Below are 55,164 nucleotides of genomic sequence, written 5' to 3' on the forward strand. Positions count from 1 at the left end.
GCTTGTTTTTTCGACATAGTATAGTAAGGCGTTTTTTTTGCGCCAAAATTCATGATGATTTTTTTTTCAAAGAAAACCTTTCTGTAGTGTTTTTCACGGCCTCCATTACATTATTTCATCATATGGCACGTTTTTAGAACATGTTAAAAAAAATCGCTTGTTTTTTCGACATAGTATAGTAAGGCGTTTTTTTTGCGCCAAAATTCATGATGATTTTTTTTTCAAAGAAAACCTTTCTGGAGTGTTTTTCATGGCCTCCTTTACATTATTTCATCATATGGCACGTTTTCACAACATGTTTGAAAAATGGCATTTTCTTTCGACATAGTATAGTAAGGCGTTTTTTTTGCGCCAAAATTCATGATGATTTTTTTTCAAAGAAAACCTTTCTGGAGTGTTTTTCACGGCCTCCATTACATTATTTCATCACATGGCATGTTTTTACAACATGTTGAAAAATCGCATTTTTTTTCGACATAGTATAGTATGGCGTTTTTTTTGCACCAAAATTCATGATGATTTTTTTTTCAAAGCAAACCTTTCTGGAGTGTTTTTCACAGCCTCCTTTACATTATTTCATCATATGGCAAGTTTTCACAACATGTTTGAAAAATGGCATTTTCTTTCGACATAGTATAGTAAGGCGTTTTTTTTGCGCCAAAATTCATGATGATTTTTTTTCAAAGAAAACCTTTCTGGAGTGTTTTTCACGGCCTCCTTTACATTATTTCATCATATGGCACGTTTTTACAACATGTTGAAAAATCGCATTTTTTTTCGACATAGTATAGTAAGGCGTTTTTTTTGCGCCAAAATTCATGATGATTTTTTTTTCAAAGAAAACCTTTCTGGAGTGTTTTTCACGGCCTCCTTTACATTATTTCATCATATGGCACGTTTTTACAACATGTTGAAAAATCGCATTTTTTTTCGACATAGTATAGTAAGGCGTTTTTTTTTGCGCCAAAATTCATGATGATTTTTTTTTCAAAGAAAACCTTTCTGGAGTGTTTTTCACGGCCTCCTTTACATTATTTCATCATATGGCACGTTTTCACAACATGTTGAAAAATCGCATTTTTTTTCGACATAGTATACTATGGCATTTTTTTTGCGCCAAAATTCATGATGATTTTTTTTCAAAGAAAACCTTTCTGTAGTGTTTTTCACGGCCTCCATTACATTATTTCATCATATGGCACGTTTTTAGAACATGTTAAAAAAAAATCGCTTGTTTTTTCGACATAGTATAGTATGGCGTTTTTTTTGCGCCAAAATTCATGATGATTTTTTTTTTCAAAGAAAACCTTTCTGGAGTGTTTTTCACGGCCTCCTTTACATTATTTCATCATATGGCACGTTTTCACAACATGTTTGAAAAATGGCATTTTCTTTCGACATAGTATAGTAAGGCGTTTTTTTTGCGCCAAAATTCATGATGATTTTTTTTTCAAAGAAAACCTTTCTGGAGTGTTTTTCACGGCCTCCATTACATTATTTCATCACATGGCATGTTTTTACAACATGTTGAAAAATCGCATTTTTTTTCGACATAGTATAGTATGGCGTTTTTTTTGCACCAAAATTCATGATGATTTTTTTTTCAAAGCAAACCTTTCTGGAGTGTTTTTCACGGCCTCCTTTACATTATTTCCTCATATGGCACGTTTTTACAACATGTTAAAAAATCGCTTCTTTTTTCGACATAGTATAGTATGGCGTTTTTTTTGGTGCCAAAATTCATGATGAGTTTTTTTTGAAGCAAACCTTTCTGGAGTGTTTTTCACAGCCTGCTTTACATTATTTCATCATATGGCACGTTTTCACAACATGTTGAAAAATGACATTTTTCGACATAGTATGCTATGGCTTTTTATTGCGCCAAAATTCATGATTTTTTTTCAAAGAAAACCTTTCTGGAGTGTTTTTCACGGCCTCCTTTACATTATTTCATGATATGGCACGTTTTTACAACATGTTGAAAAATCCCATTTTTTTTCGACATAGTATACTATGGCATACTATGGCAAGAAATCATCATGAATTTTGGCGCAAAAAAACGCCTTAGTATACCATGTCGAAAAAAAATGAGATTTTTCAACATGTTGTTAAAACGTGCCATATGATGAAATAATGTAAAGGAGGCTGTGAAAAACACTCCAGAAAGGTTTTCTCTGAAAAAAAAATCATCATGAATTTTGGCACAAAAAAAAGGCCTTACTATACTATGTCGAAAAATGTCATTTTTCAACATATTGTAAAAACGTGCCATATGATAAAATATTTTAAAGGAGGCTGTGAAAAACACTCCAGAAAGGTTTTCTTTGAAAAAAAAAAATCATCATGAATTTTGGCACAAAAAAACGCCAATGTGATTTTTCAATATGTTATAAAAACTTACCATATGATGAAATAATGTAAAGGAGGCCGTGAAAAACACTCCAGAAAGGTTTTCTTTGAAAAAAAAATCATCATGAATTTTGGCGCAAAAAACGCCATAGTATAGCATGTGGCTCTAAAAACGTCATAGTATAACATCTGGCTCTAAAAACGTCATAGTATAACATGTCGCTCTAAAAACGTCATAGTATAGCATGTCGCTCTTAAAACGTAATAGTATAGCATGTCGCTCTAAAACGTCATTGTATAGCATGCGGCTCTACAAACGTCATAGTACAGCATGTCGCTCTAAAAACGTCACAGTATAGCCTTTGGTCCACAGAACGTTGTTATGTCCCGGCTTTCTGAAGTAGGTCAGGAGCAACACAAAAACAGTCCGAACGCTTGTTTCCAGAGGGTTAGACGAGTATTTATTTGAAAGAGTAAGTTTACAACAACACAACATGTGAGGGGGTTAAAAGCAAATCGGTGTTAGTAAAATAAAAATAAATAAACAGAACTAAAAGTGAACTTCATCTTGACATTGATGGGCATTCCAACCAGGAACAAAGTAAAAGATAATCAATACGAAAAAAAAACTCTTCCTGTTCACCTCTTCAAACCCAAAAACACACCGCAGTAGCACCCTAAACTAAAACTACCAATGGGTTCCCTGTTTTCCTTTGTGAACAATTCAAAGGTCTCTCTCTATCTCCCCACACATCCACCAACCACTGGAACACATCTCCAAAGTTCTGCAGGGCCAGCTCAGCTTCCCCTCAGAAGAAGTGCTGCCACCTGCCAGATGAAGGAGCCTTTTGAGAGGCAGCTGGCATCGTGATTGGACTGTTCTTTGTTCTGTTCCAATCCAGCTTCAGCTCCAGAGACGGCAGGCGGGACGAGTCAACGGAGGCCGGGTGGACGAAGGCATGCAGCTGAGTACAATCTAGAAAACAAGAGAGGAGGAGTGCAGCATTCCCAGGGCAGAACAAACAGAGTAGCATGGTATGTCTCTTAGAAAACATCATAGTATAGCCTTTGGTATGAAAAAACACCATCATATACATTGTATATTGTACAAATAAGTCAAAGGAAAGAGACATACATTGTAGAATTGTAGTAATTGTGGGCTGACTGATTTACTGATTATCAGTATTTTATTTTTTACTGATTTACGGTAATAAATACATTTAAAAATGGCGCTACTTTGGCTCTGAACCTTTATCTACCTGTGGTCGCTCTGTCTTCTGAAGTGATTTGATTGGTTATACGTAACGAATAAAACTCCTTTAACTTAACATCTGTAAACAAAACAAAAACGTATCAACAAAGTTTTCTGTTAGAGTTTGTGTTCTTCTAAGTTTAACTCAAGATTTTAAAAACTTTCATTTACTGCAAATGAATATCTACTCCAAATGTCTCAGTAATAATCATTATCAGCCTTAAAAACCCACAAAACACCCCTCTATACTCGACCACACTTAGTACAGTCCGGTTCCCCCTTCTATAAATCTGCTTGGAATCGTCCACTTCCTGTTTGTCAAAGTGGCCTTCTACCTGGACAGGTTTTGTTGGAGCTCATGCAACAAACATTTTGGGTAACTGCACTTTAATATGGATGGATGACACTGAATTAGAGTCTGTTTTAATGAGACTGAGTTAAGATGTGTAGCTGTCATTAAATACGAAATTATTTCTCAGAATTCACAGAGAAAAGTCTGAAATGTTTGCTAGGTTAGCATCCCACATGTTCTTTGGCTCAGCTAAAGCTAACTCTCTCCAGCTCCTGGATCTCTTGAGTTGCTTGTTGTTGAAATATCTTGCTGGAGGTGCTGAAGCTCAGAAAGTCTGAGATGTTTGTTCAAAATAAGCTCATTCTCAAGTCTTATCTGAACTGTCCTCTTTTCTTTGAACTTTCCCTAAACTTAAGAGTTAATGACAGAGCAGGACATCCAGACTCAGTCTCATTTATGTAGAGATTAAACTTCAGTGTCATTCATTGATGTTAAAGTGCAGTTTTTCAAATGTATGTTGCACATGCTCCCGACCAAACCAGTCCAGGTGGAAGACGATGTGAAGAGAAAGCTCCAGAGGATGAATATCACACATTTACGTTGGAAATAAATGTTCTTTAATTTGACATTGTCATGCAAAAGTTGGATTTCCCTTTAATGATGTTCAAATCTTTGTTGAGTGTTTTGTTGATGTTGGTTTCTAAATGTTTTCTGACACTCGGCCCCAAAGATTAAAACCTTTTACGGCTCACAAGCTGCAACAATTCACACTTTATCAACTATCTTTCTGACTAAACTAAGAAAAAAGTGAAAAACTGCCTGATTCCTGCATCATGAATGTAAATCTTTTTGGTTTTTATGACTGTAAACAATATATTTGGGTTGAAATTTTATAAACCAAAACAAGAAATGAATTACTGAAGAAAACAATCAACAGATTAATGGTTAAAGAAAATGTGTTTTCCAACATATATGGCTGAATTACTCCAACATTACAAGATACATACAATTTGAATTCAATTTTATTTGTATAACGCCAATTACAGGTCAAATTGTCTCAAGACACTTTATTTTTATATTTTTTTGTCATATTTAAAATATGACAAAGTAAGAAATTTAAACTTCTTGACTAATCCAATTTATTATTTGGTTTTTAAGAGACTAATCAACAATTAAAATAACTTTCTCCACTAAAACTAATAAACATGAGGTCAGATAGAAGGAAGAGTTTTAAATACTGCAGTCCCACGATGACAAGAATAAAGTTTGTCAACAAAAACTAAATCTGCTGGTGGATTCCATTAATGTCCTAATAAATGAAAATAAAGTGTGATACTAAAGGTTTGTGGTGCTAAAAATGTCAAAGTAAAGATATCGAGTTGAACATCTGGATGGAGGTTGATAAAAGTTGACCTTCTTTCATTTCTCTGGAGCCGACTCCATGGATTTTATGGATGGTGGTTAAAGACCTGCTCTTCTAGTGGTCTTCCTTCTAGTCGCTGTAAAAAGTCAGTCCATCCTGGCCGACTTCAACACCTCTTCATGACAACTTGTTGTCCCTCCGACCTCGTGGAAACTCCAGAAACTCGGGAAAACCTGTGGAGACTCGAAGAACTCGTGGAGACTCGAAGGACTCGTCGGGCGGGGGAAGGTGTGGTGGGTGGTGGGGGAGTAGAGGGGGGAGGCTGCCACCCACCTCCCCGCCTACTCTCCGCCCTGACTCCACCCAGACTCCGCCTTGGCTCCACCCATATGGTCACTTGAGAAACTACGATGTCAAAGGGACGACGAATTTAATTCTTTTTATCTGATCTGTAGCTCAGTGAGTTAAGGATTTGCCTATGGAGCTGCAGGTCGCTGGTTCAAGACCAGACCCTTCTTAAGTTTTGTCAAAATTCTGACAAAGACAAAGAAAGAAAGAGAGCAGTCAGCGGCGGGTCTTGAACCTGCGACCCTCTGCTTGGGAGTCTGTCTTCTTATCCCCTGAGCTATTTGCTCAGATACTAAATCTTCTTTTTTTTGCGCATTTATCATCTATTTTTTGTCATTTTCGAGTTTTTTTTTTTAACTCAAGTCTCGACTCGACCGTTTTTCTCAGGAGGTTGGACTTCAGCCTTTGTGCTGGAGGGTTGAACCCTCAGTTCCAAGACTTTCCAAAGCCTCCACACCTCCCGAGTCCTCAGGACCTGAGCTTTCACACAGTCTGAGGGCTGAAATTTTCCAAGTCCCACAGTAGTTCTCTGTTAGATTGAACTTTCAAACAGTCCAAGGACTGAAGTCTTCAAAGTTCCTGAGTAGTTCTCTGTTAGTTTGAACCTTCAGACAGTCTGAGGGCTGAAATTTTCTAAGTCCCACAGTAGTTCTCTGTTAGTTTGAACCTTCAGACAGTCTGAGGACTGAAATTTTAAAAGTTTCTCAGTACTTCTCTGTTAGTTTGAACTTTCTGGTTAACAGAAGCCTTAAAACTTGTGACCATGAGTCTTGATTTCACATTTAGACCATCCCATCTGAGTTCTTCTCAGCCCTTCACCTGTGGGTTCTTTAGAAATCCTGAACAAACTTTGATTCTCTTCACTGAACAGTAAAGTTTGTGGAGATCAGAAGGTAACATTAGTTTGATCGATGCCTTCAACTACTAGACTTTATCTGGAAAGCAGTTTTCTGAAATGAGTTCTTAGTAAATCTGTCCATAATCAAACCAAGAACATAGAAAGAGGAAACATTTGAACAAACAACTTTTGTTGTTGCTGTTTTCATTTCAGACTAGAAAATGCTTTAAGACCTCTTTTTGGTCGTTTTATTGTCTCTTCTGTTTAATTTGATCTTCTAAAGTCTAACTGGTGTCTTTTCAAATGTTTTGTCTGTAGTTTGATTCTTCTTAAATGTTTAGTTTTGCTCTTTTCTCACCTTTTATTTTTTTCTAATGTCGGATTTGATTTCCAAATGTTTTGTCTTTTTAATGTTTGTTGTTTGTTCAAAAATTTTATCGGCTTGTTTGAAAAATTTCCTTTTCTTTCCCAGTGTTTTTTGATTAAATCTTTAAGGTTTTTCTTTTTAAATGTTTTACCACCTTTTAAAGTTTACTTTTCTTTTTAAATGCTTCATTGTATTTTCTGTTTAATTTCGATTTAAAGTTTTATTGTCTTTAAGATTTAATTTTCTAATTAAACATTTAATTTTTTAATTCAATGTTTTGTCTTGTTAAAGGTTTAATAATTTAATTAAATGTTCTGTATTTTTAAAAATGTTTAATATTCTTCTTGTTTAATTGTATTTTTTTAATGTTTAATTATCTAAAATATTTCATCTTTAATGTTTTATATTTATATTTATTTCATATTTCATAAAAAATTTGGTTTAATTTCATAATTACATGTTTTGTATCTTCTGTTTAATTATTTTGTCTGTTTAATATAATTTAATTGTATTTAATGTTTAATTTTCTTTTTAAAAGTTTTGTTGTATTAAATGTTTTTTTTCCTTTGATTTAATTGCTTTTTTAAATGTAGTTTATTTCTTTAATCTTTTTTTCTGTCAAGATTTTAACCTCAACCTTAGAAATAAAACAAACTCTTAGATCACGGTAAAAATACTTCTCTTGTCACAATCATGAGTTAGTCAGTTATTCAGTTTATCAATTCAACTTTATTTGTTTAATTACTATGATTAAAACTCAAAAACATTTAAAACAACAAAAAAAAGATTTAACATCGTAATAAAACATGTGTCCAGGGGATGGAGGGAGTTTATTGAAGTCTTCTTGGGCTCACATGGCAAATCATTTAAAATATAAACTTGATATTCAGTCTAAGGAAACTGGAAACTGCAGAGCGACAGAAGAACCAACAATATCTCCTGTTTTCTCCTTTAATGAGTCGACTCTTCTTGTGCTTTCAGACCAAAGAACTACAGACTCTTCACAACCTGCTCAAACTCTTGGTACAGGACCTCACCACACGGGTCAAGAAGGTTTCCATCTCATTTCTACTCTGAAGCTCACCTTCTCCTGCTCAAACTGCTGACAAATGTTTCTGCAGCTCAAAAGTCTGATCTCCAGAACTTCCTAAAAACTCTCAAAGTCTCTTCTGCTGCAGGTTGCTTTGTAGAACTGTTCCAGAAAACCTCACTAAACCACATGGAGGGGCCTCAAGATAGTCGTCCAAATGAAACCGTACAAAAACCAAACTAGCACAACCCAAACGCTAAAGTCTCCTGCAGCCTACCAGAGAAGCTCTGAGAACAGAGAATCAGGACAGGAACTCTTACCTTCTGGACAACCAACGTTGGTTCTCAAACAAGAATACACAATGTGTCTGACCAAAAACCTCTGAAGACTCACTACAGCCAAGATAAAGACACAACTCAGCTGCACCAAATCCACTAATCACTGCACACATTAGCACCATGTGCTAACTGTGGCTAAAGAACCACATTTACCAAGACAACTGCCCAGTACAAAGCCCTAAAACACACCAAGAAGCACATTAAAGACGATTTTATTGCTGGAAGCTGCAAGCCAACGGCTAAAGAACAAACTGAAGCAACAGAGCCAAACCTGGTTCACTGGTGAAGAGAAACAGAGGAAATGTTTGTCTGCAGCTAAATAAAGCAGGAAGACACTGAGCTGCTCAGGTGTTCCTGATAACACCAAGCAGCCACCTGGACAGCCAATAGGAACACAGCTTACTGGAAGTCCAGAGGGCTAGGTTAGTGAAGGAAATTTAAAGTTGAAGCAGAACATTAACAAAGAAAGTTGAAAACCACCTTCTGATACCTGAAATCTTTGAGTTTTCACACAAAGAACGCCTGAACATGTTAAACTGGTTTCATAGTAGAACCCTCATTGTAAAAACATCATAGTATGGTGTGTTGCTCAAAAAACATTACGACCCGGCTGTTTAGGGTCATCGAGGAGCAACGCAAAAACAGGACAAACGCTGGTTTCCAGGGGGTTAGGAGGGTATTTATTTGAAAGAGTAAGTTTACAACAACACAACATGTGAGCAGAAAAATCACAGTCTGTCTTTAGTTCAGCTGAAAGTATGGGTTTTTGTCTTTTTTTTATTGACCAAACTTTTCAGGAAGTAGATGGAAGAATAATTAAAGCTCTCATGTAGAAGTCCAACTTATTTTGGATCCTTGTGGAGAGTTTAATCTTAGAGTTTGTAAAGCTGTTGAGTTTTTAGAGTCACATGGATTGTTTTGACATTTAATAACCGAGTCCTGAAATAAAATTACAGTTTTGGATTTCTGTCATTTAGTCTGGACTAAACAAATAACAGCAGCATAAATCTCAAAAGTTATTATGAGGAGTCTGGATTGAGGTTTCTCACTTGATAATGATCAAAACATGAAATTTAGGCTGATTTAAAGGAATATTTCACCTTAAATCTTTGAATGTTGACCTAAAAGGTTGGTTTCAGGAAGTATTCCACCTACAAGGTCCTCAAACATCCACCTTAAAGGAACATTCCACCAAAAATCCTTGGACATGCACCTAAAATGTTGCTTTAACTGAGTATTTCATCCAAAATCCTCAAAGAGACCTGAGGGGCTGGTTAAAAGGAATATTCCACCTAAAACCTCAAATATAGACCCCAAAGGGTGGTTTAGAAAAAAATCCTTCAGTGTAGACCAAAAAAGTCAGTATGGAGGAATATTCCATCTGAAATGTAGACCTGAGAAGTTGGTTTGGAAGAATATACCATCCTAAACATAATTAAATGTAGACTAAAAGGCTGTTTGGAAGAAAATTCCACCTAAAATCCTCCAATGTAGACCTAAAAGGTGAGTTTAATGGTATATTCCACCTAAAATTCACTACTGTAGACCTTGGAGGTTGGTCTGATGGTATATTCCACCCAACATCCTTGAACATAAACTTAAAAAGTTCGTTCAAAGGAATATTCCACCTAAAATCCTTCAATGTAGACCAAAAAATCTTGGTGTAAAGGAGTATTCCACCTTAAATGTAGACCTAAAGGATGGTTTGGAGTAATATTCTACTCTAAAATCTTCCAATGTAGACCTAAAAGGTTGATCTGATGGTATATTCTACCCAACATCCTGGAACATTTACCAAAAAGGTTGGTTTAATGGTATATTCCCAGAAGAACCCTTGAACATCGGGCTTAATGGTATATTCCACCCAAAATACTTGTACATATACCAAGAAGACAGTGTAAAGGAAATATAGACCTAAAAGGATTGTTTAAAGGAATATTTAAATGATTATTTTCATTATTTAATAATCTGTTATCAGTCAGAACCCTGGCAAACTTATTTTCATCAGTTTTTTTTAGTGGAAGTCACAAATAAAGGAGTTCTTGGTTTTTAGCAGCGTTAGTGAGTCAAAAGCTGCTGTTTCCACACAGAACGTTCACATTCATCCACAAACCTCTCAGCACTCAAACACCCACAGACAGGAGGCCAGCTGGACCGAGGCTCGGTGGCGTCCTCAGACCCACGAGTCGGGGAGTCGGTGAACTTGTTGGTCTGGTTTGAAGGCCTCCGTGTGGTCCAGTAGAAGTCCACGTAGTCGGTGTTGGCTTTGAACCACAGCGACTGGCCACCATCAGGTGGACCGGCTCGTCCTCATAGGGCTCCTCCTGTAGCCTTGAAGGGACCACAGGAACATTCAGTAGCTGTTGGAGTTCTTTCTGTCAGGCTCGTGGTAGAACGGCTCTGAAGAATCTTGTACTTGTCTTATCTGGAACAATCTAACAGCCTAAACTGTTAACAGCAGTGTAAAGAAGCAAACACACAGGCATAGATTAGGACTCAAACTAGATTTATTTTAGAAAACAAATCAACTTAGAGGCATTTGTTCACACGTGGCTGAATAGGAGGCCGTCCAATCAGATTTGAGGTCTTCACTCTGTAGGTTGTTTGTTTGGTGAGACTCTTGGACCTCCATCAGCTGACGTGGATGTTTGATGGTCTTCTTCTCTAGTGCCAGATGATTCATCCATGAATTCAGCAGCTACAGACTGAAATGAAGCTCATGCTGCCATTACTGAATTCCTGTTCCAGATCAAATGTTCAGAGCTCACCTTGAATGCAGCCATCTGCTGTCTGATAGTTTTTCTCATTGTAGTCTTCAATAAAGTCTTCTTCCTCATGTAAGGATGTGGTGAGACTCTTTCTCAGTCGCTGCAGACGTCCCTCATTGTGCATCTCCAGAGAAGAAACAGAAAAACTGATCACTGCTTCAGCATCACAAACGCTCTCCAGCATTGAGAGTGTTTTAGGAATTTATTCATTGTGTTGTGAACTTTGAAGGAGCAGAAACTTTACAGCTGCCAAAGATATGAGCTCCAATTCTGGATGTTTTAGGAAATGAAGTTCATCAAATGAACACTTGATTTTTGCTGATAACTCATTAAATCACTGAAGAAATCTAAGATAAAAACCTGTAAACTCTCAGGCAGCTTTTGTTAAAGTTTGTCTATAATTCTATCATCATGTTCTGGAACCAGGACTCTGCAGAAGTTCCTTCAATCAGATACTTGTGTGTTTCTATGTCAGGCCTCAGTTTTGAACGTACAGCAGAGGATTAGAAAGGAGTGATTTTAATATTTAAACCAGTAAATGTTTGGCATGAAAATTAAAATTTTGATTTAGATAGATTTGTGTCAAATAATATTGTAGAGTCTCACTTAAATATATCCAAATGAGTTCAGTGTATTTACATTTTATAGAATATTTGATTTCTTAACCTCAATACTGTAGGGTCTGACCCTAAATATTATAATGGTGTAAATTTAAATAATAAATAATATTGTAGTGCAGAGTCATAAACTTTAATCAGCTAAACTTACATAATAAATATCACTGCACAATCTTAACCTGAACATTTATATTATTGAGGTAAATTTACATAAATCTTGATATTCTAGAGTCTTAACTGGAATATTTCTAACATTAACCTTTTTGTATTGTGCTGATAAACAACAATAACCCAACTTTCAAATGATATTTATTGTCTGTGATTGTGAGACTAAATTCCTCCACATTCTGGAACTTTGGAACCTGCAGGAGCTGTAGGAATAAATAAAAATCGAATCTGTTCATTTCCACATTATGCATATTTATTTATTCTTAGTATCTCAGACTGAATGGTAGCTGGCAGTAAAAACAAACTCATCTGATCATTCTGATCAATACTTCATGATCAATATCAGGACAGATGTTACAACTCCAGCTGTTGCATTAGACTGCAGTTATTCAGAGAAATTAAAACATCACATTCCTCATAAAAACTAGATGGGACTTTTATTAAATAAAGTGTTGGTGAATAAACAGTGTAAAAAGTGCAAAGCAGCTCCATTAAATCAGGAGATGTGAGACTTCCACAGCATGGATCACCATCTGCTGTGTTGATTCATAGCTGAATGTCACAATGAACTGAGCTAGAAAATCTGCTTTGAGCTGCAACATTACGGTCTGACAATCCAACACCATCACAGTTTTCATCTGGTTGTTTTGCTCCAACATGCTGTGAAGTTCAGTTTTTACCTGAATCAATACAGAGATTCTATTTCCAACCAAGACTGGAATAAAAATTAGAATGTTATGAGGTTATTAATGCAACTAAATCCTTTCAGATGGAAGGATTTACTTCTAAGTTCTAATTCAAGTTTCAGTTGGAGCACATTGCATTCACAAAGAAAAACAGCGAAACCTTCATAGTAACATTTAATAAACCTAAAGCTTCCCTGTTGGCACATTGGTGAGTTTTGTTACTGGAGCATCTGAACCTTAAATCCAGTGAGAGGATCATCTTCAGTCGAGGCCAGTCAGAGAACTTCAAGACCTTCCATCGGCTGGACCAGATGTGGCATCATCTCCCTCTGAACATCTGGATGACAGGAGAAAAGACAGAAATCAAACACAGATCACAGAAATACAATTTATTCACTTTCATCATTTTATAAAAGCAGCATGAACTTTATTAAAACTTGACATCAGTAATGAAAGTAAATGTTTTTATCTCGTGTTGAAGCTAAATTTAAAGTCAATTTTAATGACAGTTTATCCTGAGAGGAGTGAGAATGGAGCTTTTCTTTCCTTTTTAGAATATTCCTTCAAAATATTCTGTTTATTATTGGCTTTAGAAGCATTTTTCTTTACTTATTTATTTTTAGATACCTCAGACTGATGCACTTTGCTGGTTTGCAGATAATTTCATGTACAATGACAATAAAGATCTTCTATTATAACATATTTTGCTAAAACAAGAACTGCAAACCTTCTCAACCATCGCTCAGTCTGCAAAATTCCAACTGTGACCAAGAATTATCTGATGTACTTATTATTATAATCTTTACTGAACCAGTCCTGGAATTAATAAAAATCTGTATATGGATATGATTTTCTCTGATGGGACCACTATGGAAGCCGTAGTAACATTTAACTATCCTTTGAAGGGAAAGATTAGGTCTTCTTCAGGTGGATAAAAAAAATGCTCTCCCTTAAAAAAAAAAAAAAAAACTGCATCCAATAAAGTAAATCTCTTCTGCACTGCACACATACTACACTTTTGTATAACTCTGGATGTCAGAGTAAAGGCAGACAGATCCACCAATCAGCCACAACATTCTGACCACTGACAGCTGAAGAGAACAACATCCATCATCTTGTTCTAATGCAACGTTCTGCTGGGAAACCTTGATGCTCATGTGGATGTTTGACATGTACCACCACCTAAACACTGCAGGACAAACAACCCCCTAGTCTCCATGGCAACAGCAGTCCTTGATGCAAGCTGCCACCCTCAGCAGGACAAACTGAAACTTCTGAGGAGTGGTCCGAGGAACACGACAGAGCTAAGCTGTTCACCTGGGTTCCATCACTCCCCACATTCCAAGATCTGATGGAGCAATCTGTGGGATGGTCCAGGATCAGCCTGGTCTAGGTAGGACCCACCCTGCAACCCACAGGATCCACAGAATCCACAGGACATCCCAGAGGTTCTGATGAACCACTGGGTCAGAGGAGTTTTAGCAGCATAAAGGGACCAACACAGTATTAGTCAGGTGGTCAGAATGTTATACTGTTATATTGTCATGCTGATTATATGATCAGTAAATGTTACCATCAATTATAACGTCCACATTGATCAGGAAAAAAAAACAATCAGTTCATTCAGAAACTGTGGGGTTAAACCTAAAAACACAGACCTCAACAGCAGTTTGTTTCAAAGCAGAACACCAGCTGGTTTTCACTAAAGAAGCTTTCAGAGCAACAATTAAATGACAATTTTGTTCTCATTAAGTTCAGAGTCAGAGTCAGCCAAAATAATGTAGACACATCAGGAAAAGAAAAACTTTTATAAATATTTCATTTGTATAAGTACTTCTATACATACAGATACCTGTTTCTAAGTTTGATCAAATCACAATAACTCTGTGTCTTGTTGTACGATGTTTTCCCAACAGATGGCGCTACCCTCATGAATGGAGCATCAACAAGTGGCATCTACAACACAGCAGAAATGTCTGGAAGCTAGTGGCCACCACTTTGAGCACCTCTTGTAATTGTAGAGGCCAAAGATAACTTTTATTAATCTCGTGATGTCAGAATAAATTTGGTATTGAAACATTTATGCAAGTTTTTCTTTTCCTGATGTGTGTAAACATTATTTTGGCTGACTCTGTATAATGGGTTTCTGACAGGTCACCAGGCAACATCTTTTTATAATAATGACAAACATACCTGCATTCTACAGGAGTGATTTTCCTCATGTGCAGGTAAAGATGTGTGAGGAGCTTAGAGATGACAGGAGCAGGAGTCATCCTCACTAATTCAGCTTCCACCAAGAAACAGAAAGACCACAAACAAACACACTGATATACTCTCAAACGTTCAACCTCACAGCCTCAAAATATCTGTTTAGGAAGTGTTGTGTTTCTAAATTCTGCTGAAAGCATTGACAGACATTCTCTTACAAGGTTGTGTAAAAAGCAGCCTGTCCTCTGAGCTACTGAGAAATCTTCCTGAACAAAGTTTCTACGTGTAAATCAGCTCAACAGAAACTAAAGCCTCTGTCAGAGATAACAGGTATAGCAAATTATAAAGAACTTTCTTTGTTAACTCAGACTTTCTGCTTCAACCTCACATAAAAAGGGGAGTTTAACTCATCAGGTGACTGAAAATGAACGGCTTGTGCAGTTCTTGATGCAAAAGTAGGATGTTTCAACTCATGTTTTACTACAAATACATGCAATAATAAATAAATACAATGGCTGTTTGTTAGTTTATTCACTATTAATGTCATTTTATATACTGGATTGAACTTGAGCAGTGGAAGAGAGAAGGATTTTAATGAAATTATGGAGATTCAGAGAGGTAATGTTGCGCAATGTTAAGTTAAGCGCAGTTTAATTCAAACCAGCTGAATGTTAAACTTCAGTGCAGCTCAACGGGTTTCAGTTAACCTTAAAGTAAAATAACTTTTTTAAAAGCTAAAATACACAGCAGAGAAAAACAGGTTGAGAAGGTCATTCTAATAATGACAGCTGTGGCAGCAACTAACACAGGTGTTCAGAGGTAAGTCAGCCACCTGTGTTAATTAGCCCGCTAGCTAACTTAGCCGCTTAGCTAGCTAACGCGTCCGGACCAACTGCTCAAACACGTCACAAGTCGCTGACTTAACGTACAACAAAATAACGCTACATGTTAGAAGTATTTATCTTCTTACCGTGTTTTACTCCAAAAACAAGATCAACAGCAGCCAGAGATGCTACCAGACGTTTCGACCATAGATATACATAGAATATGAGATACGCTCGCGAGCTGTCTTCTATATTATCTATGGTCTGACCAATCGCTGCTCTCTGGCTCCGCCCTCTGAGAATCTTGCTGTCGTTTGGCTCTACACTTGCTGATGACCACTTCCGGTCCCAGAAAATAAAAAAACGGACCTTTTCTCGTTTCTGTCTCTTACTGATTTAATTTTTTTGTTATACTAAATATAAAATGAAAATCAAAGCATTTTTAAAATTTCGTATATCCCTTTTTGATCACGAAAAGGAAAAACGCCTTGCATTTCAATTTTAATTTTTGTATTTTAAAACGAAAATCAAATAACCACTCGTTTTTTGTTTTTCAATACCCGCTTCAGAACGGAAAAATCCAATTACCAGATCCGTACACGGACTGAAAAGACACCAGTTAAACTTTAGAAGATCAAATTAAACAGAAGAGACAATAAAATGATCAAAAAGAGCAAAAACAGACAAAGATCTTAAAGCATTTTCTAGTCTGAAATGAAAACAAGTTCTTTCTTTAAACATTTCCTCTGTCTATGTTCTTGGTTTGATTGTGGACAGATTTACTAAGAACTCATTTCAGAAAACTGCTTTCCAGATAAAGTCTAATAGTAGTTGAAGGCATTGATCAAACTAATGTTACCTTCTGATCTCCACAAACTACTGTTCAGTGAAGAGAATCAAAGTTTGTTCAGGATTTCTAAAGAACCCACAGGTGAAGGTCTGAGAAGAACTCAGATGGATGGTCTAAATGTGAAATCAAGACTCATGGTCAAAAATTTTAAGGCTTCTGTTAACCAGAAAGTTCAAACTAACAGAGAAGGACTGAGAAACTTTTAAAATTTCAGTCTTCAGACTGTGTAAAGGTTCAAACTAAAAGAGAACTACTCAGGAACTTAGAAGATGTCAGTCCTTGGACTGTGGGAAGGTTCAAACTAACAGAGAACTACTCAGGAACTTCGAGTCTCGACGAGTTCTTGGAGTCTCCACGGGTTTTCCTGAGTTTCTAGAGTTTCCACGAGGTCAGAGGCAGAACAAGTTGTCATGAAGAGGTGTTGAAGTCGGCCAGGATGGACTGACTTTTTACAGCAACTAGAAGGACAACGACGAAAAGAGCAGGTCATTAACCACCATCATAAAATCCATGGAGTCGGCTCCAGAGAAATGACAGGAGGTTCAACTTGATATCTTTACTTTACATTTTTAGCACCACAAACCTTTAGTATCACACTTTATGATTTATTAAGACTTTAATGGAATCCACCAGCAGATTTAGTTTTTGTTGACAAACTTTATTCTGTCATCGGGGGACTGCAGTATTTAAAACTCTTCCTTCTATTTAACCTCATGTTTATTAGTTTTAGTGGAGAAAATTATTTTAATTGTCCATTAGTATCTTAAAAAACAAATAATAAATTGGATTAGTCAAGAGGTTTAAATTTCTTACTTTGTCATATTTTAAATATGACAAAAAAATATATAAAAATAAAGCCTCTTGAGACAATTTGACCAGTAATTGGCGTTAAATAAATAAAATTGAATTTAAATTGTATGTATCTTGTAATGTTGGAGTAATTCAGCCATATATGTTGGAAAACACATTTTCTTTGTCCATTAATCTGTCATTTTCTCCAGTAATTCATTTCTTGTTTTGGATTATAAAACGTCAACCCAAATATATTCAGTTTACTGTCATAAAAACCAAAAAGATTTACAATCATGATGCAGGAATCAGGCAGTTTTTCACTTTTTATCTTAGTTTAGTCAGAAAGATAGTTGATAATGTGTGAATTGTTGCAGCTTGTGAACCATAAAAGGTTTTAATCTTTGGGGCCGAGTGTCAAAAAACATTTAGAAACCAACATCAACAAAACACTCAACAAAGATTTGAACATCATTAAAGGGAAATCCAACTTTTGCATGACAATGTCTAATTAAATGACATTTATTTCCAACATAAATGTGTGATATTCATCCTCTGGAGCATTTTGTCTTCACATCGTCTTCCACCTGGACTGGTTTGGTCAGGAGCATGTGCAACAAACATTTGAAAAACTGCACTTTAACATCAATAAATGACACTGAAGTTTAATCTCTACATAAATGAGACTGAGTCTGGATGTGCTGCTCTGTCATTAACTCCTAAGTTTAGGGAAAGTTCAAACAAAAGAGGACAGTTCAGATAAGACTTGAGAATGAGCTTATTTTGAACAAACATCTCAGACTTTCTGAGCTTCAGCACCTACAGCAAGATATTTTAACAAGCAACTCAAGAGATCCAGAAGTTGGAGAGAGTTAGCTTCAGCTGAGCCAAAGAACATGTGGGATGCTAACCTAGCAAACATTTCAGACTTTTCTCTGTGAATTCTGAGAAATAATTTCGTATTTAATGACAGCTACACATCTTAACTCAGTCTCATTAAAACAGACTCTAATTCAGTGTCATCCATCCATATTAAAGTGCAGTTACCCAAAATGTTTGTTGCATGAGCTCCAACAAAACCTGTCCAGGTAGAAGGCCACTTTGACAAACAGGAAGTGGACGATTCCAAGCAGATTTATAGAAGGGGGAACCGGACTGTACTAAGTGTGGTCAAGTATAGAGGGGTGTTTTGTGGGTTTTTAAGGCTGATAATGATTATTAGTGAGACATTTGGAGTAGATATTCATCCATCCATCCATCCATTATCTATACACCGCTTAATCCTCACTAGGGTCGTGGGGGGTGCTGGAGTCTATCCCAGCTGACTCGGGCGAAGGCAGGGGACACCCTAGACAGGTCGCCAGTCTGTCGCAGGGCTACATATATAGACAAACAATCACTCTCACATTCACACCTACGGGCAATTTAGAGTAATCAATTAACCTCAGCGTATTTTTGGACTGTGGGAGGAAGCCGGAGTACCCGGAGAAAACCCACGCATGCACAGGGAGAACATGCAAACTCTATGCAGAAAGATCCCGGGAAAGCCGGGACGCGAACCAGGGATCTTCTCGCTGCAAGGTGAAAGTCCTAACCACTACGCCACTGTGCAGCCCAGTAGATATTCATTTGCAGTAAATGAAAGTATTTAAAATCTTGGGAGTTAAACTTAGAAGAACACAAACTCTAACAGAAAACTTTGTTGATACGTTTTTGTTTTGTTTACAGATGTTAAGTTAAAGGAGTTTTATTCGTGACGTATAACCAATCAAATCTCTCCAGAAGACAGAGCGACCACAGGTAGATTAAGGTTCAGAGCCAAAGTAGCGCCATTTTTAAATGTATTTATTACTGTAAATCAGTAAAAATAATATACTGATAATCAGTAAATCAGTCAGCCCACAATTACTACAATTCTACAATGTATGTCTCTTTCCTTTGACTTATTTGTACAATATACAATGTATATGATGGTGTTTTTTCATACCAAAGGCTATACTATGATGTTTTCTAAGAGACATACGATGCTACTCTGGTTGTTCTGGCTCTGGGATGCTGCACTCCTCCTCTGTTGTTTTCTGGATTGTACTCAGCTGCATGACTTCGTCCACCAGGCCTCCGTTGACTCGTCCCACCTGCCGTCTCTGGAGCTGAAGCTGGATTGGAACAGACCAAAGTACAATCCAATCACGATGCCAGCTGCCTCTCAAAAGGCTCCTTCATCTGGCAGGTGGCAGCACTTCTTCTGAGGGGAAGCTGAGCTGGCCCTGCAGAACTTTGGAGATGTGTTCCAGTGGTTGGTGGATGTGTGGGGAGATAGAGAGGGACCTTTGAATTGTTCAGAAAGGAAAACAGGGAACCCATTGGTAGTTTTAATTTAGGGTGCTACTGTGGTGTGTTTTTGGGTTTTAAGAGGTGAACAGGAAGAGGTTTTTTTCGTATTGATTATCTTTTACTTTGTTCCTGGTTGGAGTGCCCATCAATGTCAACATGAAGTTCACTTTTAGTTCTGTTTATTTATTTTTATTTTACTAACACCCATTTGTTTTTAACCCCCTCACATGTTGTGTTGTTGTAAACTTACTCTTTCAAACAAATTCTCGTCTAACCCTCTGGAAACCAGCGTTTGGACTGTTTTGGTGTTGCTCCTCACCTACTTCAGAAAGCCGGGACATAACAATGTTTTGTGGACCAAAGGCTATACTATGACGTTTTCAGAGCGACATGCTATACGATGATGTTTTTTGGACGACCTGCTATACAATGACGTTTTTTGGGCGACACGCTATACTATAGGCTTTTTTAATTGACATATTACTATAACGTGTTTTTTGTTTGGGCTGTTTTTGTGTTGTTTTTTAGCAACATATTATAAGAATTTGAACAGTTTTAAAAATTACAATACTTTTACTTGTGCAATGAAATATTATTCTTTTTAGGCAACGGCCATTTTTGATTACATATAGGCTATTAAATAAATGTTTATTAAAAACTAAAAAGCATTAAAAACTACTAACCAACTTAGGCCTTTACTGAGTCACTAAAATAGTGTAGAGTCTACGGCCACATCAGCATTATTATAAGCATCCTCTGGTAAATTCACAGCCATATACTGTAGGAAATCTAGCTAATCTCATCATGATGTCCCTCACCATATGGACTTCAAGAGATGATTAGATGATGATAAACTGTGACCTGCTGGTTGGGTTCTCTCTGTTCTCATGTTTCTTACATGTTTGTCTCCTGATGCTGCCTTATTTCAGCCAGTCCATGAGCAACAGAAAACACAGTTTGTACCCACTGCCAGGGGTTCCACTCTTCCCACTCCAGTCTGTATATATGCAAACGTTTTTGCTTCTTTAGACCTGGTGCAGTTTCAGGTGTAGACATTTTTAAACGTGCGGGTGCAGCAGCGTCTGAAACCTGGCAACCAGAGACAGGACCGGACACACAGAGAAGCCTGAAGTCTGTCCACTGGACCTGGCATCGGGTCCTCGCTACATAGGTCCTACGAAGATGAAATTGGCTGCCCTTAATATTTCCTGTGTTTTATTTTGTTCATTATATATTTTGATGAGTGTGTGACAGATGTGTACGGGGCATTTATAAAAATACGGAACAATTAATTGTCGAACAAAGGACGTTTCCGTATTTTAAGGGACGGTGGCAACCCTAGCTCCCACTGTCACCAAAACACTGCTGAAAGGGAACCGTTGGATTTGTTGGGTTTACCCCCCATTATGTAATATTGTGATATAATGTGAAATTCCCGGCAGTTGCTTATTTTGTGAAATGGCACCACATGAAACTGAACTGAATTCAATTTAAATGCAGTCAAGTTAGGAAAAAAAACAATGGAAACTTTAAACTAAAATTGGGTAGGTGAGGTGGTGCACTGTGGTCACAATAACGTATTGTTGTTATTGTATTGGTACACGCGGGTTTTGTCCCGTTGACTCTAGAAATTACAGTGGTCCCTCTCCATTTATGTAGATAGGAGCCCGACATTAATAGCTCGAAACGCTGCCGAGGGGGTGTGGTCATAACTTGGGGGCAAAACCAAGATGGCGGATGGCTGCCACATGGCAAAGCTTGCTGATAAGGACTTTGGTTTAGCAACAGATGCAACATGCGCCAATTGAAACTGAATTAACATTTTGGCATCTTGTTGTACTGTCCCCTGCTATGATTTGATGGCAGAATTGGCACCACCCGCTGTTCATCTAGAAGTACTAACTCACAATGTTTTCCAGTTTTCTGACATTTCAGTAAAATTTGGAAAACTAGCTTGTGCCAGTCTTCCACCTGACTGCAATAAGAATGGTAAAATAGCGAAAAGTGAGCCAACATGTACTGTCGTAGTGGCAAAGTAACACAGACTACTCTCCACTGTTAGTTTTTATTAAAATAGAATTGTTCATAGCCACAAAATCACATAGACACTCACCAAACATTTTTGATTTCACACTTCACCTTTGCGTACACATAAGACAACGCGCTGTGGGTGTGGAAGCTCAGGCGACAGTGAACACAGGGAGATTAGAAAATAAAGGCATTTTAAAAAGTCCCTAGATTCTTAATGTGGCAGTGTCAACACTGAAGTACAGTACAAAGTTTGACCCACTGAAAGAAAAATAGAAAGGACAGTTGAAACATTCAAATAATGCATCTTTTCTTTACGTCGACACGGTTGCAGATGAGATCTTAAGTACCACACAGCTGACATTAATTTTGTTTTCAAGGCAACTTTAGACTATTAATAAAACACAAGTGCAAGTTTGCAGTTAGATATTTCGGTATCATACTCTTTTTTTCTTCTTTTTTTTTTACTGATCTATAGGGCTGGATGATAAACCACAGAAGGAGAAATTCAACATTTTGGGGAAAAAACTAATTCCTTGCTTCATAGACTGGATATAAAAGATGGATGTAGCGACTGTGATGTCATCCACAGATTTGTGAATTGCCGCTGTGAAGCCTTCACTTTGAACCTGGACTGTTGCCATCTTGGTCTTTTAAATCTTATAATGAGCAAGAAGGGACTGTCTGAGAACTCAGTGACACTAAACACAACACTGCATGGTAATATAGCAGTAATCTGTCAATCACGAGGCAGCCCCGTCCTAAAACATACCATTTATCATCTATTTTACTCTAAATGGGACCATAGTTTCCAAAATTAATTCTATGCTGTATTTAAAAAGTCTTGAAACTAACGATTGAGACCATAAACACATTAGGTGTTTACTGAGGTAACAAATCAAGAGAGAACTTTTTTTTTCTTATAGACTTTGATACAAGCAAACCTGTTATTATTTCCAGAGGAGTCGCCCCCTGCTGGCTGTTATAGAGAATGCAGCTGTAAGGCACTTCCTCATTGGCTTCACTCTTCAGACCCAGAGGCTAACTCCATCGTTTATAAGCAGTCTATGGTTTGCTTTCTTGCCAAAAGTTAAGATGATTTAGATTAGGTGAAAAGTCAGTCTTCCTTTTGTCAAAGTTTGAAAAATTCTGCCTATGAGAACCTCTTAGTTCTACAGATCATTCCATTACATCTGTTTCATTTAAATCTGAGCACCAACAGACACCAGAAAGGACGCCACTAAAGGAAGGCGCCAAAGAGGGGGCCAATCAGAATTACTGGATTTGCTGCCCAAATTTGTTGTCGCAAACCAAAATTTAGCAAAACTTAACGCAATCTTTATCATGTTTCTCATTCATTGGCTCACCCGTTGGCACACCAATGGCAGCAGAGCAAATATGAAATGGTAGCCAGCCATCGGGAGCAACTTGGGGTTCAGCCAACAGCCGGCCCTGTGATTAGTGGACAACCCACTCAAGAACCTGAACCACATGACATTCTGCTGTGAAAGGCCATATTCCAGGACTGCCTGTTTAGTTACCTGCATTTTTAGAAAAGTCACTGGGTTTTAATTGGAAATCAAATGTATAAACATATTTCAAAAAACCTTGGCTTATCCATTTCAACGACCATCACTATGTATTTGTTAGCAGCTTATATGCAGACACATACATTACCATTTAGAAGTTGGGGTTCACCCAGGAAATTTCATGTGTGAAAACTCACATTTTTATTCATGTGCTAACAATTGCACAAGGGTTTTCTAATCATCAAGTAGCCGATTAACTAACATAATGTAACATTACAATACAGGAGTGATGGTTGCTGGAAATGTTCCTCTGTATCCCTGTGTAGATATTCCATTAAAAATCAGCTGTTTCCAGCTAGAATAGTCATTTTCCACATTAACAATGTCTAGACTGTACTGATTCATTTAATATTATCTTCACTGACAAAAATTGCTTTTATTTCAAAAATAAGGACATTTCTAAGTGACCCCAAACTTTTTAACAGTAGGGTAAATTTCAAAGAAACTCTCTTGGTCACATGTTAACTGTATTTTAACAGAAACCGATGACCTCTAACATATAACCAGCTGATAACCCAGAGGTCCATAGATCACTGCTGAACTAGGACAAACATCCGAAGTGAGCAAACACAATCATGTCAATAAATGTAATGTATTTTCTGAGAAAGCTTATTACATTCATTGTTATCTATGTAAATGTGCAAACTGAGAGCAACACAGACTTTAAAGTTTTATCATTCAGCCCAGAACACTTATGTGCTGGTGCAACACAACCTTAGCTGTGGTCTAATTGTCACAGTATCACAGTAAACACACAGATCTTATATAGTAAGCTCGAGTGAAACACACTGTGATTCAAGTACAGGTCTATAGGTCATTTACATTCTAAGTGTGTAACAGTGTCACAATATAAGCTTTTAGCGAAGCACATACTGAAGTACCTCACAGAAATATTCAGTCAATTCCAAGACAGGCTGTTCCCAGAAAAATCCCCAGTGTTTGAGGTTTTCTTGAAAAATCAGCACAACTAGTAACAGTAAGCAGTAAAAATGTTCCATGTGATTCAATGAGTCCATTTACACACGTTTGTGTTTCAGTCTTATTTTGACATATAGTGTAAATTTTGAAGCAGAAACCAAAGACCTAACAAGAAATGTAACTGTAGTATCATGGCAATAATATAGAGCCTGATAACATATGTTTGGTTGTCAGGCTGCTTTAATGTGAATTTAAATGAATTAAGAATGTTGTGTGTTCACACAGGATGCAAGGCCAATTTTAGACTGCATGCAAATTCCCCCTTGGGTGATGTAAATGCATCCGCGTGGGTTGAAAATGTCTCAGCTCAAGAAAATTATTTCAGAGCATCCTGGCCTTTTAAGAATTTGCTTAATAAATGCACAGACATGAGGAAAAAGAAGAGAGAAAGGAAGGAACATAACCAAGAAGATAAGGGTGACTTCTGAATTCAGCCAGAGGTTGACCTGAACAAAAATCTTGTATTTGTGCAAATGATGCAAGGCTTTCTGTCTGAACACACCTTTCAGCCTAATGTGTGCATGTATATGCACTCACGGCTTAATGATGAGGTTATGTGGTTCTGAAAACTTCACACTGAACAGTAAGGCTTTGTCAACACGCCATTAAAGGGACTGCCAGGATCGTGTAGTGAGCGGATACCCAAGACCCTCTGCAGCATGTAGTGCTGGAAAAAAACAAACACTTCTACAAGTTTCTTGCATCAGTTTACTGCTGTCTGTTTTTTTTTGTTGTTGTTTACATTAAGCGGCAGTACAAAATTGACAATAAATAAAATATTTCAAAATAAATTTAGAATTTTTTGAGATTGCTATACAAGTACAGAGAGCTGGAGACATTTTCTGGTTTGACAGTGTTTTGGAACACAGGTGGTCAAGTGTTTGGGAAATTAGCTATTTTGTAATGTGATGTAGAAAAACAATCTCCTCGCTTACACTTATTATTGTAATGTTAGCAAGTGTCAACATTTACACCCATCCGTCACCCTGATGGATGGTTGTAAATGTGTGGGTGTCTTTCCACCAGGTTTGACACTGCATTTGCCTAATCTGTGTGCAATAAAAAGCAATACATCATTTGCACATTGGATCTTCTGGGCTCGGAACAAATCGCTCGTCTCCCACCTGTGCCTGGTTGGTATTCTGGTGAGTTGCAGTGGAGAAAGAGGAGCAAGGATGTGTGTGCAGAGAACTGTTGTTGTTGCTTCATGAATTTGGTTGTATATGCATAAAACCGTGTCCAAATCTTAAAAGAAATGATTGACATTTTGGGAAATATGGGTATTCACATTCACTTCAGAAACATTTTGCTAGTCACATGGCAACTGGCATATAACTGGCTGTAATAATTAATTAGTAGCTTCAAATTCAGTGTACAAATACAAATATCCTTGATATTCTCATGTACACTACCATTCAAAAGTTTGGGGTCACCCAAGCAATTTCATGTTTTCCATGAAAACTCACTTTTTTTCATGTGCTAAGATAAATGCACAAGGGTTTTCTAATCATCAAGTAGCCTTTCAACACTATTAGCTAAGACAATATAGCATTAGAATACAGGAGTGATGGTTGCTGGAAATGTTCCTCTGTACCCCTATGGAGATATTCCATTAAAAATCATCCATTTCCAGCTAGAATAGTCATTTACCACATTAACAATGTCTAGACAGTATTTCTGAATAATTTAATGCTATCTTGTCTGAAAAAAAACTGCTTTTCTTTCAAAAATAAGGACATTTTTAAGTGACCCCAAACTTTTGAACGGTAGAGTAACTCTGGGCAAAATACATTGAATTTCCCAAAACATAACATAGTTCCTTAAAAAAAAAAATTCTTTCAGCTCATTTTGATTTTATTCCAGTCACGATAAACTCTTCATTCTAGCTATGCGTACGATAAGGTGTCACATACAAACTAGGGATTGTGAACACAAACACATTTAAATATATAAAGAACTTCCCTTCCTCACTCTTTGTGGTTCTGTTTGGCCTTAACTTCATTTTGCTAAAGCATAAGTCGATGATTCTCCAATGAACCCTTCTTAAACTCTAACCACACCTGCTGAAAGTCTTCCTCATCTTCCGTCTGTCTTACTATTGCAAAAAAAAGAAAAAATTTGAAGAATGCAGCATGAAAATGGAGGCTATTGGTTCAATAAAATACATCCTACGAAAAAATAATGGAGATCAGATGTTTTACACGAGGTGACAAAAAATTCCTCTGCACTTAATCTGATGTGCATTAAAACTGCATCTGTATCATTCAGTCTAAACAAGTAATGATGATTCCGCACTCATATATTGAACCGACATCCATGAAAATTCCAGTTAGAGTACGATATGTCAGCCTCTGTAATGTCCAGCATATATGCATAGTACAGCCCATCCAAACGTGGGTGTTTTTGTTCTATCCACTTCAAATAAACGTCCACAAACAGCCCAACTGTTCACAGTAAAGGACATTTGAAAAAAACTGAAAATTCTACTGGACTCCACAGTCGATATGCTGCTATGTTGTCTTGCTGTTACGATAAACTGCTACATATTCCTCTGATGTGCTGAAACGAAGGGCCACACAAGTTAAATTTAGTTACTGCAGGAGAACATATAATGTGGAATGATTTTAAACTAAGTTCAAAATGCTGTAAGAGATGTTCTGAAGGACAGATGTAAAAGTCTTTTGCTCTCAAAAAAAAAATTAGTTTGGTTGTGAAGTTGAACATGAATGAGCTCAGGAGGAAAAACCTTTACCCTGATGGATGGGTGTAAATGTGTGGGTGTCTCTCCGCCAGGTTCAAATTTGTGACAAAGACGGATTCCTTGGTATGAACTGGCCCAGTGATAAAGATCAGAAAATGCTTTATTGTCCAATCAAAAGCATTTCTGTAAATGCAACAAATCGGTGCACTAAGACAGTGGTTGATTAACGGTTCGAGGCTTTGTGGGGAAAAAGTTTATAGACCCAAGCTGTGAACCAATGAGACGCAGCGGAAACAGAGAGCCAGGAAGCCGGTGCCCAGCAGGTCTCCGAGGGCAGTCAGGTAGGGGATGGAGAAATTGTCGGGGTCCAGACTCCGTCTCCACATCAAACGGACAATAAGATCAGCAACATAAAGGAGGATCGCCACCTGGAGAGAAACACAAAGGTTTTGTCATTCTAACTTTGTTACACTGCACAGAAGAGATTTTGGACAGTTTTCTCCACTTCTAGCCATTGTTATGCTGCTTCCATAGAGATGCAGGACTTTATATTGCAGTGAACAATGAGCCCACAGTGAACAAAAATGTGAGAGGAGCAACAACAGTCTTAAGCTTTTACAAACGTAACAGCGGACTTGATGTTATGTTTAGGAGGTCAGAAAGACTGTGGCAGGAGTGCAGTGTACTTTTGGTTCTGTGCTGGGACAAATCTCATTGAGCTGCTGAAACACCAACACCTGGCACCGGTCACTTCACAGATAGGTGACTGGTGGTAGCAGCCATTTTTATCAGACTGTAAAAAGTCTTATAATGTACCTTCTGACTGATTTTCACAGTTTGTGTCAGTCTGTTGTTGCCAAATGAGGGCCAGTGAGTTCATGAGAGATCATTCAGTGTAACTACCATCGAGAGGAAAATCTAAATCTTTTCCTCTGTTTCTGGTTGTGAAAGTGGAACATGGAAACGTCAGTTTACCTGTAGCAGAGCAGCACATAGGTAGCAGATGGTAAAGGCTATACTGATGGGAGCCTCGTCTCCCTGCAGCAGAGAGATGGCGTAGAGGAAGACCAGGTGACCCGGTATAACCAGGATCAGCAGCACTCGTGCAGACTTGGAGTTCACTCCTTGGAGACGCAGACAAGACTGGATGGATTCATTCAGTTTGGTACAGAGGAAGGCTGCTTTATTCAGCAGCATGTTGTATTTGGGTGTTTCTGCTCCTCTTTGTGTTAGAATTTAAAAATGCACACTGCTCTTTCACCACCAGTGTTTAGACTCTCAGAGAAGGATTGGTATCATATAAAGCTGTTATCACAAACTCACTAACACAGAGAACCAAGACATTAACATAGTTGGTACTAAGTCCAAAACAATGAGCTGAAAGATGCTAAAAACCTCTATCAATAGTAGAGTAGACAGTTATCATTTACTGTGGCTTAGTCAGCATAAGGGAACATTAACACATTGTGCAGTAGGACAGATAAATACGACAATTTTCATTTTGATAAATCTGTAGACTATCTTACAGATTAGTTGATTAATCTAAACAATTAACTTTCCTCCAGCAAAAAAGCAAAATGACCATTTAATAAAGTTAATTTATTTCGACAAACTGTATGACTATGTATGATATAGAACAGTGGGGAATGTAAATAAAGGTTTACACATTACTCAAGTGAAAAACTACAATGTTAATCTGATGAAAACAAAAGTAAACAGAGGTCTTATTATTTAAGTCAAATGTGTAAATTACTGTAACACTGACATAGCTGATAGTTGCTAAAACAACTCCCTTTCTCCCTATTGTTTAATCTTTGTCTGACTTGAGAACAGAGAGCAGGAGAGCTATCCAAACTGAAGGCACACCACCTTGTTGTTCTGATCATGTAAAGTATTCCCACATTTTGGAAGCTTTGGGTCTTTGGAAACTTTTACACTGAACTGAATCAGACTTTGCAGCTGCTGCTACTGTAGACTAAACTAAACTGTAGTACTGTCTGCAGCTGACCAATGACTGGAGCCAAAAACGACTGATGTCATGATGTAACAATTACTTAGTGATACTGAAGCAAAAACATCACCGACATCATTGATTATGTCAACTAATTGTGGCAGCTCTGTTATTAAGACAACACGTGTTATAAATACACAATACAGCAGGAACAGATGCATTTTTCTTAGATGACTCGGTGTAAACCAGAAAGCAACATTTCAACAACTCACTGTTGATTTTACAAATGCTACTGGGAAATCCAAAGGGAAGCACCATGGTTAAATATAAATAGAATGAAGGTATATAGATGACACAACGTGCACCCAACATGGCGGTGTTACCTGAGGAGAGGAAGGTGATGCAGGGGTTGGGCCAGTGCTGCCTCATCTTGTAGGGCAGCACCCCAGGGATGCTCCAAAAGTGCAGGTAGGTAGAAATCCTGCTAGCCTGAATGGCCACCAAGTTACCACCCACTCCTACATATGAGAGGAAAGGACAGAGGACAGACCGAATGAGTAGGTGACTACAGTGGCACAGTTCACAGCAAGCACAATGCCCCAGCACATGGCAGACAAAGCTGGTACTGATTTTGCATCATCATAATCAGCTGAAACACAGAGTTCTTTCCCAGAAGGGATAGTAAACGCAGCTTTAACATTAGCAATCACTTAACCTCTTTCATCATTGCCTGAACACAAATTAAGCCTAGTAAAAAGACATTCTTGGTTCAGCTTTGATCCAGGCTGAGTCTATAGACAGCAGAGTCCATTCTAATAAGTGGCACAGATTAAAAAATAGAAGAGATGCGGGCACAAACAGAATCTCCACCAATACCTCGGAAAGTATCGAGAGCAGCAACACACATGTTGGAAAGAAACTCCTTCTGCTGTCAGGAGGTTCTGACAGTGAAATGCGACTCTGGCTGTGCAAAAATCATTATGTGTCAAAGTCTGGCAGATAGCTTGAATCTGTGTCAAGATGCCTGAGCTGTCTGATAACTTATTTTCACATTTTAAAAATGTGCCCCAGATGGGTTAAACAGAGAAATGAGATAAGATTCTATCATTTCATTCTGGTGTGAGTTGAGATCATTTTATTCGCTTCTTCAAAACAGCACTTCTGTTAAATGCAAAACAACTTTTCCAGATCTCTCAGGGTTTCAAAACCTATTTTCATTACAGCGCTGACAAGGGTATTTGTGCCTAATTTCACTGACATCAAACACCTTTCCACGTATTTACCCCACCAAAAAAGGGCACAGATGTTCTTTTGTGAGATGGAAAAGACTTTGGGGGAACATTGAGTTAAACATATTACTGGTTTTATATGCAAGCCAGTGAGGAAAAATTGGGAAATTCAAACCAGATTGGCAAATTTATAATTTAGTAGAGAGAGGTGCAATGCGAGAGAAAGAGAGGGAGGATTGAGAAACAGCAGGAAGACGAATAAGAACCAAATGAGAAACAGTGACAGTGACGGTCGATAGTTATTGAAGGTCCTGTCAGCTGTGCCAGGACTCTGGATGTGTAACATTAGTGGTTTGTATTGACTCCTCTCCTATACTCAGTGGATCAGTGCACCACCTCACAGCCAAACCACTTAATCTGAAGGCTGCTTCTATTTCGTGCCTCCATTTCTCTGTGTCTTGGTGCATTTTTTATCATTCACAAACATCAATATGGGATGAAAATCAGTCCTCGATGTGTACAAAGTAACTAGAGACAATCAGATGCAGTTTTATTCTCTGATTTCTACAGCTGGTTGGGACTTGGTCATGGAGAAATGAGCTGCATTTACAAAATCAGCCCACACTGTAAAATGCTATTTTATCTCCTCTTTGTTCTTCCCTCTTCTCATGATTATTGGTAATGCTCCATTTATTCCTTCTTTCAGGCCTTGCAGTGAATAACTAACAGAGTGAGAGAAGCTCTCTTCTCATAGTTAAGGTTCATCATTTCATGCATCTATATCGTCCCTCAAACAGGGTGCCATGCGTTACCACCACAGGATAGTAGTTTAATCTGCACAACTGTGACGGCTCAAATAAAGTTGAAGACATTTATTAAATTGTTTGCTAATCCCACATAGATGATGTTGCAATTCTTCACCGCTTGAAAGTTTGTTTTACTTTTGAAACAACAGGTGAGGCAGCTTCAATTGCTTACATGAAGCCAGGTAGGTAATTAAGCTAATGCTTGTTTTAGAACAAGAATCCTCATAAAGGCATCTACGATAATGGATGGAACACGTGAGCTAATCAAAAAGTTCAAAGACCCCCGCTGCACAGGGACAACATGCAAACCCCACACAGAAGAGTCCCAGGCCTGTACACCTTGAATTTTCCCTGTAATAATTACCTGATAGAGAAATACTGATTGTTCAGAAAAAAATCTACATCGGGACTTTTGCCGACAATCTAAAAATGTTGGATTGATCCTGAGATTAACTACTTTTTTCCCAATTATTTAAATGTAGAAACTAAATGTATCTACATCTGCTCAGCTGTTTACTGTGCAGAAAAGTGTTGTGGTTAATAAGAATAATTAGGATCAGAATGACACATCAGAAGGTTTAAGACATTGCTGAAGTTACAGCTCTTGTGCCACCTCCATAAACAGCACATAGCCTTTCCCTATGTGTGGAGACAGTATGGATCCTGCTGCTGTGTGATACAACAGCTGCTGACCTTTGATTGTTCAGCACAAGAGTCTGAAAGCAAGTTTGAAGAGCTGTGAGTTCATAATGCTGTGATACCCAAGGAGGCAGAGCAGACCTCTAACGGGGTGCGATTTGGATATCAGTAGGTTTAGATCAGCTGCTGTTGGGTTCTGGCCCAATAGTATGCAATATTGATGTTAGTTCTACATTTGTGTAAGCCATGTAAAACTTTACCGTGAAACTGTAAAAATAGACTTCACAGCAGATGTCTGACATCTTGGTCTTGGTGCATTTGACGGTGGTGATTCCCAAAATGTTCCAGTGGGTTTAAGGCTTCATTTACAAGATATGTTGGCAGCTCTGCATGTTTTAGCCCATTAACTCTAAACTATGTATATTTTAAAATCATATGTGATACTTGGCTCTAATATTAGAGTTAGGTTTCCTGCCTTCCAGACAACCGCTGGTTTCAGTTCATTTCACAATGGCAACTATAATCATCTTGAAAGAAAATGAAATTACTCAAGAAAGATCACCATGTGTGATGGACTCATTTTCAGCCAGGACTGTTTTTCACATTGCCTTTGTTGGTATGGCTGGGCGCCACAATACTTTTATGGCGCTGATTCAAATGTGCCTGTAGCACTGAAGATCCATTTGGCAATGAATGAATGACCTCCTAGTCCGTCTTATTCTTGACCTGATTTAAATATTGCTGTCAATTTTAGATGGCATTTCATTCTGGCAAATTTTTGTGCAACTGCTTAAAAAAGATTTTAATATTTAGGAAATGCGGCTTTAGTCTTTCAGTCAAAAAAGGATTTTGTAGAAAAACTGTATCAATATCCAGCTAGCTGGTTCACACTCCCAGGAATCACAGGACAATTAAAACAAAAACAAAACTAAACTAAGACAATGAGGAAGAGGTGCTTTATGCTTTGAAACATTAGTTGCTGCACCTTGTTGAAGCTTTTGCTATTACTATGTGCTCCAAATCTAATCTTCCCAGATGCTGCCTCAGCTATCTTGGTTGTTGAAGCATCATTTTGAGCTGATGCACTGAGACTCATTTACCTTCAACTTTCAACTCTGATGATGGTGAAAGAGTCTCTGTTAAGGGTGCTGGAAGTAGGAAGCTGCATGTCACTGTAGTACACACAGTATTATACTTGCCAGTATCACCTGCAGATTCATCTGCTGTGCACCGGTTTGTTCCCATGTCTGAGAGGTTATTTCAGTTTGACGTTTGACCATATTCACTGGAAGCATACAAATGAGGAGTGAAATCAAATAGAAGACGAGACTTGGGAACAGGACGTGCTGAAAAACCACGTACTTTGGAAAATGGTGGTTAGTGATGTGTTGGTCCTGCAGATACAGATAAGCTTAATAACAAGTCTCACAGTTGTGTTTGGCTTGGGTCAAAAAGTGACAAAGCAGTGTTCTGACTTAGCTATAAATTACTTACAGAAATGTTCTGTGCAATAGGCGCTCTCACTTAAACACACATATGCAGGTACTAGAAGCTACAGGTCCTCTTATGCGCTGGCTGTCAACAATCAGCACTACTGAACTGTAAAGCAGCGTACATCAATCACATATCTCTGCACTATAATAGGCTATAATGTAGAGGCGACAAGGAGCAACATGCTTTCACAGAAAAGGATCATAGAAACACAGTGCAGCCTGAAGTGCTTCTATCATATAATCTTATAATGGGCTAAGACATTATGATGATATATTCTGTGACTACTGAGTAGTGTCTGTGCTGCTCAAAACACACCAGACTAAATCACCTCCAGAACAAAATGTTTTCTCAGAGAAATGGCAGATAAAGTTTCAGACATCTGAAGGAACCTGGAAGTGAAGCAGGCCTCCTGCATCCTGCAAAGTGGGTTGCATTTGAGGTCGGGTTTGATTGACGCATATTTTTGCCGACTGGCTCTCCAAACAGGTTGATGAGTAAAAAACGCTGACTTATAAATCACTGCTGCTGGTGATCCTCACTGCTTCACCGATGACGAGTGGGACCTGCTGGTGCCAGACCAGGAAAATATCCATGTGTCCATGGATTAGAGTAATCCCAGCTGTGGACCTACAACTAATGAATCTGCAGCTTTGATAAACATTACTGTCCTGGAGATGGTGTTATGCCACCTCCAAGGGAAAACTGGACCAAATGCTGATCTCTCCTCATTTCCTCTTGTATATAGTCTTCTACATAGTATTTAAAAAATAAAAAAATTAAAAATCATCTGTATATAATGTTCTCTGCAATTTTAGCACTGTGTTTTTTTTCTTTCTTTTATTTATTCTTGCACTGCCTTTATACTTTTGTACCTTTTCTTTTGGAGCTGCTGTAACAGTGAACTTTCCCCACTGTGGGATCAATAAAGTTTATCCTTATCCTTTTCCTTTTCCTTTTCCTTATCCTTATCCATATGGTCAGTAGCACTGTTACAACAAAAAATTTTTAAGTACTTGGTATCTATTTTACTACAACCTCTGCATGCACACACTTTTTGATGCCCCCCATCATCTGAAATTAATTTGGAACTTTTGATCTTCGTCATCAGCCAATGGTCAGCTCACACTGGTTCCTCAACAGCTGAGGTAGCTGAGGCAGGATCATGAATTCACTGATGTACTAAGGTGTGTGCAGTAATGTTCAGGTATGGCATCGTTTAGCTTTAAAGACTGATCAGCTTACCATTAATGACAGGTGTAAAGACAGCCATCCCCTCAAAGTTGGGATCACTCACTGTCTTGTCCAGTATAAGGCCTCCAAAACTGGAAAGAACAATCAGAAAGAGAATCAGAACAACAATTCTTAATGTACAACCTTTGTTTAATCAGGTTATCTCTTTGAGTTTAAGATCTCATTTGCAAGAGAGATGTGAGTATAGCAGAGACGAAGACAAACAAAAGACGAAGACAAACACATAGACTACCATTCAAAAGTTTGAGGTCACTTAGAAATGTCCTTATTTTTGAAAGAAAAGCAGTTTTTTTTCAATAAAGACAGCAATACGTGAATCAGAAATACAGTCTAGACATTGTTAATGTGGTAAATAACTATTCTAGCTGGAAATGGCTGATTTTTATTTGAATATCTCCATAGGGGTACAGAGGAACATTTCCAGCAACCATCACTCCTGTGTTCTAATGCTACATTGTGTTAGCTAATGGTGTTGAAAGGCTAACTGGTGATTATAAAACCCTTGTGCAATTGTGTTAGCACACGAATTAAAGTGTGAGTTTTCATGGAAAACATGAAATTGCCTGTATGACCCCAAACTTTTGAATGGTGGTGTACATAAGTGCACAGCATAAAAGAAAGTAAATACATCATCACAGACATTGCTAAATACACTACATGTAAAGTCATACCAGACAATAAACAGCGGGCGTCAGATAGGAGAACATTAACTTTAAAGGGAAAAATAACCAAATTTGATATTACTACATATTGCTCGGTGGATGATGTTTACAACTCCAAACCTTAAAGAGCTCAGGTATGCACCATTAAAGTGTCTTATCGCTCATTGAAAGTGCTGTGTCTAGACAAAAATTCTGCTTATGTTAGGTGTGACTCACCCAAATACATTGTTTCCTTGAGGTTTGATGTGTGTAGAACAAATTTCCTTCCTTAGAAAACATTACAAAGCTACAGCTAAACTGTTTTATATCTTAGCATATTATCACCATCTGCACATCAGTCCAATAGCGTGACACCAGTTGCAGGATTGTGGACTGTGTCACACATGTACGTACGTCTACATGTTGCATGACTCAAACAAAAAAAGGAACTCCATATAAATTGACTGCCTCATAGCACTATCGTGAACAATTGTACTTACTGTACTAATTGGCTGCAGCAGGTTTTGGGGTTCAGAGGGTTAAAGAAAATAATAAAAAGGGTTTGAGTATTTACCTGCTAATGGACATGGCCACTATAACAGGCTGCCACCCTGAGCGGAGAACCTCTCTGATCTGAGGGCTTTGTCGGGCCACCACCACCCAGAGTGGGATCAGAGCTATGAAGACGAGGCACACCAGGGGGGACAGGTACCATATATCTGTGGGAGAGAAGCAGAGTGATGAAAAAAATTAACTGTCATCCACATGTATCTTGTTTATGTTGATGGTTATAAACAAGAAATAAATACAAATGAAAAGCAGCTATACTTTCAGGGAAGTCATTAATTACAAGCAGCACTAGCACCGGTAATTAGCAGGGAGCCACACAGTGATGCACAAGGGATGGACATAGTAACAGAAATACCTGACAGATGCTGCATGTTGTATTTACAGCTGAAATATTGTAATATATTGCATTGGCTTGTATGTTGTTATTCATCGAATACTCATATTTTATCCACTATGTGAACACTATAGACTTGAAAATGGAGGTCAGCTTATAAAAAGGTGGTAAATACATTTTTTGTGCTACAAGCGTATTTATTGTCTACATGCAAAATGAACATGAGCAGCCAGCCTCTCTCTCGTGTTAGGACACTTTGATACCGAATGAAACTAAAGGCGCGGGGCTCACATGCACTCACACTTCCAGGCACAACCCCAAGAACAGATAAAATGCCACAGGGTAAAAACATAAAGCAGCTAGAGTAAAAAAGTTAAACACAGACAGACATGTTTATAAAACTGACATACACATGCATCAGACGAGCAGTATTGAAAAATGAATTTGACTTTTGGTGCCATCTTGTGGAACAAACTAAAAATTGTAGGTTCTATAGAAGTCATAAAGTTCCTTCTTGTTTAACCAGTGTTTTATTATCGTTTTATTTCATTAATAACCTGGAGAACCGGAAGAACCAGGAGTTACACAGATATCATGAAATGAACCATCTCTGTGGTATTATGAGCTGAAAAAGACATATTCTAGGGACATGTGAGACTTAGTTAAGAGACTTAACTTGATTGATTACTTTCTTGTAAAGGGGCACAATACGGGACATATAAATAAAATAAAATATGTTTCAGATATGAGATGTCTTAATGAGGCATCACTCTAGCTACTCATGTCCACAACTCACCAGTGTAACACCCATCATAAATTAGACCTTCATCTGTGTTAACTCCACCTCCAGACTTTCCTCACCTATATATTCATACAGTGTGGTGCTAACCCCTGCCAGCAGGGACAGGGTGATCAAATCCCCCAGACTGGCAGCAATGGGGGTGGCCACGTTGTCAGGGTTGATCCCCACCTTCCTGGAGCCAATGATCACTCCAATCATCACCAGGCCTACATGGAGAGAAGAATGAAGGAGGATAGATACAGCAAATGTGAAAGGAAGTCCTCACTTTCAACCAAGGTGAATGAAAAGGACAAATGAGCAAATTCAGCATCCTCTGTGAAAAAGCTTTTTTTAGGGTTATGAAACAACATAATGCTGATGGAAGCTTTCAGCTAGAATGTACTGTTTTTGTACATCTATAAAGACAATCTTCACAGCATCAACCAGCAATGCAGGAATGGTATGCTGAAAAAGAAAAAAAAAAAGACATTTGGAACTACACAAAAAAAATGAGTAAAAATGTATTATGAATCAAAAATCTGATTTACTGGAAAGTGGTGTCTCCCCTGCTGAGACTTAGTATAAAATACAGTACAGAAGTTTGTGATGTTAATACAGTATTTCACAATTGCTGGGGTTCAGTTTTTACTGCAGAAATTCTATTCAATTCTTACCATTCAACACAAAACTCTCCCCTTACATACACAGTCCAAACGCACTAAATCACATGCTGAGTCCTCAGGATACAGAACACTTCTTTTACTTCAGTTATCATTAAGTCCAGTGTTTAGTACCAGTCTCTAAATCAGTGCAACATGTGTTAGCAATCACTTCTCTTTATTCAAACATTTCCCTGGTGAGCAGCACTGCAACATGTGGCTGCAGGGATTAATAATGTTTTTTTCTGATTCTGGGACATTACTACAAATGGCTGCAGCACTACTGTTTACAGTTCAAATAAAACAAGAACAGTAATGGCAACTTTAAAAAGCAGATAAGAAACATGTTTATTGTACTATTGTCAGAATGTTTCTATCATCTGTTACGGTAGGATATGGTTTAAAGTTCTGTGCTTTGTTGAATCAGAGCCCTCCTCAGATTATTGAAAAAAAACAAACTTAAAACTCTCTGTGTATTAAATTATATATCTGGAGGCTTTTGGTACCGTTTACTGTTTATATAGACTTTTGCCTGATGAAGGCCTTGGTACCCAAACATCATAAATAAAGTGAGTGCGATTGATCCTCAGTGTGCTTCCACAGTCAAAGTCTCTTTTTAATTGACACCCATGCCAATAAGACTGTCTGGTGAACTCTGCAACATGTGGTAACTAAAACATTGTTCTGAAGTTTGAACCAAAGTGACCATAAAATAATGTAAGAGCTCTGTGGCTGTATTCAGCTTCCCATTCAAATCAATAACAGCTTTCTTACCTAAGGACAGAGCAGCTACAAAGGCAGTGGTGATGCTGCTGGCACAGAGGACGGCTGCCTGATCCAGTTCTACACCTCCTCTAGAAATTGCCCCTAAACAAATGGCTGCAACTGCTGCGAGGAAACCCACCACTGTGGCCTGAACCTGCAGAGAGTAAACAGAGACATAGCACTCAACTACAATATACAAATGAATGTAACATACAGCAGAGCGATATTAATGTAGGGATGCAGGGAGCAATTAGTTTTATGAAGCATATTGTTTGGCAGTTTTCACCTAAAAATTACTTTAAGAATAAAGGTTTATTGCCAGTTAATCTTCTGACACCTGAGTAATAAACTAATCAATGAACCAATTAAAATTGTTGTTAGCTGTATGTGTAATGTATGAATCGTTGTCTAAAGTGAAGAGTTGGTCATAGTCTGTATTTGCATTAATAGTAAACAGGTTATATAGACTACATTGAAAATACGAGTCCCAACGCTTCAAGTCTATGCAGTTATGACTGATAAGTTTGGATTCCATTCACTATTCTAATATTTTATATCTGGGTTTTGTTTTTTGATTGGGATCTTCCTGGACATAGATAATACCAGTCTGTCACAAATCTGTGAAGAGATGTTCTGCCATTCTTCACGCAGTTCTTTTCAGCTGATGTTTACTGGAAGGGCTTTAAAAATATTCCAAAGTGCTCTTTTGGAACTTGACAAGATTATAGTTTCAGTTTTTTCTTCTCTGTGCACTGATGTTGAATCTTGTTAGCTAATTCCTCTGCTACCAAACTTTTTGAAACTATGAGTCATCTTTCAGTTCATTATTGTGATACACTATCCAGCATTCATGGTTCTCTTAAGCTCTTTTACACTCATACATCTCCATATCAGCTCACCATACCTGCACTTACTATGTGAAAGTACATCATACATAAAATTTGTTACCTGTATAAGTGCTAGATTGCTGCACACCATGGTCCACTGTTTATCAGGGTCGTCCATTTGTCCCGTGTTGGCCTAAAAACATGGATATTAATTGTGTTGGGAGGTAAAAGCATTTTCAATTGTTTAAAACATATAGGTTTGATAAAGTCAAGTATTTGTCAATCACATGCTGGTAAGTTATATTTTAGCTCATTGTATAAAAAAAAAAAAAAAAAAAAAAAGTCATCCCAAAACAAACAATAGGTGTGACTTAGGAGAATAACGGGCAGAGTAAATGATGAACTAGGTCGTTTTAAAGATCCATTAGTCAAACGAAAACAAATTTTTTAACAACCTGGGGTTTGGTTGTACTTGAAATTATAGCTCACAAACAATAATAGGGTATCGGTGCATATGGGGTAACCACCAGTCAGTACAAGGCAAAAGTATAGACAGAAAGCCAGGAACATATTTGCATTTAGGAGGGATGTGGTAATATAATAGTGTAGGTGCCTTTTATTTGTCCAGAGCAGCGAAGGTACAAACACACACAGGGTGTCCTTTTTCACCATTAACAACACTCCTGTAGACTGAAATTATGAAATTGCTGAGTTCAAAGAAAAATATTTGCAATATGATTTAGTCCTGTATTACTTTTATCCCCCTTGTACTCATACTAGTTTCAGTGAAATTTTTGATACACAATGTACAATAAATAAATACACTGTAACATATGGGCTTTCATTAAAACGGTAAGCAGTTTGTCCAACTGTTTGTTTACATTAGTTTCCCTTTTGGGCACGACTGAAGTAGATTTTAACAAGAAAAGCACTCAGAGAGTGCAGTACTCTGCCAAGGCTGAATCACTGTTGTATCATTTCCGACAGCTGTAATTTTTAATAAAAAATTACCTTGACCTGAGCACAGGCGTGTGTTATGTATGTGTACGTCATGTACGGATACCGAATCTCGTGACCTAAATATGTAGCTTGCGGCAGGAACTGATGGGACTTGGAAACACCTTAACAATGTAATAAATTGTTCCTTGTATCATTTCTGATGGATAAATCCCAGTGGATTTGTAGTAGGATTGCAATCATGTGATCGTTGGCAGGCAGCTGATGCAGTGTTCACTTGTCATAGTTACAGTGACGCCATGCTGCTATCTCGCAATGATACAGGAATCCTTAACAAATCCGTGCATCCAGACTATATCCCAAGTCCTTGTGTCATTTCTGACCTTCCCTGAAAATTTCATCCAAATCAGTTATTCTGTCTCTCAGTAATGTTGTGCACTGACAGACAGATTCACAGAACGACAAAAGTACGCTGATCGTCATATAACTCTACTGCGTTCTTTTTTTTGGGAGTAACAATACAAATGGTAAGTAAAGCATTATCACAGGACCTTTAAGAAGGACAGCCAAAACTGTAAAAATGAATCTCTGGCAGGTGGCAAAACACTACAAAAAATTGCTAACTGTAAATGCAAGCACAAAAACAAGATCTCAATGTCATTCAGAATAATTTAAAATGTTGCATAACCAATGGTCATTCATCATCCTACTTTATGAAACAGTCAAAAAGGACTCTTTTTGGGCAAACAGATGATTTAACCTATCTGGTAGATCTATGTACAGCCAAAACTGGGCCAAAAAACCCAAACATGCATTACACATATATAACACAGTTAAATTACGCAGCTTGGTAAATGTGTTATTTTCTAAGAGGTAGCTGTGACAAATGTTAAACAACAAATATGATAGAGCAGAATATGATAAAGCAGAAGGATCACAAAAAATGTAAAATACAAAGGTTTTATTTGGTTATACAAAAAATAATTGTAACCCTTAGTCCACTTACAGCAGTAGAGAGGCGAGCAGCCAGCGTCATCTCAAGGTTTCCTTTGAGTCCAACCAGAGCAGGGACCAGGATAAAAATCTCTGTGATGACCTTAAACACCTCCCAGTGCTGGAACACACACATACACAGAAAATAAAATTTTAAACAGACAGAGAGGAAATTAAGACTGTCATTTTTCTATTCTAAAAAAAAGAAATAATAAAAAAAATGGCATCTTCACCTCCACAGATGTACCCCATGAACCTGGTCCCTCACTGATGCAGTTGAATAAGACCATCACCTATTCTAGACTGACCCAGTAGCCTACTTTCCCTGTTTCCACATCTCTGAGCCTCGTCTGATGCCACGCCATACCGCACAGGTTCAGCGGGTTTAGAAGACACACTGTTCACAGTCTGTCCTGTGTTTTCTAACTACAGCTTCAACTGGCAAGACCAAGACAGTTTAGATCTTTAAATAGATGCACATATAAAAGGATAACGCAGCTGACAAGAGCAAAGTGACGTGAAGCAGTGACAGGCGTGGAGGGTAGTACAGAGAGGAGGGACTTAAATAGGAAATGGGATGATGAAAAGAGGAAAAAGGAAAGGAAAAAAGATCAGTAAAGATGTTCTGTTTTATAGCAAGGACAGGAAAGAGGAAGGAAAGACAACAGCATGTACAGGAACTAGACTTGATGCATCATTTATGGCAGGCATGTAAAAACAGTTGCTCCTTTGCCCGGAAAGCCTATGTGGAATGTAGAAACCATTGTACTTTATAGCAAATGTTCCCTACAAAATAGAATTCTTTGCTGCAAATATAGCTGTCTTTCCAGTGAAGTATGGAATAGTGTACAGTCAGCTAGGTATGGCTTTCTGACTAGCCTGCTCAGCTGAGTTTATGATTGCCAAGTTAAGGAATACATACAAAAGAAGGTATTGAATATCTTGTTTTTAACTTGAGCTTCGTATGTCAATCGTATGCAGGCACAGACAGGGCCAAAGTGAAACTGGAACTTCTGTGCTGTGTTCTGACATTGGTAGTAGTACATATTGCTAATAATAGAAACTATTAAAATTCCAGTCTTGGAATATGAGTGTGGGGATCACTCCATTAATGTGGATTAGGGCTGGTAATCTCTGTCTGTTCATTGCTTTGCTTGACAACCGTTCATCTGATTGGCTTCAGACATAAATTCTGAGTTGCATGCAGATGTGTGCAGACTCAGGGAGATGACAAAATTTATGTCACGCAGATCCTCCTAGACTGTTGCTTACTTGCAGACATGGACAGAATAACGCTGGCCTTAGGCTCTCTTAATGACCGCAACGCTGCACTTCCTGGGGTTCCTAGCAGTACACCCACCAAGTATGATGTAGCGCGAATGAACAATCGTCAAGAGAACCGAAGAACAGACAGAAACACAGACAGAAATTCCTTAGCCTTTAGCCAGTTATCTATTGTGGATTTGTGCTTTAGCTCCACCCACTGATGTTTAATATAACCAGTCAGATTATTTTTGCCTCATGAACTGTTGTATGCAGTAGTAAATAGTTAAGGGTGGCCAAACAAGCCCATGATAGAGGACACAAGGATGAATGTAAGAGCAGTAAATGGTGGCAGTAGAGGTGTATGTTTGGAGTATTCATATATGCGGGCATCTATTTATACACACTCCTCTCTGGTTCTGGACTGCTAGGTCCGGCTGATGGCTGTCATACAGGAAGGCTATCTCGGGACGTGGCCCACTTCTGCTCTATAATGCTGCTGCTGCTTAAGTGTCAGTGTGATGGATTTAAAGCCAACACAACTAAAAACAATTCTATTCAAGACTTCTCAGGACATAAAACAAAGTTTAGCATATTTCTGCTGACATCACCTCACTGCCATTACGGTAATCTTCACGACAGACATCACAATTACCTTATTATTGTCACACAAGCATTTAATATTTTATGCTCATACTACTATAAGAAACATTTATATTTCTGGCCACATTTCTCTGTAACGTAGAATCTATTTGTTTTCTTCTGTATTATCCCAAGGCATTAACATCTTTACACACCTCACTCTCTGCCTTCCTTCCTTTCTTTCTCTTTCATCTCTAAACCACTTATTAAATTACCTGTCTACATTCATCCCAAGGTTCTCCGCTCTCTACTGCATCTAAATCTGATTTAGAAATCTCAGAAAGGTGGATGTTACCCAAGGCTCCATCTACTAATCAGTAAACAGCACTGCTTAGAACATTTCCATACATCCATCAGTCCACTGGAACATCCATCTAGCCACCCATTCATCCATCTTATGGTTATCTGTCAGTCTTTTAGGAATTCCATCTTCCCATCCTCTCTGCGATAAATATTACCAAATCCTACAAATTACCTGTCAAACATTTTTTCTAGTTTCAACAAATAAAATGTGTTTGACTGTGGTCAGCCTAAGTGATGAGAAAGGTAAACGAGTCTGACTGGCAAATATCCAATATTTAATAACAGGCCAATGTCAGTTTGACCCTAATTTCTGCTGGTGAATAAAAAATTATGTCAGCTGAGACCATTCTCACAGCAGCAGGTAAAGCCAATCTCTGCCTCTCATTCTACTGTCCACCCATTATTCATACGTCAGTACATACAGCATGTGCACCATTCGTTAATGCCACAACAAGTGGTTTATGCAACGTAAGTCCATTCAGCCACACACTAACCCAAACCATTCATCAGGCTGGGTATCGAATCTCAATGCTTCTTAATGTTCTGATATTGTAAGAATGAAAATCTGTCTCGGATAAAAAATTAGCATAGCGTGCTTGCTAAGATTTACTTTCACTATTCAAATCCAAATTTATCTAATTTAATAAATATTTCACCTTATGGTTCATGGCTCATGCTTCAGCTCAATCGAATTTACATCTACACTGGCTGTTATGCTCAGCACCAATAACCTGTGTCAGTGCAGGGCATAGTAATCCTAACTAGCTGTGAGTAGCAAAGGTTAACAGGTGAGTCTTTTTTATACAATAGACTGAAGCAAGTCCAACTAATGTTGGCCTTAGTATCACCCACAATCACAACATTCTGCCAAACTAAAGCAAGAAGCGCTTCAGTTTCCTAACATTAAACATACCAAAGCCAACTGTCAATTTGCTATAAACACAATATCTCCATAATCTTAACATACTTAAGTTGCAATGCACAAAAATTGTGGTTACAATTGTAAAAACACTCACATTGCAGGTAAAAACAAGCATAAAATGTTATCTGGGATTTTGTAATATCAGCAGTATCAGTGTTTTTGTCAGATGATAGACATTTGTAGGATTTGTACCTGTTAAAGTTATAACGAAGAGTATTAGTTATAGTTTTGGTATTAGTGCTGAGTCTCAGCAATAATATTGACACTAGTAACCATACATGACATGTTGTACTGAAGTCATTTATCAATCAAACTCAAAAATAAAATCATACTTGTATAAGGTCCATAACGATTCCAGCAGAAACCATTCCGAGTCCTGAGACCAGGTATGGCACTATAACCTGTGCAGCGATGAGCCAAGAGCTCTCTGGCAGGAAACCATGTTCTGATCGAGTCAGCTTCCATGTCACGCCACGTAACTTCTTGCCTTGGTAGCGCAGTTCCAGCTCCAGACGAGTCACCACCATCTTGAACAAGGGGTTACTTTAAGAACTTAGTTCAATGTATAGTTATCCCATGGTGACTGTGAATTCAATCCAAATACAAACAAAAAATCAGCTTCTGATATGTCCAAATAAGCCTGGCTTGTGTTTCACCAGAAGTAACCAGGGTGAGGACTGAAGAAGAAACCAATCAATGCTGTTGTCCTTGATTTAAACAAGCAAAGGTCAAATGTTTCAAGCAGTCACGAAGGCCACTCTTCAAGAGAGACTGGATTTATGAAGACATTGCTGTTCCACTCTCGACGGGTTACAAAAATATGACAGCCATTACTTGAATCATTCTTGGCAATACACAAGTAAAACAATCAGCTTTTTACAATTATCAAAGAAAACTGAAAACATAAGTAATCACCTGCTTCAGATGCTCAGAAGTGGAAATCTAGTCAAGCAAGTAAGATACTTGTGATTTTTCCATGTCTTTAAATAAAATACTTTTTCTTCAAAGCAAAAATCAAAGTTGAAGGCTTTAACTCTAACTTGAGGGCAATGGAGCGAGGCATCTTTGGCTCAGTAGTGAGTCAGCAGTGGTGAGATATTTGTCAGCACCACTGGGGAACACAATCATTAACACCATTTCTGATTCATAGGTCACAACGTTCTACAAGCACAGATGCTCTGCATCTGCAGTCAAAGTATTAATTTTAAGAAAATGTCAGTTTACATTAAGATTTTTGATAAAGAATTGCTAAGATGACTAACATCCATATACAGGTTTAAGAGAATGAATTTGGACCAACAGAGAGTTCGGACTTTAAGGAGTCCTGATTAAGTCCACTTGCCCAAGAGACCTCCAGAATCCATGTAATTTAGTTCTAAGTCCTTTTAGTTGAGTTTAATGTTTGTTTAATGTAATCCATTTGATCCAGTCTGAAATCCGCTTGACCTCCAAAGTAAAGGCTCAGCTGTATCCTACAAATGATAGCAGTTCTTACTGTCACGGCTCAGTGAGTGATGGGAGCCAAATGATGGAAAACAGTCCAAAAGGTCTTGAGAGTCAGGAACAGCAGGAAGCCCTTATGTCTGTACAAGTCCAGCCCATTATCTCTTTTGGCAAGCTCACAATGAGGGTTCAAAGAGAAAACAAAAAGAGCTCCTTGATGTTAATAAGAGATCCACTGACAAGATGCAGCAGCCGGCTTCTAGCAGGCTCAAGTGTTCCTCTCCTCCTGTCAGCATCAGCGTAGTCCTGCTCCCTCCACTCAGCTCTGCTGTGACGTAGCACAGAAAGAGGCAGGGTTGTCTGCGCTGTGCAAACTCATGAGGGAAACGACCGGCTTACTGCCTCGCACTCTCCCTCTCGCTTTTTTTTGCTGCGTGTCTGCCACTCATCCTCCCTCTTTCTTGCCATGTGACATCCCACTTTCTACGTCGGACGGTCTCGGTGCGTTTCTCCCTCTCTCGTCTCTCTTCTTCTATTCTTGCTCTCTGTATCGTGACTCATTCTTTCTCTCCATCCATTCCTTCCATCTCTACCTCCGGTTCACATGCTATACCCGCACTGCAATCCTGTAATGCATCTCCTTCTGTACCATCACATGTAAGACTAAGCAACACTGCACAACACAGAACTGTTTCAAAAAAGCCCAGATAAACTATAATAGAAAGTACTTTTCAGGTCACAATAATTTATAAATTACTTTTCTCTTCATCCTTTTCTCTTGCAACACTATTACTTCCTCTATTTAATGGCACAGATGGTTACTTTCTATGTAAACATCCATTTCATTTTGGCATCGTAATTGATTTTTGCTTCGTACATTCACTCATCCAGCAAAGAACAAGTGAACTGACATTTACTTTCGCAGAATAACCAGGTGAACTATAAAAGGTACTGCAGCAACTTAATATTGCATTGTCAAAAAGAATAGGGATGAGTGAAATGAGAATTGTCCAAATTAAAGTAGCAGTGGCCAAAATATACTGACATCATTTTCCACTGGGGATGCCGGTTCAGTTCGGAATGAAATTTCCGAAGTTCAGTATTTCCTGTAAGTAAAACAGTTTATTCATGTTGACATACTGGCCTTCATGAAACAAAAATTCAACATGGCTTGCTCCACTTAAGAAGCTTTGACAGTGCTATTTCAAGTTTACAGGATGGCTGTGTCCTTAGTGTTGACATAAAGAGAGAAAAATGGCATTACTTTGGCAGCATTCATAAAAATTTTAATTAACCTTTTATAGTCAGCTGTGCAGTTTCAGCTTAGGAAATACACAATGGCTGTGTGGCTCAGAATGGGATCTAATCAATTCTTCCATCCATCCATTCATTATCTATACCTCACTTTATCTTCTGTAGGGTTAAGGGGAGCCTAGGGTCTATCCCAGGGATTCAGGGTGAAGGCAGGGTTCACCTGGAGAGGTCACTAGTCTATCACAGGACTACACAGAGAGACAGACAACTAAGCACGCTCACATTCACACCTATGGGCAATTTAGAATCACCAACTAACCTCAGCATGTCATGTCTTTGTGGGAGGAAGCCAGAGAACCCGGTGAGAACCCATCCAGGCACAGAGAGAACAAGCACAGGCTAAGATTTGACTCCAGAAACTTCTAGCTGTGAGGCGGCAGGGAAAAGCACTGCATCACTGTGCCACCCCTCACCAGCTCTTCTAACTTTTAATTCAAGTCAAATCATGTCACAATAACTTTGTAGTTTGCATTTACACTAATCACAGCTCATGCTTTAAATTATTCTCCCTCATACAATGTGTATGTGTTTTTTGAGTCACCACAACAACAACATAACAGCAACAAGGATGGATTACAATCAAGCATGACAGTTGACTAGGGAAAAGGACAGTTGAAAAGGCACACAACTTCATCATGTCATCACCATGGATGCAACATTGGACCACAGACACCATGTCTTTGACTTTTTCTGTTGTCTACACACCTGTGGCAGGTTGGCCACCAATCGTAAAGTAAATGGTTTGACCCACCCTACCCTCTGAGGCTGTCCCACTACCAACACCGTTAGGTCTCACTTTACCACCTCATCCCCAATTTACAGAAAATATCATGTGTGCATTACTTTGGTGTAAAAATGATTTACAGTTTTGGAGTTCAGGAGTGATTTAAGTGCTCCACATCCTTTTCAATCCAACTGATACTTCCAAGGAGGTGTCAGAGATATATTACCATCATTGTTCCGTAATGCAGTTTAACTTGTCAAAACCTGTCAAAACTGTGTGAGCTATAAATTGGAAGATAATGATCAAAAACTGAAACAGCCAGTTGGCACAAGTGGAATGTAGGCTTTAGCATGTAGGATGGAAGCTACCGGTTGACATCAGCACGTGGTAGTTTAGACAGGATCAACCACCACCACAGGCTACAGTAACAACCCTAATTTCTGACAGCATCGTGTTTTCGTCTTTATCTCCCTCCGATTCCGATAGGCTACTCTGCATGTCCTTGTACGTCCCCTGTGCTTTGGGACACAGCTCTCTGCCAAGCTCATGACTAATCATCCTCCATCACACGCAGGAGGGTAACAGATACCGTAGAGTGAAGGAAATACTGATGAGCAACAGATGGAATGAAGGGAAAAAGCCATATTAGGAGAGATGTGTGTTTATCAGTGGAGGACTGAGGGGAAGAAAGAGACACCGGCTCATCATAAAGCAGACAGCAGTGTGTCTGATTTCCTTCTGTCCAGCTGGCTGCAGCCCAAACGCTAGGGACGTCTGGCACAGGATAAAGATTCAACTAGCCCACACACACAGACACACACAGGTATCCCCTACGCAGCAATGTAAAGGGCATTACAAAGGGAAGACACAGACGACTCACCTGACACACTAATTAACTTGCATTTTTCAAATGTACTATGTGCTGCATTCATGCATCAGGTTGTGGCAGGTAATATAGTGAACACCAATATTTCAAATCACACTCACACCACAATGTATTATTCACCGTTATCATCTAAAAAAAGCCTGTGCTGCATCTTTTCCTGTCTACATCAGAAGCAGGAATGTGTAGGTTAACTTTTGCCTGCTTTAACCAAACATTTAAGAGTTTCACATAATGATGTCTGGAATTAAGGAGTGCACAAACTAAAAGACAATGAAAATCTTTCTTCGACAGCAGGCTGATGAAGAACACTATTAGCAGTCATGGTAGGGATTATTAGATCAGTTTTCCCATACTAGCAGTTCTACTGAATGACCATAATATTTTGTGATTGGAGAATTTATAATGCGTACATACATTATGACATATGAAAGACATTGTCCTAAAGTGTCTTTGTAAAGTATTTGCTCATCCAAAGTTACAATACATTGTCGAAGTTCACTTGGCTTTAAATGTATTTATATTGAAGCTGCAAATATTTGAATTTTCTTAGTATTAAATAGGGCTGCTTCACAACAGTCAACCAAACGTTAGTTGATGAGGAGTCGACTAAGTGCTTTCTTTGAATGTGCACCACAAGTGGCAGGTGCACAGACAGAGCAGGTAAAGAGACGGACAGATGGGGCTAGTAAGACCTTCTTGGATTTTTCACAATCCACCAGACAACTGATGCAGCAGCCAAGAGTCTCTCTTTGACATGGGAGCAGAGCAGGCCAGCAGCTGATTGATGACAGCATTAAGGTCCTATCATTTCTGTGGTATTTTATAGTGGATGAAGTGCATGCTGGCTGCGCTTTGTTGGGCAAACTGTACGATCAGACTAACAAAATGTTTAGCGTCCTTGCTGCTTTTTCTAGCAGATTCAGAATCACTGCTGCTCATTGTGGATGTGCAGGTAATATTTGTATGTTAAAAGCTCATTATAGCTGTGACTTTGAATTTCTATGTAATATAGCACGGATATTTTACTACTTTTATTTTTTATTTGTTTCCATCTGCTCTGTGTAAACACAGCCTGCAGTTCAGCCAAATAATCCCTGGATTTTTGTCATGTGACTGTTAGTCACAGCTGAGTCATTCATTTTCAGTTCTGCTGAATGTAGAATTTTTTGTTTTCTTACATAATCTGGTTAGGGGTCTGTAACAACTTTGCTTTACTTGTTTTTGAATAAGAAATATGAGCATAAACATTGTCAAGCTGATGCTATTTTGTTTTTCTGTTCACATTTTCAGTGTTAATGACTATAAAATTGTAACATGTGACACCACTGCCTCAAAAGCAGCTCCAAGACTGTGCACTTACCTGCACACTGTCCAGCACCATGCCGGCCATCACCATGCCCATCCCAGCCAGCAGATATGGGAAAAGCACCTGAAGACAGATAGCTAGGGACGACTCCTCCTCTAACTTGGCAACAGGCACTTTGGGTCTCTCCTCCACATGCTTTTTCGGAGGAGGCTGGGGAACAGGGGGTAAGATGAGGTCATCCTGTCCGTCTAAGGTGCCTCCCAGGCTGGCACCAGGACTCCCACCAGGGCTCTTCCCCTTAGAGCGGGACTTTTTGTTCTTTTTCCTCTGGCGGCCCTGTTGTGGTGGTTTATCTTCACCGGGCATGGCTGTGTCAAGCAAGGCTGCGTTCACTTAACTTGGAGGATACAGAATGGTGGGTCCGGTGTTGCTTTCTCACACCTCTTTTCCTAATATAGGTATGGAATCTGTAAAGAGACAAAAAGCATTAAAAAGTTACTACACAAATCAAAAATAAAACGTAATTAAGGTCAATAGATAGTTAAGACTGTTTGTACAAATATAAAGCTTAACAATTTAAAAAAAAAATAAATAAATTAAAAAAAAAAAAAAATATATATATATATATATATATATATATATATATATATATATATATATATATATATATATATATATATATTTTAAAATCTGACAAGCTATTGCTTCCTTTACTTGAACTAAACTTAAATATACACTGTGGTATCAAGTTGCAGCTTCTGGTTCTGGCTAACATTAGCCTTTCGTTGAAAATGTTTTGGCTACTCTTGTGAAGATTTAAACTGTGAAGTTGCCGGTCAGTGTGTTTGTGTTATCTGTGTCTTCAGGAAAGATAGCACCAATGTCGTGAAAATAAGCAATAGATAACCATAATGAACGTTTAAACGTGTGTCAAAACCCTAGTTGGAAAACTGAGGAGCTGAAAAATAAAATCAGCTAACGAAAAATGGAAGATACAGGTAAGTTTTAAATTACTTTAGGAACTGACTGGAGGCTAATATCTTTTGTGGCTTTTTGGACACCAAATAAAGTATTTTAAGCTACCAGATTTCACAAATGTGATAAACTCGTCATGCAAAGAGACAAGTTGCCTTTGTAAGTTGTCACCTTTTTAAACAAACTGTACTGCTGATGCATATAGAAATCAAAGAGTGACAGTTTAACTCATGGCTCAGATGCAAATCAAAAGACGTCTTCTTACTATTATGACATAATCCTGATGAGCAGCACTTACACTTGATTACTCAGCGTTTTGTACCGCAACACAGCAAGTTGCAACTGTCTAAGTGAAAACACCATTATATACACTACAACATTACTTCTTCTGGTACTATCGTGAATGGTGGTCACCAAAATAATCAAAATGCACCGATATTAGTCTATGCAAATCAGATAATTAGCAACATTAACTGTAAAGAACACTGCTGCTGGAGTCCTCATAAGACTAACAAGGTTGATCACATCACTGCAGTTTTGAGGTCTTTGCACTGGCTTCTGGTCTCTCAGAGAATAGACTTTAAAATACTTTTGTTAGTTTATAAAGGTCTGAATGGTTTAGGACCCAAGTATATCAGTGAGCTCCTTTTACAATATGAACCATCCAGATGGCTCAGGTCGTCTGGTACAGGTCTGCTCTCTGTCCCCAGAGTCAGAACCAAAAATGGAGAAGCAGCTCTCAGTTTTTATGCTCCACATATCTGGAACAAACGTCCAGAAAAATGCAGGTCTGTTGAAACTCTCAGCTCCTTTAAATCGAGGTTAAAGACCTATTTATTTACTGTTGCCTTTGAATAATTCCAGCACTGCACTGTAACTTTCAAAGTGATTTCATTTTATCTCTCTTTTTATCTTAATTTGAATGTTTGTACTATCATAAAATTTCATGTTGATTTTATTGCTTAAATTATGTTTTATTTCAATGACTTTGATACATGCTTTTAATGTCTACCTATTCAATCATCTCTGTAATTCATTTCGTTGCCATTGTAAAGCACTCTGAATTGCCTTGTGCATGAATTGTGCTATACAAATGAACTTGCCTTGCCTAAAATAAGACAGCATTATATAAATATGGGATTCTGAACTCTCACACTGACATAGCAGAATTAGACTCAGTACTACAGAAGCATAAAAAATCCCTGGAATTCAGTTATAGCTTTTAGCTGTTGTGTAACCCCCCAAAATATTCAGTCTTGCCAAGTTCATCCCCATGAGACGTTTCTGTAGTACGGAGCAGGAAAGTATACAGTCCACGATAATGATACACCCATTAGTCTACCTAGTAGTAAGCATATATGAATAAAAAATTTGACTCTCAGCATTTCACATTGAATCCTTACTCTATTCAATAACACATACGTGACTAGTTTTATTCTGCATTCATTAAAAATATTAAACTTTGTGTTAGCACAGTTAGCATAAAACGCTATTAATTCGCACGAGCCCACTCGGTTGTCCTGCCTCTATAGATGCGATTTGACTCATTTCTTCCAACAGACTAGATTTTATGAGTAACGTCAAGCTGCTGAGGTTTAAAAAGCAAAATTAAAACATTCATATACACACATAGTCGCCTCGGAGTCCTGGTAGTCTACCAAAATGTCCGAATTCATCTGTAGCTCCCTGAGTAATGACATATACGAGTGTAAAAATCTTCTGTTGACATGAATTCCTTCACTGGAAGCTGCCATGTGTACATCCCATAATACAACCGCTTCGGTAACCACGGAAACACCACTAGGCGCTCTCTGATTGGATAAACACCGGAGTAAATTGTATCACCGTGTAGCCCCGCCCACTCTGTGGAGAGACTGAGCAGCTGCTCGAATCTGGGAAATAATAGAGTGAGTATATTTCAGTTCAACTTGTGTTTAAATTAAATTTACTAATAAAAATACTAATTTAAAAAAATTCTCACCCTTAAAATATAAACTCTGGGGCAGGGAGGTAAAAATATTGCACTGTAGATAGCATGACAAAGTCATATATTCCAGAAAATCAAACAGAAATAAATACCTTGTGAGGATCCTTGTTAGTCATGGATCCCAATATGAAAATCTTTGCTAGCTGGTATTACAGGGAGCAAACATGAGTGAAATTACCAGTGGCTGAGACATGTATCTAAAACATTTATAATTATAGTGGGCTAAACTAAATAGCCACAGCTGCTGTAGTGTCCATGCTACTTAAGTCAACAGCAGACATTGCTGATAATGAAGAAACACCCAGTCAGCATACATTCATGAACTTATGATCATCTTTCTCAGGTTACTGAGAGTTCAATTAAGCCTGTAATACATAAAGTGCAGACAAATTTCCTTCTTAAAAGAGCAAGTTTGATTTATCGTCCTTACCTTTGTCTCCAGCCAGAGCTTGTGAGGCCAAGTGTGAGCACAGCTGAGGTGAACGTAAGCTCCCAAGAATAACTGTGTATGCTTGCTATGCTGTGTGTATGTGTTTGAGTGAAAATGTCTATCTATATTAAGGCTATGTGTATGCCCCGCTTTCTGTTAGCTTGTGCATTTTTGTGTATATGTTTGTGCAATAAGCGCTGTGTGTGTACATGTGTGTGTGTCTGCAGTGAGAGTTAGTGCGCATGCATCATGGGGCACCGTCTTGAATTTCATGGCATTGGCAGATAAGGATATCCCCCTCCTGTCTTTTTCTGTCTCTGGCCGGCTGGCTGACAGCAGCAGGCAGCTAAAGCATTTTCACTGTTTCATTCATTCAGTCAGGGAATTCCTCCAAAATTATTTGTGGGGTCACTGACTCCTAACTCAGGATTTCTTGCACTCCAGCAAGAATTTCAGTCATATAATACAGATAAGCATCATGGAGACCAGATAAAAAAATTAATTCTACACCGGGACCCAAAAATGTGACTTACTGTTTTATTCTAATTTTTGCATGTTTTGTTCTCAAAAATGTCACACTAGCCTCATTTTCTACAAACTCCTGTTATATGAAGTGAATAATTCTTCTCATGTAGCCTACAGACAATATGAAATGATTAAAATACCAAAATATGCTTTCTGTATTGTGTTTGGTCACTGAGGTCTCGCTTGTGGTTGTCACCTAACCTGCTTATGTAGCATCAAACAGCATGGTGGTGCTTTTTTACTGCTGCTTGGAATATGACACCGCACCATGTGCATGCCGTGCTATTTAGTGGTTATGTCATAGTCATGTTGCTCACACGTAAGTGGTCTGTGTCTAAATTGAATCCTCACTTGTGCATTTCATTCATGTGGGTGACAGAGTGACTATTCCTTCTTCTCCTTGTAAAATGAAAACTTATCAGTGAAGTGTATCAGTAATGTACGGGGTCAGATACATTATGCCTTGCGATTACAGAAGACAAAAATTAGGTTTTCTTATTTTGTACAGTGGTTAAGCAATACTACACACAGTATCCCATCTATTCTTTTCTATATCAGCTAGTGTATCACTACACTACAGTATGCCTGAATCAATATACAGTTATTTCAGAAACTATATCCCTTAACTATTTGCTTCTTTTAATATGTTGTAGATAAAATTGTCATTTTTCCCCATTCATCCACATGCAATAGCCCATGATGAGAAAGTTCTGCAAATATATTAAAGATCAAAAACTGAAATCCAAAAGCATTCAGACCCCTAATCCAGTACTGTGTCGAACCTCCTTTGACAGCATTTGCAGCTTAAAATCTTTTTGGGCAAGTTCCTACAAGCGTTGCACACCTGGATTTGGACTGCTCATCCTATTCTTCTCTTGGCAGATCCTGTCAAGCTTCCTTCAGACTGGATAGGGAAGTCTATTAACTGCCATGTTAATGTTTCTCCCTAGATGGTGGGGTTTCAGTCTGGCCTGTGGATGGTCAGAGGTTTGGACAGAAGTCACTCCAGATTTGTCTTGCTGTATGCTTTGATTCACTATCTTAGATTGCTGTACCCTGGCACAAGTTTTCTTTAAGGACTCTCTGTATTTGGCCATATTCATCCTTCCTTCAGTTCTGACCAGTCTGTCATGATGGTGCCACCACCATGCTTCACAATATGGATATAAGCAGTTGATGTGCAGTGCCCATTGTCCAAATGGAGAGCTGGAAGTTCAATCCGAAGAAATAAAATTTCATTTCATCAGATCCAGCAACCTTTTTTGTTGTGTTCTCAGAGTACTTTAAATTCCGTTTGGTAAAGTTCAAAAAGAGTGTCTCTTTATCAAGCCCTTTAAAGGCCTGGGGAACAACGCTGAAAATGATATTTCTTTCTGCTTGGTTCTGTCATCTTTGCAGAGCAATTCTGAGGGTCAGCACAACAAGAAGTCTCAGCTGTAATTTCTGTAGTTTTACATAGAATTAAAGAAATGTAGTGACCTCAGCCTCAAAGCAAATCACCAGGCGGCTGTTTGCAAAAAGAAACCTGTAGAGCACTGGGTCCAAGTTCTTCTGATCAATGACACAAAAATCACCCTCAGTGAAAATAATAAAAAAAAAAAGAAAGTATTGATGGAGAAAAAGGAACAGCTCATGACCCAAAGCACCTCCTCATCTGTCAAACTGGCTTTCAATGGACCTGGCAATTATTGATTTCATTGCTGTCTGAAGCAACGGGATGAAAGCATTTTCAGCCAACTGCATCAAAACTCTCAGAACAACATGTCATCATTCAGACCAGACTAAAAGCAGAGACTCCACAACACAAAAACTGATGGTGTCCAAAGGTGA

The 55,164-nt window shown here is 38.3% G+C and overlaps 1 protein-coding gene and 2 long non-coding RNA genes across 7 annotated transcripts in view; 1 reads left to right on the top strand and 2 right to left on the bottom strand.

Moving 5' to 3' along the window:
- The window catches only part of LOC129349548 (uncharacterized), an 11,403-nt gene extending 3,110 nt beyond the window's left edge, over positions 1 to 8,293 (top strand). The window contains exons 2-3 of one of the 2 annotated variants that reach the window (XR_008602595.1): positions 3,080 to 3,384; positions 7,791 to 8,293. This is a non-coding gene — a long non-coding RNA (uncharacterized LOC129349548). Of the gene's footprint in view, positions 1 to 3,079; positions 3,579 to 7,790 lie in introns of those variants that run through there. The other variant, XR_008602596.1, reaches the window with a different exon arrangement.
- A 2,373-nt stretch (positions 8,294 to 10,666) lies between these two features.
- Positions 10,667 to 14,734, bottom strand: LOC129349464 (uncharacterized). Its single transcript, XR_008602475.1, has 3 exons — positions 14,610 to 14,734; positions 10,946 to 12,753; positions 10,667 to 10,882 (listed from the first exon to the last, which is right to left on the bottom strand). It is a non-coding gene; the product is annotated as an uncharacterized LOC129349464 (long non-coding RNA).
- Positions 14,735 to 21,472: 6,738 nt separating this feature from the next.
- On the bottom strand, positions 21,473 to 53,040 carry LOC111570577 (solute carrier family 41 member 1-like). 4 transcript variants are annotated; one of them, XM_023273424.3, is made up of 11 exons: positions 52,810 to 53,040; positions 49,472 to 49,884; positions 40,628 to 40,735; positions 38,786 to 38,857; positions 37,847 to 37,991; positions 36,494 to 36,640; positions 35,303 to 35,447; positions 34,079 to 34,158; positions 29,052 to 29,186; positions 27,693 to 27,841; positions 21,473 to 27,145 (listed from the first exon to the last, which is right to left on the bottom strand). In XM_023273424.3, exons 2-11 carry the CDS (start codon positions 49,781 to 49,783, stop codon positions 26,972 to 26,974), a joined length of 1,467 nt encoding a protein of 488 aa, XP_023129192.1. In that variant the 5' UTR covers positions 49,784 to 49,884; positions 52,810 to 53,040; the 3' UTR covers positions 21,473 to 26,971. The 4 variants fall into 4 exon arrangements, with proteins under 4 accessions (XP_023129192.1, XP_054868913.1, XP_054868914.1 ...); XM_055012938.1 differs by lacking the exon at positions 52,810 to 53,040 and adding an exon at positions 52,022 to 52,158; XM_055012939.1 differs by lacking the exons at positions 49,472 to 49,884; positions 52,810 to 53,040 and adding an exon at positions 44,077 to 44,329.
- Positions 53,041 to 55,164: the final 2,124 nt, after the last annotated feature.

Source organism: Amphiprion ocellaris, chromosome 8 (assembly GCF_022539595.1).
Source record: "Amphiprion ocellaris isolate individual 3 ecotype Okinawa chromosome 8, ASM2253959v1, whole genome shotgun sequence".
Taxonomy (NCBI): Eukaryota; Metazoa; Chordata; class Actinopteri; family Pomacentridae; genus Amphiprion; species Amphiprion ocellaris.

Excerpts from the sequence above, each read along its gene's own strand:
- LOC111570577 (XM_023273424.3), bottom strand. The coding sequence starts at position 49,783 with ATGCCCGGTGAAGATAAACCACCACAACAGGGCCGCCAGAGGAAAAAG. Across the intron at positions 37,992-38,785 it reads GCAATCTAGCACTTATACAG|GTTCAGGCCACAGTGGTGGG; the intron begins GTAACAAATTTT and ends TACTCTCTGCAG. Across the intron at positions 34,159-35,302 it reads GTGGCCATGTCCATTAGCAG|TTTTGGAGGCCTTATACTGG; the intron begins GTAAATACTCAA and ends TGTTCTTTCCAG.